Genomic DNA, 72,089 nt, shown 5'->3' on the forward strand with positions numbered 1-72,089 from the left:
GGGAGTAAGATAATGTCTTAGTATATATCCTAGCTGAACTGGATACTACTTCGTGTATCGTCACACTGAAATTATAACCCATCAGCCTCTTCACCATGCCTGACAAATTACATGTCACCACACCTACGATCTATTTTATATTCTAGTTATTCTCCCATTACAGGTACAGAAACTCTAAAGATCCAGGAGTGCAAGCTACTATAGTGGAGACTTTACTTTAAAGAAACTTCTACCTACTCATGAACCTTCTTTGGACTTTCATATCCTTTACATGCGTAGTGAGAAAGCTCAACAAAATGATCCTTAGTAACATCTTCTGGTGAACATCTTTGAGTTTTTCCAAGATTACAGTCCTAGCTGAGGATAGTGAAACTGTATTTTATGACTTTCCTTGTGTTGCGCAAAAAGTAGTCACAAAGTCACATATGAGCTCAACACCGAAAATCTGATTACGGTGTGTCTGGTTATTCCTCTCAGTCCCTCACAGGTTATTTAGGATGTTGGCAAGTCTGCATTCTGTTCTGGATACTCAAAAACATCTCACTGTATGACCAGCAAAGTTGTTGGTACAACCATTTTTCTAAAAAAAATTATCTCAAATGTTTGCATGATTACAATGACTTTGCAAATGTCTTGACTCAATTATTCATGTGTCAAGATCAGAAGCGTGATCCACCTTGTCCCATGGCTGTCACATTTACTGATGGACATGTAGTAAGGAAATCCTCAAGGGTATAGATGATCTCAAGATTACTGCTATTCAGCCTGGACCATAAGAAGTTGGTTGAACTCTATTCCCAAACACAGAAAAACAAGTATTATATTCAAAAACACAGTAAGTCTTTTCTGAAACAAATTTATATATTGAGCCACAGAGAAAAAATTAGCACATTAACATGATTTTTATTTTCATTATAGCTCATTCTTTTCCTCCATACTGCCATGCTGAGCAAGTTGTAGCTGATAGTACCATTAAGTCTTTACCTGGGTGAAGCTGTGTTTCCCAAGAGGCACAGAACTCAGCTGTAACTTGTTGTTGTATTGTTCTTCTTTTCACACAATTTCAGGCAATTATCTGTGATATCTGAACATGAGTTACATGTGATAACATTTGGACCATCTAAGTAGGGAGGTTTTCATTTTAGGCTAAAGCACTCTTTGTCAATATTACATGACTTTTACAACATAATAAATAACAACATCCTCAGCACCCAATATGATGATTTTGGAGAGTGAAATATGACTTCCCTAGGCCTTCAAACTTAGTGGGATTCATGGAAGAGTATTCTGTGTCTCATGAGATCAAGGTCATCAATATCAAACTTTCTGGCTCCAAAGCTGGGAGCAAAATAATCTTTGTTGTTGTCAGCCAGTATATTTGTAGTTAGTTCACTTTTAATCACAGCCCAAGGAATCCAATGCACAGGAGTGGAAACTGGATTTCTGGGAAAAGCAGTAACTAAAGATTTTCTGGATTTTTCTACAATGCATAAAAGAACATGAAACTTTTGTCCTTTTGCTCTCCATGATCTCCCCTTACATACTGTGAAAACACATGTTTAATTCCAATAGGCTTAGGATTTGTATGGCCCTGTCTCCGTGTGTTCTATTTGAATAATCAGCAGTAAATGACATGAATCAACAATGTGATCTGATTGCAGTTGTCAAAAAGCAATGTACAGTGTTCTGCAAAAATCCAGAGCACAGCACACTTTGTTAAATATTGATTTGGACAGTTATTCATCTGTCATATTCTTAGACACTGACTGGAGCAGTTACTCATATCTCATGTTTTTTGTGTTGAGATCAGGAATTTCATTAATTCACATGCTGCTTATCTCTGTTTTATCATGGTGTTACAAGTTGACAAAGAGATCTGAATATGGTTATCAGAAATAGTTTAATATTTTGTATATAAAAATTAGATGTATAAAATTATATACTTAATGCAAGTAAATGAGAAATGCATGTTACTTAAATGTATATTTAATTTTAAATAATACTGTTGGCTTAATGACAAAATATTAATGTCAGATATCTACTTGGTTTAGAAAGTAAATGCCTGAATTGCCTTGAAACACATGATTATTAACACATATTTTGATAGGTTGTCTCCATGCACAGATTAGAGTGGCCTAGAACTTGTACTACAGGCTACCCTCAAATATATAATCCCCTGTGTACGTCTCTCCAGTTCTGAGATTAAAGATGTGAATCTAAAATTCTTGCCATGATGCTTTATTTATTCATTTTTTTCTATTTCTTGTATTTTTCACATGATACTAGGTTTATAATTTACTTCTTATATATTATTTCAGAGTTCACTAACTGAAAGTCCTCATATGTTCTGTGATTTCTGTTAATTGCTTCTGATTTTCATTCATACTCAAACATACTTTTTGTATATCATTGATCTCTGGTACTGTGGTCTATAGATCTTTATAAAATTATTGCTTGATTTATAATGACAGTGTTCCCTTCTGCGGTAATTTTTTAGTGTTCACTATTTCAGCAAGAACATTTTCAGCCACTTTCAATATTCTAATTTGTAAATTATCTTATAAAATGCATTATAGAAAAAACACTCTTGGTAAGTATTGGTCTACATCAATGACTTTTTGAAAAATAATTAAGTTTGTTTTCTTCCTCTTTATTTACCACAATTTATCATCTTGTTTCAGTTCCCTTAAATGTGCAGATGACACTTGTTTGTTTCTGCAGGTTGTACGCTTGCCTTGAGATTTAGTATTCTTTCATCTCAATCTTAATGTCCTTCAGGATTTACACAGAGTGAAACTTGGTCTGATTTTTTTTTGTAAAGAAATTAGAATACAATGTCGGTGGCATTCTTCATTGTTCCCTATATAAGTGTGGTTATATATAGAAAGAAATGAACAAAATAAACCTCAATTGTCTACCTATCTTTCTTATTTTCCTCTCTCCACCATTTCTCTCTTTTATTGAATTTTTTACTATAAGTTTATTTTGCGATATTTTGAACATATTTTAACATTTCAATTGTAATGTTAATTTTAGACAGCTTTCCTAACGTTTCTGAAACTGATTTTAAAATGTTGTGGATTTTGACACAAAGCTGATACTAAAGTGTCTAATTGATTTCTGTTTGAGCACTGTAAGATGATAGCATTCAGTGATTGCTCACACTTTCAATGATGTTATATTTGCCTGTTGATGGACACCCGGTACACACACACACACACACACACACACACACACACACTGCACATTCATTTCCTTATGAATTTGTTAACTGCTTTGCATGGGCCCCGTCAACTCATACCAACCACCTAAAATTTATCAACCAAACCTTCTCAGTGAGAACATCAGACAGGCAGAGGGAGCAACATGGTGTCTCAAACCCAGGTTCTCATGGCCCTGCTGTTCTGGGTTTCTGGTGAGAAATTCTAAAGTATTATCATCTATTAGAGTCACTTCTTCTATATAAGACATTCATAATGTGTGCTATGAGACAATACGTCTTACTCAATGCTTCTCTGACAATACCATATTACAAAGATATAAAATGACAAATTTCTACTGCTACTATATTGTTTTTTTATAATATGCATCATCATTTTCTATTGCTGATTGCAGGTGCCTGTGCAGATATTGTGATGACCCAGTCTCCATCCTCCCTGGCTGTGTCAGCAGGAGAGAAGGTCACCATCAGCTGCAAGTCCAGTCAGAGTCTTTTAGCTGGTAGTACTAACTACTTGGCTTGGTACCAGCAGAAATCAGGGCTGGCTCCTAAACTACTGATCTACTATGCATCCACTCGGTACACTGGGGTCCCTGATCGCTTCACAGGTAGTGGATCTGGAACAGATTTCACTCTCACCATCAGCAGTGTCCAGGCTGAAGACCTGGCAGATTACTACTGTCAGCAAAGTCTCAGCACTCCTCCCACAGTGCTTCAGCCTCCAACCAAAACCTCTCTGAGATTCTCAGCAGCTGCCTGCCCCACACAGCCCTGGACCTGCACACTTCCCCTTGCTTCTTGAGGCTGGTGTGTTCAAAGAGTGGTGCAAAAGTTGGAGGATCCCAGAAAAAATAATGGGTTTAATGTCTCTTATGTCTATAGTTATGAAAAAATCCTTTAAATGAAAATGTAAAAAAGAACTCAGTATTATCTTTATATTCCTTCTGTAACACTTTAACACAGTTCTCTTGTTTGAATATGAAGAAATTTTTTAATACTTCTGGAATTTTATTGTCCATTATAAGACTCTATGCACAGAAGTAAAAATGATGGCAATGTTTGGAAGCTCTAGGAAAAATGTTGCTGCTCTTTTACTGAATTCTGTGGTGCTTTCTTATTTCCTTACTACAAATTGGAACTCCAGAATGTCCTAGCTAAATGTCCATAAAACCTGATAGGGCTTGGAAAGGATTTCTAGACACTAGAAAACATAGTTTAGTCACATTTCTTTTTTCAAATGGGCTCTGCTTGTTGGCAGCATGCTGCAGCTCCATTAAGATAGTTCTTTCTGGTTCAAAGGTGGAAGAAAAAACAATAATAAAAGCCAAAAACCACAGTTCTCCAAAAGGGCAGCTTCCTGGGCCATTTAATAACTCTGGTTCTTTCGGGAGATCAAGCATTTAAATGGGCTTTATGAGCAACATGTTGCAAACTGCATAATAGTGCGACATAACCCACTGCATACTTGGAATTGGGGCAGGTTACAAGGCTTGCAGAGGCAATGAACATGTCTCAGTCATGCTCACTGGGCAGAACCGAAAGGCAAAGCAGCTGTAGTAATAGTCAGGCTGCAGGTTTGCATTTTAAAAGCTCTCTAGAACAGACAGGATTTCAGAAACACAATAGGACAGATTTAGACATAGAAGATCTGTAAACAAGTATCAGTATGTTTAAAAATTGTATGTAGATTTGAAAGAAAAAGGAGAAAGAGTAACTAGAAAGTAAATGTAATATAAAAGATTACAGACAGTCATAGATTAAAGGAGTAAAGATAATAAAATAAATATTAAACACATAGAAATAGTAATAGACTGAGAAAATAAGCCACATATAGATGTAATACCTACAGAGGGTCCGGATTATGTCTATTATTGTGTTTTCATTGAATGTTTTGACTGTTAATGACTAAGTACAGAGAGATATTTCATTGTATGGGCTCTAAGTTAAACCAGCAGAGATATTTTATTTATTTTATTATTTAATTAAAAATTTCCACCTCCTCCCATTTCCCTCCTGCTCCTCCAAACCCCCATCCCTTTCCTCTCCAGTCCAAAGAGAAGTCGGATTTTCCTGCCCTGTGGGAAGTCCGAGGTCTAGGAAGGTGAGCATCCAAACAGACTAGGCTCCCACAAAGTCATTACATGCAGTAGGTTCAAAACCCAGTGCCATTTTCCTTGGCTTCTCAGTTAGCCCTCATTGTCAGCCATGTTCAGGGAGTCCAGTTTGATCATATGCTCCATCATCTAGCTGGCCTTGGTGAACTCCCATTAGATCAGTCCCACCGTCTCAGTGGGTGGGTGCACCCTCACGGTCCTAAGTTCCTTGCTCATGTTCTCCCTCCTTCTTCTCCTCATTTGGACCTTAGGAGGTCAGTCCAGTATTCCAGTGTGGGTCTCTGTCTCTAGCTTTTTCCATCGTCAGATGAAGTTTTTATGGTGAAATGCAAGATATTCATCAGTATCGCTATAGGATAGGGCCATTTCAGGCTCCCTCTACTCAGTTGCCAAGGATCTAGCTGGGGACATCTCCATGGACACCTGGGAACACCTCTAGAGTCATGTCTCTCGCCGACCCTAAAATGACTCCATTAATTAAGATATATACTTTCCTACTCCCATATCCACCCTGCCTCCATTCCAACAGTACCATTCCCCCAAGCTCTCCCCATTCCCCTTCTCACTCTTTTCTCCCCATTTTCCCTTACCCCCATCCCATCCTCACCACCAAGTTTCCAATTTTTGCCTGGCAATCTTGTCTCCTTCCAATATCAGGAGGATAACTATATGTTTTTCTTTGGGTTCACCTTATTTAGCTTCTCTAGGATCTCATATTATAGGCTCAATGTCCTTTATTTATGGCTAGAATCCACTTATCAGTGAGTACATACCACATTCATCTTTTTGGGTCTGGGTTAACTCACTCAGGATAATGTTCTCTATTTCCATCCATTTGCATGCAAAATTCAAGGTGTCATTGTTTTTTACTGCTGAGTAGTACCCTAATGCGTACATATTCCACACTTTCTTTATCCATTCTTCCATTGAGGAGCATCTAGGTTGTTTCCAGGTTCTGGCAATTACAAATAATGCTGCTATGAACACAGTTGAACAAATGCTTTTGTAGTATGATAGAGCATCTCTTGGATACATTCCCAAGAGTGGTATTGCTGGATCCTGGAGTAGGTTGATCCCAAATTTCCTGAGAAATTACCACACTGATTTCCAAAGTGGTTGTACAAGTTTGCATTCCCACCAGCAATTATGAGTGTTCCTCTTACTCCACAGCCTCTGCAGCAAAGGCTATCATTGATGTTTTTGATTTTAGCCATTCTGACAGGTGTAAGATGGTATCTCAAAGTTGTTTTGATTTGTATTTCCCTGATTGCTAAGAAGGTTGAGCATGACCTTAAGTGTCTTTTGGCCATTTAAACTGCTTCTGTTGAGAATTCTCTGTTCAGAGAGAATTGGGTTAATTAGCATTTTAAAGTTTAGTGTCTTGAGGTCTTTATATATTTTAGAAATCAGACCTTTGTCTGATGCGGGGTTGGTGAAGATCTCCCAGTCAGTGGGTTGTCTTTTTGTCCTAATGACAGTGTCCTTTGCTTTACGGAATCTTCTCAGTCTCAGGAGGTCCCATTTATTCAATGTTGTCCTTATTGTCTGTGCTGCTGGGGTTATATGTAGGAAGTGGTCTCCTGTGCCCATGTATTGTAGAGTACTTCCCACTTTCTCTTCTATCAGTTTCAGTGTGTTTAGATTGATATTGAGGTCTTTAATCCATTTGGACTTGAGTTTTGTGCATGGTGATAGATATGGATCTCTTTTTATTCTTCTACAGGTTGACATCCAGTAATGCTAGCACCATTTGTTGAAGATACTTTCTTTCTTCCATTATATACTTTTCGCTCCTTTTTCGAAAATCAGGTGTTCATAGGTTTGTGGGTTAATATCTGCGTCTTCTACTCGATTCCATTGGTCAACATCGCTGTTTTTCTGCCAATACCAAGCTGTTTTCATTACTGTAGCTATGTAATAGAGTCTGAAGTCAGGGATGGTAATGCCAGTGGAAGTACCTTTATTGTACAGGTTTGTTTTGGCTATCCTGTGTTTTTTGTTTTTCCATATAAAGTTGATTATTATTCTCTCAAGTTCTGTGAAGAATTTTATTGGGATTTTGATGGGGATTGCATTGAATCTATAGATTGTTTTTGGTAGAATTGCCATTTTTACTATGTTGATCCTCCCAATCCAAGAGCAAGGGAGATCCTTTCATTTTCTGGTATCCTCTTAAATTTCTTTCTTCAAAGACTAAATATTTGAAGGTGTCATGTTTTCAAAATTTGAATCAAAGAATAGATTGCTTTGGAAAAGAGGTTTTCTTTTGTTTCCACAGAGTATGAGAACCTGTGGAATCCTTCCAGACTAATGTAGTTTGATGGACCATGAAAAGTGGACATAAATAACCCCAAAATTACTTTCCCAAGTAAAGAATGGGGCAGTTTGGAAAGAACTATGTCCAAATTCACTAAATGAGTTTGCTTATATTTAAAGGAGGATATGCCATAGAGATTTGCATTGGTATGGATCTTGGTTTACTGATACAAGTTTAAGATCAAGTTTGTTATATGTATATTTCTGCTCTTGATTAATGTATTGTGTTTGTACAGATAACTTAAAAATACAATGTATAATTAAGAAATATAGTTTAATAGATAATCATCTATAATAGTCAAACGTGTAGCCATTTTAGTTAGGATGTGTGTGTGTGTGTGTGTGTGTGTGTGTGTGTGTGTGTATCAGTTAGATAGGTATTCTTCAAATCTTTCAGAGAACTTTAGAATATGGCATTCAAAATGCTTTAATAGCTTAAGACTTTTCATGACAATGAGACACATCTGGTGCATGCATCACTGATCTACTTCAAGTGGATGATAGGCTCCAATGATGCTCTTTATGGAGTTGGTTAGCCATTTGGTCAGGAAACTGCTTTGGCCTGGACTGCTTGAGGAACTATACATGCAATAACCACAAGGAAATGACTGTGGAACTTGCCCAAGGGTGAAACAATCCTTTGGGATTCCTGCTTCATGAAAGAGTCTGCCAGAGATTCTACAGGACACAGAAGAAAGTGACTGACAAACTGCCAGTACAAGCAGGAGTATCTTTGAAATTTCCTGTTTAATGGAAAAGTATGCTGGATACTATGAGCCTGTAGGCTGAATATGGATGCCCTCAAATTAAAGAATAACTTTGGGTGATTGTACAGGCAGGAAGATGTCTGTCAAGAGTTTTGGAAGTTGTTTACAATGTACTTCTTGTTTACTTAAGTAATATTCTATCCTTCTGGAGTTTTTGAGGGAATTGAAGAATATATATAGTCATAGTTTTCCTTAGTTATGATAGAAGATAAGGTAGATATAAATATTATAACTGTAATTCTTGCTTGATACCTGTTTTGTTATATGTCATTTTACTGTGTTAAAGTTAAAACCTTCCTTTTCACTTAGACAAAAAAAAAGAGATGGTGTGTTGCTTTAAATAGTTAATGAATAAAGAAGCTGTTTCAGCTAGTAGCTCAGGAGGCTAGGACTAGGTGAGAAAATTCTAAACTGAATGCTAGGAGAAAGAACGTGGAATCAGTTAGATGCCATGTAGCCCCCAGAAGAGAAAATGCGAGCTGCCAGCTGGAACCTTGCCATGAGCCTCATGCTAAAATATAAAATAATAGAAATGTGTTAAGGTAATATGCAAGTGCTTGCTAGGAATATGCTATAGTAATTGGCAAAGCGGTGTTTTAAATAATACAGTTTCTGTGTGGTTATTTTAGAGCTGAGCAGCCAGGAGCAAACAAGTGGTCTCCATACAACAATGTTCATTGCTTCTGTTTCTTTCTCACTTTTTATAAATTATTTTTCTTTTTATTACATATTACTTGATTTAGTAATCTTTTCTGTGTCCTTGTGAGTGTACATTTGTTTGTGTGTATTTGTGGGCATTTTTCTAGTTATATATTTTACATGGCTTATTTGTGACATCAGAGAACACTTGCACGTGATTGATTCTTTGTCATTTGGGTCTGGGAATCAAGGTCAGGTATGACATCAGGATTGGTTGCAACTGTCTTTGCCATCTGAAGCACCTTTCTGCCCCTTAAAATCTTTAATTGAAGTAAATTCATTGTACTCAACTTTCTTTTTTTTTAAAAAAAACTATCTTTTCTCATTTTTCATACCCACCCTTGTTCTTACTGCCTCCCTCCTCCTGCTCCTCAGAAACTCCCACACCTCAATCCCCTCCATCCAATTCTCAGAGAAGATAAGACTTCCCATGGGGAGTCAACATACTCTGACACATTATTTTGTGACAGAACCAAGGCTCCCCCCTATATTTAGAGTGAGCAAAGGATCCCTCCAAAAAGAATGGGCTCCAAAAAGTCAGTTCAAATAATAGAGCTAAACACTCATTCCACTGATAGTAGCCTCACAGAATGCCCAAGCCACACAAAGGTCACCAATATTTGGAGGGCCTAGTTTGGTCCTATGTTGTGGGAGGTCCTTCCGCTCCTCCAGCCTATAGCCGCTGAGATACCAGCCCATTGGGTCATGGTCTCTCTCCCTTTAAAAAAGCGGCTACTTCTCTTCTTTCCCCTTTTCGCTTTCTGCTCTGTTTCCGGCAACTAGACTCCTTCCTGATTGCGCAGAGGGCTGTTGTCTGGGATGGTTATCTGTAAGTTTTTTCCCCTTTAAATAAATATCACCCTATTAATGATAATTCCAAACTGGTGTGGCATGGTTTGCGACTTAAGCCTTCACCTGGCACCCAACGTTTCTGCTGGATACCATGGGCCTGAAGGCCGAAGATGGATGCCCCAATGGTACACAGGAACTTTGGGTGACTGTCCAGACAGCGAGATGTCTCTGTCATTTCTAGAGTTTTGGACTTCGTGTTTGCTTGGTAATATTATATCCTTCTGAAGTCTTTGATGGAGTTGAAGAATGGTTAGTTATAGTTATATTTTCCATTGTTATGATAAAAGATAAGGGAGATATAAATATTGTAACTGTAATTCTTGATAACTGTTTTCTTAAATGTAATCTTACTATGTTAAAGTTAAAGCCTTTTTTTGTTTAAACAGAAAAAAGGGAAATGATGTGGGAGTCTGCTGTTTTGTGTTGATTTCATTGGTTAAATAAAGAGACTGCCTTGGCCCTTTAAAAGGACAGAAAATTGGGTAGGCAGAGTAGACTGAATAGAATTCTGGGAGAAAGAAGCAGATTGAGGAGTGGCCATGATTCTCCTACAGGACACAGATGCAGGTTAAAACATGATTGACAGAATACAGTCAATTCTCCAGCACCACTAGTGCGCTTGTAGTTCCACTACTTCCAGGGCATCCATTATATCTTCTGGAATCCGAGGGCAATAGGCACATATTTGGTTCAAAGAGATACATGCAGAGAAAAGACATATACACATAAAATAGAAACAAAAACTTCCCTTTGAGCCGGGCTATGGTGGCGCACACCTTTAATCCCAGCACTCGGGAGGCAGAGGCAGGCGGATCTCTGTGAGTTTGAGACCATCCTGGTCGACAGAGCTAGTTCCAGGACAGGCTCCAAAGCCAGAGAGAAACCCTGTCTCGAAAAAACAAACAAACAAAAAAAAACTTCCCTTTGAGAAGTTTAATTGTGAGGGATCACAGTGCTCCTACAACTCATGCTGTTTAGAGCAAGCAGAGTAGTGACAGTGTACTTCCCAGAGGGAATCTCAAAATAAAAGTACATGTTGATTCCATAGGGCCAACCACCAAATCACCTGGGATACACTAAAATACTCTTAGGAATTCTTAGCTAATTCTAACTGTCATAGCATGACACAAGAGCAGGTGTCCTTTGAGCACCAACTCAAGCCTTTATGAGCTTATTTGCATACTGAGACATTAGCCACAGTGCAGATAGTTCAGAGTTTCTTTCAAGGCAGCTTGTTAGTCCCCAAGAAGGAAGCTATAGTTCAGGTCTCATGGATGGATTCAGCTGCTCTCCTCCTGTTCCTACTTCTGCTCTGGGTTCCAAGTGAGATGCTACAGTGTTGGAAACATCTCTTATAGCCCCTGTTACTTTTAATGTTTTAGTGTCCTGATCATCAAAATTATGGCATTTAATTAGTGTTAAGGTTACAAGTCATTAGCCGGGTGGTGGTGGCTCACGCCTTTAATCCCAGCACTTGGGAGGCAGAGACAGGCGGGTCTCTGTGAGTTCGAGACCAGCCTGGTCTACAAGAGCTAGTTCCAGGACAGGCTCCAAGACCACAGAGAAACCCTGTCTCAAAAAACCAAACAAAAAAAAAAGGTTACAGATTATTTTATGGCTTCTCAAAGTATACTTCATGACTGCTGTTATCCATTCTACATACATGATGGCTTCACACTTGCGTGTTTTCAGTATATTTGTGACAGCAAGATGTGTTTATCATTTCAAACTCCACTGGTGATGTGCTGACCCATTCTCCAGCTTTGTTGTCATTGTCTCTAGGGCAAAGGGACAACGTCTCTTGCAGCATCATCAAGAGTGTCACTTAATCTGGCTATAGTTATGTGCAGTGGTATCATCAGAAACAAGAAGAGCACCCAAACTCTTTATCTCTTTAGCATCCAACCTTGAATTTGTTGTATTTACCATGTTCAGTGGCAGTGGGCCGGAGACTGATTTCAACCTCACAATCCATCCCTTTGGATGCTACTGCTGCTGCAAGCTATTACAGTCAGCAGACTAGGGACTTTGTGTTGTGGGATGTTCTTCTGTCTATGTGTTGTTTTTATTGGTTGATGAATAAAAAACTGCTTTGAGCCTATAGCAGAGCAGGTCAGGGCAGAGCAGGTCTAGGGAGAGAAGAATGAGCTGGGAGAAAGAAGGGCGGAGAAGCCATGGAGCTTCTGCCACAGTCAGACATGCTGAAATTTTGCTGATAAACCATAGCCTCATGTCGATACACAGGTTGCTAAATGGTTTAAATTAAGATGTCGGAGTTAGCAAATAATAAGTTAGAGCTAATGGGCCAAGCAGTGATTCAATTAATACAACATCTGTGTGATTATTTTGGGTCTGAGTTTGCCAGCCATTGGAGAACCAACAACCTTTCTTTTAACAAATTGGTGCCGATGTAGCTAACTAAAATCCACATAAATATCTGAGAGAGCTTAATACTAGACACAAAAAGGCAGAGTTTAACACAGCTTCTTGCTGTTTGCTGGTGGAATGCCACAGAGTTCCTTTAAGAGAGGTTTTTCTGATTCAGCTGTAGCGGGAAAAAAAGCTAGCATGCTGCTAACATAAACTTTGAATATTTCAGGCAGAAAGTATGGCTACAGAGCATTTGAGCATGGTTTGTGAGCAGATCATACATATATATATATATATATTATATATATATGTATATATATATATATTACTTCAGAAATATTACCAAGCAAAATTACCACTTCCTCCTCTCCTCCCACGTGCCTACCACTACCCACACACCCTTCCGCCACCCCCTCCAGTCCTAAGAATGGGCAAGACACCCAGCCCTGTGGGAAGCCTAAGGCCCTTCCACCCCAACTGGGCTTAGGAAGGTTTGGATCCAAAGAGAATAGGGTCCCAAAAACCCAGTACATGCAGTAGAGACAAATCCCAGTGCCATTATCATTGGCACCTCAGTCTGCCTCAATTGTCAACCACATTCAGAGAGTCCAGTTTGATCCAATGCTCGTTCAATCATTCAAACCCAGTTCAGCTGGAGTTAGTGAGCTTCCATTAGCTCAAGTACTGTCTCATGGTCCTGACTTCCTTTTCACATTTTGCTTCCTTCTGCTCTTCAGCTGGACCTTGGGAGCTCAGTTTAGTGCTCTGAGAAGGGTCTCTGTTTCTGTCTTCATCCTTCCCCGGATGAAGGTTCTATGGTGATATTCAAGATAGTCAAGAGTCTGACTATGGGGCAAGGCCAGTTCAGTCACCCTCTCCTCTACTGCCCAGGGTTCTAGCTGGGGTCATTCCTGTAGACTTCTGGGAACCCCTCTAGAGCCAAACCTTTTGCCAATCCCAAAATGTCTTCCTCAATTAAGATATCTCCTTTTCTGCTCCCATATCCATTCTTCTTCCATCTCAACCATCCCACTCCCAGAAGTTCTCCCCAGCCCTCCTCTTCTCCCTTCTCTTTCCCCTTCTGCCCTTCCATCTACTCCCTTGTCCCCATGCTCCCAAGGTTTGCCTGATGATCTTGTCTACTTCCAATTTTCAGGAGGATCTATATATGTTTTTCTTTGGGTTGGCCTTATTACTTAGTCTCTCTAGTATCCAATGTCCTTTTTTTAATGGATAAACTCCACTAATGAGTGAGTACATACCATATTCATATTTTGGGGTTCTGGGTTATCTCACTTAGGAAAGAAAGTTTGGCACATCTACAAATTATATACTACTCAGCAGTATAAACAATAACATCTTAAATTTTGCTGCAGCTTTCTTAATGGTGACATAACCAGGCTGTGTGCCTGAGAGTGGGGATGTATGCATGGCTCTCTGAGGCACGAGCAGCTCCACCATGCCGAACTAGATGAGCAAGCAAGAAGTTCTGTATATATCATAGTAATGGTGCAGCTTAAGTTTTAGACTGGACAAACAAGCAGGAAGTGCCATATATACCTTAATAGTGGTGCCACTTAAGTTTTGAAGATGTGCTTAGCTTTTTAAGAAGGACTCCTGGACAGTAAAGAATTACAGATTCATAATAGGACAGATTCAGGCATAAAAGACCTCTAAATGGGTCACAGTGTTGGATAATTATACATAGGCTTGGGAAACCGAAGAAACAGATTATAGAGAGTTATAAAAAGAAGTAAAGGTTTTTTTCAAAAAATAATATACAGTCTTTTTGTTTGTTTTGGTTTTTATTACTTTATAAATAATGCCAATCATAATTCCCACTTTCTCCCCTCCTCTCACCTCCTGCTGCCTCACACACCCTCCCTGCCACCCCCTACAATCCTAAGAGAGGGGAAGTCATCCTGCCCTGTGGGAAGTCCAAGGCTCCTTCGCCCCACATCCAGGCTTAGAAAGGTATGCATCCAAAGAGAATAGAGTCCCAAAATGCCAGTACATGCAGTAGAGACAAATCCCAGTGCTATTATCATTGGGCCCTCAGTCTGCCCCAATTGTCAACCACATTCAGAGGGTCCAGTTTAATCCCATGCTCATTCAATCCCAGTCCAACTGGAGTTAGCGAGCTCCCATTAGCAAAGGCACACTGTCTCAGTGGGTGAACCAACCCTTTATGGTCCTGACTTCCTTGTTCATATTCTCCCTCCTTCTGCTTTTCAAATGGACCTTGGGAGCTCAGTCCAGTGCTTCGATATGGATCTGTTTCGCTTTCTCAATCTGTTGCCAGATGGAGGGTCTATGGTGATATTCAAGATAGCCATGAGTCTGACTACGAGGCAAGGCCAGTTCAGGTACCCCCTCCTCCACTGACCAGAGTCCTAGCTGGGGTCATTACCATGGACTTCTGGGAACCCCTCTAGAGCCAAGCCTCTTGCCAATCCCAAAATAGCTCCCTCACTTAAGGAAGGTATCTCCTTCACTGCTCCCATATCCATCCTTCCTGCATCTCAACCATCCCAATCCCACAAGCTCTGTCCAACCCTCCCCTTCTCTCCTCTCTCTCCCTCTCTCTCGCTTCCCCTATCCCTACCCCAGCCCTCGTGCTCCCAACTTTGCCTGGTGATCTTGTCTGTTTCCAATTTCCAGGAGCATTTATATATGTTTTTGTGGGGTTCACCTTATTACTTAGCTTCTCTAGGATCACAACATATAGGATCAATGTCCTTTTTATGGCTAGAATCCACTACTGAGTGAGTATATACCATATTCATATTTTGGTTCTGGGTTATCTAACTCAGGATAGTGTTTTCTACTTCCATCCATTTGCATGCAGAATTCAAGATGTCATTGTTTTTTTTTTCTAATGTATAGATGTGCCACACTTTCTTTATCCATTCTTCCATTGAGGGGCAACAAGGTTGTTTCCAGGTTCTGGCTATTACAAATTGTGCTGCTATGAACATAGTTGAACAAATGCTTTTGTAGTACAATTTGGCGTCTTTTGTGTATATTCCCAAGAGTAATATTGCTGGATCCTGTGGTAGGTTGACTCCCAATTTTCTGAGAAACTGCCACACTGATTTCCAAAATGGTTGCACAAGTTTGCATTCCTACCAGCAATGGATGAGTGTTCCCCTTACTGCACATCCTCTCCAACATAAGCTAGAGACAGGGTATAGACAGTCATAGATTAGCAGGAGTAAAGAAAAATAGGCCATGTAAAGATGGACTATATACAGAGGGTCTAGATTATGTATATAATTGGTTTTTTCTTAAAATTCTTGACTGTAAAGTAGCTAAGTACTGAGAGATATTTTATTGTATGGGCTACACAATTAAACCATTATATCTTTATTGTATTTTTACTTCAAAGTTTGAGTCTATGGATTGGTTGCTTTTGAAAAGAGGTTCTTCTTTTGTCTTCACAGAGTATGAGAACCTGTGGATTGAGTGCAGGCTAATATGTTTTGATGGAATACAACCTTCTAATGTTTGCCTAGAAGAACCCCCCAAAAACTTACTTCAACTGTTTACTGACATAAACCTAGCACACAGGACAAACAATTAAAGACCTGATTAACAATGCCCCCAAACAGCAGCATGCAGTATAAGCAGAACTATGCCAATATTCCCAAATATTGTCTATAAATAATTCTTTATATTTAAAAGAGAATTTGCTATAAAGATTTGCATTGGTATGGAACTTGGTTAATTGATACAAATTTAAAGTCAATTTTGGTATACTGTGTATAAATATATTTCTGCCCTGTGTAGGGATAAGTCCCGCCCCTTAGGGGCCTGTTTGCCTTGGGCTAATGTTTGCCTAGTAATTTGGTGAGCGTGCTCCCAGCCACTGCTTCTGCTTTCCTGGTCTCAGCAGGAACGGTGGTTCTGTAAGTCTATTTCTCCATTAAAGCTGTATATATATTTTTACAATCTGTCTGCATTCCTTTACGCCGTTACAGCCCTGGATGTATTTTGTTTGTGTAGCTCACATAAAGTGTAATATATAACTAAGAAATTATAGGTTAATAGTCATACTGTATTCATGTTAGTTAGATTTTCTAGATATTTAGAGATATATGTAATTTAGAGAGGTATTTTTCAAGTTATATAGAGACCTTCAGAATATGGCATTTAAACTGTTTAAGAACTTAAGATTTTCATGACAGTGAGACACATCTGCTCCTGGCAGCACCAAGCTACTTCAGGAGGATGATGGGAATTGAACAGGCTCCTTTTAGAGTTTATTAGTCATTTGGGCAAGAAGCTCTGTTGCCTGGACTGCTTGATTGGACGTGCAGGACCGACAGAGAAGTGAGTGCTGAGCATGCCTAAAGGTGAGATGGTTCCTCTGGGTTCCTAGACATTCTGCAGGATACAAAAGAGAGTGAGTGGCAAACTACCAATATAGGCAGGAGGGCCTGTCTTTGAAATTTGCTGCTTTGTAGAAATATTTGATGGATACTATTGGCCTGTAGGCTGAAGATGAATGCCCCAATGATATGTAAAAACTTTGGGTGACTGTCCCGGTAGCGAGATGTGTCTGACAATTCTAGAGTTTTAGAAGTTGCCTACAATGTACTTCCTGTTTACTCAGAAAATATCATATTATTCTGGAGCCTTCGATAGAGTTTAAAAATTCATAGTTATATTTTTCCTATTTAAGATAAAAGATGAAGGAGATATAAATATTGTAACTGTAATTCTTGCTTGCCAACTGTTTTGTTATATATAATTCTACTATGATAAATTCTGCCTTCATTTTTGTTTTAACAGAATTGGGGAAATGATGTATAGACATAAATCACAAAACAATCCCACACCAGTTTGTAATTATGATTAATAAAAGGGTTATTTATTTAAGGGGAAAATTTACAGATCACTGTCCTAGACAAAAGCCCTCTGCGTGACCAGGAGCAGAGTCTAGTAGGTGGAAGCATAGATGAAAGCAAGAGAGAGAGAGAGAGAGAGAGAGAGAGAGAGAGAGAGACAGAGAGAGAGAGCAGGGCTACTGCTGCTTTATAAAGCAAAAGAGACCACACCCAAGTGGGCTGGTATCTCAAACTCTATTAGCTAAAAAAGTGGAAGGAGCTCCTGCAGCAATAATGTGGAAGGTCCAACTGTCTATGTGTTGTTTGTATTAGTTGATTAATAAAGAACCGCCTTGAGCCTATAGACGAGCAGGTCAAGACAGAGCAGATCTAGGCAGGGAGAAAGAAGGGCAGAGTCAGGAAGAAGCCATGGAGCCTCTGCCAAAGTCAGACATATAGAAATTTTTCCAGTAAGCCACAGCCTCTTGATGATACAGATTACTAGAAATTGGCTAAATTAAGATGTAAGAGTTAGGCATTAAGAAATGAGAGCTAATGGGCCAAGCAGTGATTTAATTTATACAGTTTCTGTTGGATTATTTTGGGTTTAAGTATGCCAGGCAACTGGGAACCAAGAAGGTCCTTTATCCAACAAGTTAGCTCCCCCAGGGCTCAAGGAACTTCCTGAGGTTGCTGTTTGCTGAGCATTAGTCTTTGAGCTGTGTCATTCCATGCACATGTAAAGCATGGGATTTCCAAAATCTTTGTTGTAAAATGGTGAAAGTGTAAAAAAGAGATATCTTAAACTAATGTGAGTGTTAGTTCCACCATATAGAATTTATATTTTTCAATTTTCTTTCTTAATAAAGACCACCCCCATTACTATTTTGAATAGATTAAATAGATGATTATTAAAAATTTATAGGAAGCTTTCATCAATTGTTCAAAATAAGAGTTTGAATATTTAATATTTCTAGTTGTCTTGAAGACACAAGTTGACATTATCAACCTATTGTCACCTTTCTCTTCTATTTGCTGGAGATTACAAAAGTCCCTCTTCAGTAGATTATAAACAAGCCTCCTGAAGCTGATTTACTGTTTGGCTTCTGATCTGCATCTTTTTGTCCATCACAGAAGCTCATCAATGGGCTGGGTCTCACTAGCTTTTCTTTAGGCCTTGTCTAATACTCATAACTTTCTTTATACTCTTTTCCACAATGTGGCCACACTCTCTTCTTGCTTACTTTTACTTTTTGCTGTCTTCTTAGATGAAAGGGTACCAAGTCTCACTATATATTCTGAATTGATCTGAAAATCACTACCTAGGACACAATGACAATTTACTTACAACCCACCAGTCTCTTTGCCCTCACTGCTGAATTCCATGACACCACACCCAGGTCCTTTTTCACATTCTATTTGTTTTCCCATGCAGGTGAATGAACTGTGCAGGTCCAAGAGTACAATCCATGATCACAGAAGCTTTAACCTATAAAATCTTCCACTTGTACACGAACCTTCTTTGGACCTTTGGTTTTGTCTGATATACAGTGAGAAACCTCAACAAAATGATCCTTAGCAACACATTCAAATGCATGTGTTTGATGTTTTCATGTTAACATATTAGCTCATGATAGTGAATCTGTACTGTATTATTTTCCTAATGTTTAACAAGGAATTATCAAAAATTAAGTGACGTATGAGCTCAACATCTGTAATCTGTCTGCATAGGCTCCTCAGGCTCTCACAAGTTACAGTCAATGAGTTGTCAAGACTGCATTCTTATATGGGTATACAAAATAACTCATTGAAAGACCAATACACCTTCTTTTTTAATTTCAATTTGGTCTCAATAAATTTTCTAAGATCAGCTTGACTTTACAAATGTCTTGACTGAACCACTCATGTGCCAGGATTAGAAGCTTAATGCTCCATGTCCAAATATCTTTCATGGTTACTGGTTGGACATGCAGTATAGAAAACATCAAGGACATAGAAGATTTCAAGACAGCTATTAATCAGCATGGACCAGGAGAAGTTAGCTGAATTCCATCCCCAAACACAGAAAAATATGTATTGCATTCACATACATAATGAGTCTTTTCATTAACAAAACTATAGATTCAGCCACAGAGAAAAAAAATAAAACATTTATATGATTTCTACTTTTAAGATAGTTGAAAAAATTTCTTTGCAAATAAGTATTTGTTTATTATCCATTTATATGTTGATAGACACTGGGCTGATTTAAATTCTTACATTGTGAATAGTTTATCGATAAACACAGGTATGGAAGTATATCTATATTGTGATGATGTACATTTGCTCAGGAATATACATAGAACAGGAGTAGCTGGATCATAAGGTAATTTTCTGTTTTCTTGTGGATCTCCATACTGAAGTTCACATGGCTGTACCAGTTTACAGTTCCTCCAGTACCATACACTGCTTGCTCTTTCTTTTCTGTCCTTCCATCTTTTTAGTCACTTTCATGATTTCTTTCAATTTTTTAAACAAATGAAATGATTTTACGTTTTTGCCTTGGTTTCTATTTCAATGTCAAACATGAGAATCTACAAGCCACAAACAATCATCTAGAAATCACTAACCAACTTCATAAGAACCCAGTTTATTGATGCTTTGGAACGTTCTTTACCTCCAATAGTATCTATTTATTTAGGAGAAATTGGGTGATGTTTATTTTCATGCTTCATATTTCTATACTGAGCATGGTTGAGCTGAAAGCTCCTTTAAGGCTTTCTTGATTGAAATTGTTTCCCATGGGGCACAGACATTAGCAGTAACTTTGTGTCTATTGTTCTTTCTCTTACACAATTTTAGGCAATTTTCTATGATATTTCAAAGAAAATTAACATGTGATAGCAGATGAACCATCTAAGTACTTGCTGGGAACCGATTTGAATAGCTGCCATTACACGATGGCATTTGGCCCCAGCCTCGCTTGATAGATAACTCCATATTAGGGTTGCAGTTCTTCCACCGGAAAACAAGATGAGTTGTTGTGATCTAGCTGCCCACACTTCCTCTGACAGGCAGGGGAACATACTGGTCTGTAATTCACAAGGATGTTCCCCTGCTTTCTTTCCTGCCGGTGGGTCTCCAGAAAAGCAGTTAAAGTATCAAAGTATCAAAAGTTGCTAGGCAGACTCCCTATATAAGCAGCTATAGTTCAGAGCTCCAGGCCCCTTGCTTTCTGCTCTCCCTAGAACCAAGGGGCTCCAATAAAGCATGATTTGAGAAGAATCCTCGTCTGGTGGCTGTTCTTTCCTGCTGGTCAGGGAGCTTGCTGCAAGTACTGAGGTTTGCATTTTAGGCTATGACATTGTATAGGGAGTTTGCATGCTGTTTCTATCATTTTGCTGAGTTTGAGATATAATGTGACTTCCCTGGGTTTTCATTGATAGTGGAATCCATAGAAGATGGTCTTTTGCCAATGAGCTCAAAGTCTTCAATTAATCTGTGTTGTTTTCAGCCAGTACGTTTGCAGTTAATTCACTTTTAATCACAGCCTAAGGAATCCAGTGTAGCAGGATGAAGACTTGATTTGTGGAAAATGCACTAATTAAGGGCTGTTGGTTTTTCTCTATCACACATTAAAGAACATGGAAATTTTGTCCTTGTAGTCTCCATTTTCTCCCCTTATGTACTATGAAAATACATGCTTAACTGTGAGAGCCTTTGTGTTTGTAAGACTCCTATCTCCATGTGTCCAATCTGAATGAGCAGCAGTAAATGACTTCAAACACAATATAAGCTCACTGCAGCTGTAACAAAGCAAAATACAAAGTTTATCAAAGACCCAGAACACAGCACATCTTATTAGACATTGATTGGGGCAGTCATTCATCTGTCATATTCTTGACTTTAAAATTGGGAACTTCTTTGTACCTCATACTGCTTGTTTCTCTCTTATGATGGTATGTTAGCAGTTAAACAGAGTAGATATGAATATGCTTATCAGAAGTAATTTAACATTTTGTACATGAAAAGATGATGTATGAAATTATATAATTAATGCAAATTGAAAGGAAAATTCATGTTACTTAAATGCTCATTTAGTTTCCAATAATATTTTTTTCTTAATGCTAAAACCTTGACATCAAATAACTGCATTGACCTGGATATGAAATGCTATGAGCTGCCTTGTAACCACTTGATTAATCACACATTTTTGAAATATTGTCTCCATGTATGGATTAGACTGGGCTACATCTTGTGCTCCATGATGGCCTCAAAGGCATAATCCTCCTATTTATGTCTCTTCATTCCTGGGATTACAGATGACTCTCAACTTCTTGTCATAATAATTTGTTTATTTATTTTTCTGTTTCTAGTACTTTATATATAATATTGTGTTTCTATTTCCTTTTTATATATGCTTTAAGAGTTTGCCAACCTGAAGTCATGGCAGGTTCTGGGATTTCTGTTATTACTTCTGATTTTCATTCATACTCAAACAACTTTTTTTCTTAGAATGACAGAAATCTCTGGTGTTGGTGTCTATTGCTATCAATAAAATTATTACTTGATATAGGATGACCACAACACCTTCTGGAGAGGTTTTAACATGTTCATTACTACAACAGGACTATTTTCACCCACTTTCAATATGGCTGATTTTTAGACTATTCTAGAATATGCATTTCTGCAATAAACATGCTTGGCGGTGTTGCTTTACAGCTATGAGTAATTGATGAAATCCCGTTCACTGTGTTTGCCTTTCCATTTTCCCAAATTTAGAGTCCATTTTCAGAATTCTGTTGTCATAAGTAGGATACTTCTTTGTTCCTGCTGGGTTTACCTTTGCTTTGAGGTTAAAGCTTCTCTCATGTCAATCTTAAATTAATGTTCCACGGGATTTCCTCAGAGTGAATTTTTGCATGCTCAATATTTCTGTTTAATTTTCAATCTGGAAACTGGAGCCCAATGTTCACTCAGCATGAATGACTTCACACATGAGGTATAGTGAACCCAATTAGTCTCAATTCTCTCTCGCATACTTTTCCTCTCTTCTTCACTCCATCCTTCCATTCTTTTACTACATATTTTCTTACTCTAAGTTACTTTTGCTGTCGTGAATTTTTCAACATATTTTACCATTATCCCAAAAACTTTTAACGTGAGATAGCTTTCTTAACATTTCTGCCAAAACAAAGCAGTTAAATATGTCTTGGATTTTAACAAAAAATTGTTATAAGAGTACCGAATAGATTCTGTTGGAGAGCTATAGCTGATATCTTTCAGTGATCATTCATACTGCTTGTGGTGTTTTGTTTGCCTGTTGATTCTCACCAGCCTCACACTTGCTGCCCTTATATTTTGCTGACTGCTTTGCATGGGCCCCTCTAGGTTAGCCCAGCTGCTCAGAATTTATAAACCTGACTTTTACAGTGTGAACTGAGCTGCATCAGATAGGCGGGGGAAGCAAGATGGAGTTACAGACACAAGTCCTCATGTCCCTGCTGCTCTGGGTGTCTGGTGAGAAATTTAAAAGTGTTATAATTCTGTTACAGTCACTTCTTTGTGTATAAGAAATTTACAATGTGTGCTAGAACATAATATTTGTTACAGAATTGTGTAAGATATACATACAGTAACAAAGTGACATTGTAAGGTTATTAAATAACAAATTACAACTATTACTATATTCTGTGCTTGAATATTATGAATCTTCATTTTGTTTTCCTTATTGCAGGTGCATGTGCTGATATTGTGATGACCCAGTCTCCATCCTCCATGGCTGTGTTAGTAGGAGAGAAGGTCACCATCAGCTGCAAGTCCAGTCAGAGTCTTTACAGCAGTTATTACAAGAAAAACTTATTGAACTGGTATCAGCAGAAACCAGGACAGGCTCCTAAGCTACTGATCTACTGGGCATCCACTCGGTACACTGGGGTCCCTGATCGTTTCACAGGCAGTGGATCTAACACAGATTTCACTCTCACCATCAGCAGTGTCCAGGCTGAAGACCTGGGACATTACTACTGTATGCAATTTATAGAGTATCCTCCCACAGTGCTTCAGCCTCCAACAAAAACTCCTCAGAGTCTCAGCAGCTGCCTGCACCACATGCAGTCCTGCACCTGCACACTTCTCCCTTCTGCCTGAGAACCAGTGAGCCTGAAACTCTGATCAAAATGTAGCCAGAGCTGAGGAAGATATAGTGGATTCAATGTCTCTTATATCATTTGGTATGAAAAGCCTGTATGTGCAAATGCAGAGGAAAACTCAATATTATTTTTCTCTTTCTTTGTAACACAATGCCATAACCTCTGTTACTTGAATATGAAGGATTTACTTTCTATAGTTCAGGAGTTCTGGCATCTATCATAACACTCTTTGGACTGAAGTGATGACGATGACAAACAGTATTTTGTTTCAGAAGCTGTAGGAAAGCCTGTTTCCTATGTTTTCTGATTCTAGAGGACTTTCTTACTTCACTACTTGTGTCTGTTTCTTCTGGTTTTTCTTTTCCTTTCTACTACTTTTTAGTAGATCATGTTACTTTGTCAATTTGTGTGTGTATTTGTGTTTGTGCAAGCATCTGTATATTTCTAGGAGCATATGTGACATTGCCTAATTGAGGAGATCAGAGAACAACTTGGACTTTCTTGTCTCTTTGTCATTTAGAATCTGGAGAATCAAATCGAGTTTGACAGCAGGATTGGTTTCAAGTGTATTTGACATGTGGGCCATCTTCATGCCCCCTTGAAATCTTTATTAATGTAAATTCATTTTATACAATTTTCCCAAAGGCAGTGTTTTTCCAGTATATTATATATTTTGACCATATGTGCTAATCTTCCCCATTTCTCCTTCCCTTGGAAAGATTTATTCTGAGAGTTATAGTACTCCTACAATGCACATTCTTTACAGGAATCCATTTACTGACAGTACACTCCCCGCAAGAAACAAACAAAAAAAAAAAACAACAAAAAAAAAATACAAAATGTGATGTTTCCACAGGGCTAGGAACAAATATCTTAGGATTAAAATACTCTAGAAAATTCTTTGCTAATCCTAACTGCCACAGGATGATATAAGATAATGTGACCTTGAGCACCAACTCAAGCTTTTTTGAGCTGGTTTGCCTATTGAGATCTTAGCTATTGTGCAGATTGCCCAAGTAGTATTTAAAGGCACCTTGCTAGTGCCCAAGAAGCAGCCTCCAGTAAGGATTTCAGAGATGGGATCGGCTATTCTCCTGCTGTAGGTGAGAGTTCTCTGAGTACCAGGATAGAGGGTTCATGTTGAAAACATCCACTGTGACCTTCCCTGTTAAGCCTTGGTGTCCCTCATGAACATCGACACAAAAATCCTCAACAAAATACTGGCAAACCGAATCCAAGAACACATCCGAAAAATTATCCATTATGATCAAGTAGGCTTCATCCCAGAGATGCAGGGCTGGTTCAACATACGAAAATCTATCAATGTAATCCATCATATAAATAAACTGAAAGAAAAAACTATATGATCATACATTAGATGCTGAAAAAGCATTTGACAAAATTCAACATCCCTTTATGAGAAAAGTATTGGAGAAATTAGGGAATCAAGGGTCATATCGAAATATAATAAATCTATATACAGCAAGCTGACAGCTAACATCAAATTAAACGAAGAGAAACTCAAAGCCATCCCACTTAGTTAAGGGAGCCACCTTAGCGTTGGCAAGAGACTTGAACCTAGAGGGGCTCACAGGAGCCCAAGGTGATGTCCCCAGTTAGTTCCTTGGGCAGCTGAGGATAGGGAACCTGAAATGACCCTATCCTATAGCAATACTGACAAATATCTTGCATATCACCATAGAACCTTCATCTGGTGATGGATGGAGATAGAGACAGAGACCCACACTGGAGCATTGGACTGAGCTCCCAAGGTCCCAATAAGGAGCAGAAGGAGGGAGAATATTAGCAAGGAAGTCAGGACCACGAGGGGTGCACCCACCCACTGAGACAGTGGGGCTGATCTTTTGGGAGCTCACCAAGGCCAGCTGGACTGTGACTGAAAAAGCATGGGATAAAACCGGACTCTGAACATGGCGAACAATGAGGGCTGATGAGAAGCCAAGGACGATGGCACTGGGTTTTGACCCTACTGCATGTTCTGGCTTTGTGGGAGCCTAGCCAGTTTGGATGTTCACCTTACTAGACCTGGATGGAGGGGGCAGGACCTTGGACTTTCCACAGGGCAGGGAACCCTCACTGCTCTTTGGACTGGAGAGGGACAAGGAGAGGTGTTGGGGGAGGGGGTGGAGGAGGGGGGGGGAAGGGTGGGAGGAGTGGGAGGGAAATGGGAGGCTGGGAGAAGGCGGAAACTTTTTTTTTCCTTTTCTCAATAAAAAAAATCTGTAGATTTTTATTAAAGTTTTTATTATATTTTATATGTCTCAGAGCACTGTTCATGGTTTTACATTGGGCTGCATTTGCTTTAAACAGGTATGTGTGCTTATAATTTCATTTTCCATGGTAGATATTGTGCTGATGCAGTCCAGTTTCTTTGGCTGTGTCTCTAGGTAAAAGGACGATCATCGTCGCACATCCAACCAGAATGTCACTATAGGTCTTTTTAATCACATATACTAGTGCCAACAGAAACCAGCAAGCCCCCAAACTCCTGATCTGTGGAGCATTCAAGTTAGCATCAGGGGTTGCTGCCACGTTCAGTGGCAGTGGGTCTAAACAGACTTTACCTTCACCATTCATCCTGTGGAAGTTGATGATCTTCCATCCCAATACTGTTAGCAGCTTCTAGTGGGTTCCTATCCCAGAACTCCAGAGCTAAAAGTATCTCCTGGAGTTATTAATCACTGAAACTCAGACTCTCAGTCATTTCTTATCAGTTGTCTCAGCCATGTAATTTTAAGAATCTTGTTTATAAAGATAGTGTAGCAGTGAAACAGATATTTCTGAAACTGTTATATGTTTATGTCCCACCATGTATCTTTATAAATTACCCATTTGCTTACTTAAGAAAGTCCTGTCTGAGCTGGTGGCACACCTCTTTAATCCCAGCACTCGGAAGGCACAGGCAGGTGGATCTCTGTGAGTTTGCGACCAGCCTGGTCTACAAGAGCTAGTTCCAGGACAGGCTCCAAAGCTACAGTGATACCCTGTCTCGAAAAGACAAAACAAAACAAAAAAACAAAAACAAAATGAAATAAACAAAGTCCCATCTGATACTCTTTTCAAGGCTCTTTTAATGTTTAATACACTGAGCAAACAACCAATTTAAACTTACTAGAAGTGTTCCTCAGTCTCCCAAAAAAATCAGAGCTTGAACATAGAAGACTCTCAGTTGTACTGCAGACACAGCTGATATTCCTCACACTAATGTCACATTTCCACTTTCATTTGCTTGAAATTTCAAAGGTCCCTCTTCAGAGGATCTCACACCCTACTTCCTGCAGCTGATTTACTGCTTAGTTCTGATTTGCATCTCTGTGTCCATCAAGACGCTCATCAATGGGTTTAGACTCATTTGCTGTTCATTATTCCTTATACAATATTTACAACATTCCCTTTGTAATCTTCCACAACACTGCCACATTCTGTTCTTGTCATCTTCCACCTTGTGCAATCTTATTTCGTGGGTTGGGTGAAAAGTTTGACAATATATCCAGAGCTGAGCTTGGCATTGCTATTTAGTGCCCAGTGACCCAGAATTTACAACCATTTATAATTCCCGTCACTGCTGGATTACACAACACAAGGCCCAGATCCTTTTTATTTCCTAGTTGCTCTACCATTGCAGTTGCTTGAATTCTAAAAATCCAATGGTGCACAGATGTGATCATCTAGGGTTTACTTCCTAGGTACTCCAGTTCTGTATGATTGTCTCTTGGACTTCACCATCATCCCCATGTGGCATGGGAATGCTCAAGACAGTGATCCTTAGTACCTTTTTTCAGATGCACAACTCTGAAATTTTCAAGTAGTTTAATACCACTGTACAATAAGTTAATACAAATGTAGTGACCTAAATGCATAGTACCTATAACTTGGGCCAGGTACATCTCAGTCTTCTATGCAGGGTCATAGCGGCTATAGTGAAGATGTGATCAAGGCTGCATTCTCAGATGAATACTCAGAGAATCTTGTCACAAGGCCAGTGATGATGTTTGAACCACCACCTTTAGAAGTGTCCTTCTGTAAAGACAGCACCCATGAAATTCACATGGAGCTGAGTACTTCCCGGATATCTACACCTATTCTGTGAGCCCTCACATCATTCTTCCCCTTGAAATTGACCTGTTATATTTCCTCTCCTTTATCATATTCTCTGTTGCTGTAACTAGCTACCAAAAACTAGTTATCTTATTGATGGGGGAAGGTCATTGGCTAATAAAGGAACTGCCTTGGCCCTTTTTTATTGGTTAGGACATAGGTAGGTGGAGTAAACAGAACAGAATGCCGGGAGGAAGAGGAAGTGAGCTCAGACTCGACAGCTCTGCTCTCTGGAGCAGACGCTTCAGAGAGACGTCATGCTCCCCGCTCCAGGGAAGAAGCACGCTATGAAGCTCTGACCCAGGATGGACTTAGGCTAGAATCTTCCCGGTAAGACCGGTGCTATACAGATGATAAGAAATGGGCTGGTCCAGGTGCGAGAGTTAGCCTAGAAGAGGCTATATAGGAATGGGCCAAAGCAGTGTTTAAACGAATACAGTTTGTGTGTTGTTATTTCGGGGCAAAAGCTAGCCAAGCAGGCGGCTGGGGTGTTGGGGACGCAGTCCCACCACCCTTATTACTACAAATGATGCCCAGACGTGTGGCTAACTGAGTCCACAGAAAGCCTGAGATAGCTTGGGAAGTAATTCTAGAACAAAATGACAGCTTTGTGCATGGTTTCTTGGTAGCAGCACTCTCTCGGGTCTACTCTGCTTGCCACAGGCAAGCAAGCGCCTCATCTAAGAGAGGCTTCCTGACTCAGCTTTAGCTGCAAAGCCTGCAGCTCATTAAGAGGTCCTGCCACGAAACACTTAAACGATGTTGATGAAAAGCTGAACACATGCTTTTCGGTTTTCAGCCGTATCAGGAAAAAAGCTGCGCTGTTTAAAAAATGCCGGCTTTCTGGGCCATCCTGCCAGGGCAAACTCTGACTGTTTGAGGCAGGAGGGCCGGCTACCGAGAGAGGACTTGAGTGTTGTCTGTTGTAGCTCCTGGCTGGCAGGGACCTTGAAACGCCATAGAGGTGTGGCTATAAACATGGCTGCAGCCTGTATATCTGCCATGAGGCTGGAAAGCTAAGGAATGGACTGGATCTAGCTGGCAAAGCCACGCCTTTAGTCCTACTGAGATTGCTTGGTAAACTAAAGACTCATGTGGTCAGAAAAAGAGAGAGAGAAACAGTAAAAAGAGAGATTCAAAGACAAAGAAATTTTTAAATGATTTAAAGCGTGTTAAAAATATATGCAGACTAAAAGTTAAAATTCTTAAAGTAAACCTCTGTGACTTCAAGGTGTGGTAGCACACGCCTTTAATCCCAGTGCCTAGAAGGCAGAGACGAACAGATATCTGTGAGTTCAAGGTGTAGTAGCAAACACCTTTAATCCCAATGCCTGGGAGGCAGAGACAGGCGGATCTCTGAGAGTTCAAAGACAGCCTGGTCTACAGATATATGCTCAAAAAGCAAAAAGTTAACCTAGGAATGTCACAGCTTAGATTCTTAAGAGCCTAGTGATTTAAAGGCGCAAATCAAAACTGCTCCTGGATAGTATAAAATTACAGATTCACAATAGGACAGATTCAGACTACTAAATGAGTCACACTGTTGGATAAATGTACGTAGGCTTGGGAGAGAGAAGAAAAAGAATATAGAGAATAAAGTTAATGGTTTAAAAAAAGTAAAGTCTTTAAAGAGACAGAATAAAGTAAAGTGATAGAGTAAAAATAAGCCACATAAAAATGGAAAATTCACAGAGAGTCTGGATTCTTTGTATAATTGTGTTTTCTTTAAAATTTTTGACTGTGAAGGAGCTAAGTACAGAGAGACATTTCATTATATGGACTGCCAAATGGAACCAGAATGGATATCATACGATTTCAAAATTTGGGTCTAAGGATATGATGCTTTGGAGAGGGTCTTCTTTTGTTTTCACAGAGGACCAGACCCTTTGGATTTCTTCTATCCTGATTTGGTATGATAGACCACGACCTCCCGAAAAGTTCCTATGAACACCCTCAAAAAATTACTTCCCTCAACTGCCAACTGAGATGACCCTGGCACACAGGTTATACCATGAAAGACCTAACTAACGATGCCCCCATTCAGCAGGAAGCAGTTTGGAGAGAAATAACTGCGCCCATGTTCCCAAATATGGTTTATAAATGTTCTTTAACATTTAAAGGGGGATATGATATAGACATGAACAATTTGCATTAGTATAGATTTTGCTTTATTGATAGAGATTCATGGTCAATTTTGTTATATGTATAAGTGTTTCTGATTTTGATTAAGTTATTGTGATTGTGTAGTTCATTTAAATATATAATTAAGAAATATAGGTTGTTAATGGATAATCATCGATAATAGTAAAGCTTGCAGTCATGCTAGTTAGATTTTCTAGATATATATTTCAGATAGACATTCTTCATGTCTTTCAAAGATTATAGAATAGGACATTTAATGTTTTAATAACTTAGGATTTTTCATGACAATAAGACACTCTGCTCCTGGCAGCACCAATCTACTTCAGGAAGAAGATGGGCATTGAAAGGATCTTTATGGAGTTTGATAGCCATTTGGGCAAGAAACTGCTCTTGCCTGGACTATTGCATAAACTGGACACAGAGAACCCACAGAGAGAGAACTACTGAATTTGCCTAAGGTGAGATGATCTTTCGGGATTCCTGATTCATGAAAGAGTCTGCGAGACATTCTGCAGGACACAACAGATAGTGACTGAACAGACTTTGAAATTTCCTGCTTTATGGAAATGTCTGCTGGATACCATGGGCCTGAAGGCTGAAGATGGATGCCCCAACGGTACAGAGGAACTTTGGGTGACTGTCCAGGCAGTGAGATGTCTCTGTCATTTCTAGAGTTTTAAAAGTTGCTTTTTTCTTGTTTGCTTATGTAGTATTGTATCTTTCTGGAGTCTTTGATGGAGTTAAGAATAGTTAGTTATAGTTATAGTTTTCCTTAGTTACGATAAAGATTATTGTAACTTTTACTTGATAACTGTTTTGTTATATGTAATTTTGCTATGTTAAAGTTAAAGCCTTTTTTTTTTTTGTTTAAACTGAAAAAGGGGAAATGATGGGGGAAGGTCATTGGCTAATAAAGGAACTGCCTTGGCCCTTTTTTATTGGTTAGGACATAGATAGGTGGAGTAAACAGAACAGAATGCCGGGAGGAAGAGGAAGTGAGCTCAGACTCGACAGCTCTGCTCTCTGGAGCAGACGCTTCAGAGAGACGTCATGCTCCCCGCTCCAGGGAAGATGCACGCTATGAAGCTCGGACTCAGGATAGACTTAGGCTAGAATATTCCCGGTAAGACCGGTGCTATACAGATGATAAGAAATGGGCTGGTCCAGGTGCGAGAGTTAGCCTAGAAGAGGCTATATAGGAATGGGCCAAAGCAGTGTTTAAATGAATACGGTTTGTGTGTTGTTATTTCGGGGCAAAAGCTAGCCGAGCTGACAGCTGGGGTGTTGGGGACACAGTCCCGCCACCCTTATTACTACATCTTATAAAGAAAATACATCTATTTATTTTAGCCCTGGTCTTGAGAAATCCTAAGATCATTTTGCTGTGATTGGATCATATCTACTGAGGGCTTTTTTGGTGATTCATGACATGATTGAAAGACATTGAGGTGAGAGCATTAGTGTTCCAGATCTGCTATTTTGTCCTCTAGATATAAATCCAATAATGCCTTTACAGGGCCTTCTGCTGTGGAATATAATGATTCAAAGATGTATTTCATTCTTTTATATTGCATTTGTTTAACTCTGTAAAGCTGTCTTATTTTGCCTGCCTAAAATGCCTGAGTGGTTTTCATAAAAATCAGAACAACCAATAACTAGGTAGGGAAAGATAAGCAGGGCTGCTATGCATAGAGACAAATAGGAAGAGAGATCTAAGAAATAAAGAGAGAGGGGAGAGAAAAGGAGAAGAGGAGGACAGCAGGGTTCAAAGATGTATGAAACTGATATGTGTATGAGGAGGAAAAGTGATGGGTGTACAAATTACTATGAAATTATCAGGGCAGAAAGCCCTATAGACTGTAATGCATAACACAACATACACTACTCTGAAATCTTAGATGAGGCCTTAGCTGTAGTTGTTACATGATGTGTTTTGCAGGCATAGTGCAAACTCTGTGTTTCATGTTTAGAATCAAGGCTGCATTGATGTCCAACAATGCAAGAGAGGTTCACATTGCCTAAACATTATAAATTCAATCTGTGTCTGCTTTTCAATTAATATTTGTGGATGTGCTTTCATAATCTTTTATTTTGTCAATTTTCATGGTCTATGTCATAATTTACAAGACCCATAGATTTTCACCTGAAATCTAGGATATTAATATCTGGAAATGGTGAAAAGTTTGTCAGTGTTATGCTTTAGTGTTGGATTACAACATGACTTCCTGAGGAGTTCTTCCTGCTTTTTTACTCTATTACCCCATTTTTCTGCTGTTTTATACCTCTCTTTTCAGTCTCAAATATTTGAAAGGGCAGAGTCAGTTTCTATTTGACTTACATTTACAGTGACATTAAAGATCCTTTTAGCTCTACAGCTAAATGACGATGTCACATAAATCCATGCAGTGAACTATCCCCTTGCTTTGACTGTTTGATTTATACCAAACCTAGAAGCTATCACTCCAAAATGTGTAGTGCTCTCCATTGACATCATCATATGAGTGACATTGTTGCTCAAATACTTTGGTTCTGTGTTATAAAAACTTGGCCCAATTTTTTTCACTTTTGCTTTCTGACTTTCCTTTTCTACCTCTCAATTTTACTTACTTCTCTCCTCTCGTTTCTCTTTTCTTCTCATTAAATTTCCTTTCTTTTTTCCTTCCATCTTCTTCTCTTTTTCTCCAGGCCTTCTTCCTTCCTTTCTTCCATTCTTGTCCCTTCATTCCTTCTGTCATTTCTCCTTCATTACATTTTAGATTCTTCCCTCCCCTTCCTCTATGCTGCTTCTTCCTCTTGTTGCCCACCATGTTGATTATTTCCAAAGGATAGTTATAATGAGGTGGGTAGCTCTATAATTAGATTGATGAAGTAATGTAAATATGTCTTTGTTTGTGAACTGAAGCCTGCCATTAGAGCATCTAGACATTTTTGATTTGCCAGCTCAGAGTTGAACCTTTCTTCCCAGTAAGTGCTTACTCTCTCTGATGTTATTGGTTATTGATTGACATCAGCCATTCTCACATGCTGTCATTCAGTTTGCTTCCTCATTTGCTGAGTGCTTTGTCTGGGCCACTAGAGGACAGTCTAGTTTCTCCAATTTTGTTTTTTTTTAATTTATTTATTTATTAAGGATTTCTGCCTCCTCCCCGCAACCACCTCCCATTTCCCTCCCCCTCCCCCGATCAAGTCACCCTCCCTCATCTGCTCGAAGAGCAATCAGGGTTCCATGACCTGTGGGAAGCCCAAGGACCGCCCACCTCTATCCAGGTCTCCTAAGGTGAGCATCCAAACTGCCTAGGCTCCCCCAAAGCCAGTATGAGCAGTAGGATCAAAAACCCACTGCGATTGTTCTTGAGTTCTCAGTATTCCTCATTGTCTTCTATGTTCAGCTAGTCCGGATTTATCCCATGCTTTTTCAGACCCAGGCCAGCTGGCCTTGGTGAGTTCCCGATAGAAAATCCCCATTGTCTCAGTGTGTGGGTGTGCCCCTCGCAGTCCTGAGTTCCCTGCTCATGCTCCGTCTCCTTCTGCTCCTGATTTGGACCTTGAGATTTCTGTCCCGTGCTCCTCTGTCTCTGTCTCCTTTCATCGCCTGATGAAGGTTAATATTCATGAGGATGCCTATGTGTTTGTCTTTGGGTTCACCTTCTTATTTAGCTTCTCTAGGAACATGCATTATAAGCCCAATGTCCTTTATTTATGGCTAGAAACCAAATATGAGTGAGTACATCCCATGTTCCTCTTTTTGGGTCTGGCCTACCTCACTCAGGATAGTGTTTTCTATTTCCATCCATTTGTATGCAAAATTCAAGAAATCCTTGTTTTTTACTGCTGAGTAATACTCTAATATGTATATATTCCATACTTTCTTCATCCATTCTTCCGTTGAAGGGCATCTAGGTTGTTTCCAGGTTCTGGCTATTACAAACAATGCTGCCATGAACATAGTTGAGCATATACTTTTGTTGTATGATAGGGCCTCTCTTGGGTATATTCCCAAGAGTGGTATTGCTGGATCCAGGGGTAGGTTGATCCCGAATTTCCTGAGAAACCGAAACACTGCTTTCCAGAGTGGTTGCACAAGTTTGCATTCCCACCAGCAATGGGTGAGTGTCCCCCTTTCTCCACAACCTCTCCAGCAAAGGCTATCATTGGTGTTTTTTATTTTAGCCATTCTGACAGGTGTAAGATGGTATCTTAAAGTTGTCTTGATTTGCATTTCCCTGATCGCTATGGAAGTTGAGCATGACCTTAAGTGTCTTTTGGCCATTTGAAGTTCTTCTGTTGAGAATTCTCTGTTCAGCTCAGTGCCCCATTTTATAATTGGATTGATTAGCCTTTTACGGTCTAGTTTCTTGATTTCTTTATATATTTTGGAGATCAGACCTTTGTCAGTTGCGGGGTTGGTGAAAATCTTCTCCCAGTAAGTGGGTTGCCTTTTTGTCTTAGTGACAGTGTCCTTTGCTTTACAGAAGCTTCTCAGCCTCAGGAGGTCCCATTTATTCAATGATGCCCTTAGTGTCTGTGCTCCTGGGGTTATACGTAGGAAGTGGTCTCCTGTGCCCATGTGCTGTAGAGTACTTCCCACTTCCTCTTCTATCAGGTTCAGTGTGTTCGGACTGATATTGAGGTCTTTAATCCATTTGGACTTGAGTTTTGTGCATGGTGATAGATATGGATCTATTTTCATTCTTTTACAGATTGACATCCAGTTTTGCCAGCACAATTTGTTGAAGATGCTGTCTTTTTTCCATTGTATACTTTTAGCTCCTTTATCGAAAATCAGATGCTCAAAGGTTTGTGGGTTAAAGTCAGGGTCTTCTATTCGATTCCATTGGTCGACTTCTCTGTTTTTATGCCAATACCAGGCTGTTTTCAATACTGTAGCTCTATAATAGAGTTTGAAGTCAGGGATGGTAATGCCTCCAGACAATCCTTTATTGTATAAGATTGTTCTGGCTATCCTGGGTGATTGACAGTTCAAGAAGCATGATCTAGGTACCAAACCCTGGATCTGCATTGTTGATCGATGGACCAGGTCCTTGTAGCAGAAGAGGTGGTAAGCATGAGAGAATGACAGATCCAAGCAATTATGAACTAGACTTTTTTTTACTGTGTTTATTAGAGAGTGTTGTAGTTGACTGACAAGCTAGTTAAAAATGGGATTAAAAAAACAATAATGAGTCTATTTAAACTGTTCCCCTGGTCTTTTTTTTTAACCTAATCTTGATTTAAGACTCTCTCACCTGTACCAATGGAACTGAATCAAAGACCCGGATATTAATCAACACACACTATGAAGACCTGATTTTTGAAAAAAAAAGAAGCAAAAATTATGCAATGAATAAAAGAATGCATCTTCAACAAACGCTGCTGGCATAACTGAATGTCAACATGTAGAAGAATGAAAACAGATACATATCTATCCCCATGCACAAAACCCAAGTCCAAATGTATTAAAGACGTCAATATAAATCTGACCACAGTAAATCTGATAGAAGAGAAAGTGGGAAATATTCTTTAATGCATGGGCCCAGGAGACCACTTTGTAAATATAACCCCAGTAGCGCAGACACTGAGAGCAATAATAAATAAATGGGACCTGCTCAAACTGAGAAGCCTATGTAAAGGAATGGATTCAGTCAATAAGACAAAATGTAGGCAGCCTACTGAATAGGACAAAATGTTCACTAAGCCCACATTAGACAAACAACTGATCTCCAAAATATATAAAGAACTTGAGAAATTAGATATCAAAGTTCTAAATAACCCAATTAAATAATGGGTTACAGAACTAAGCAGAAAATTCTCAACAGAAGACTATCAAATGTCCAAAAGATAAATAAGGAAATGGTCAACATAGTTAGCCATCAGAGAAATGCAAGTTAAAACAACTCTGAGATACCAATTTACACCTGTCAAAAAGGCTAAGAACAAAAACGCCAATGATAGTTTATGCAAGAAAGGATGTATAGTAAGGGGAATACTTATCCATTGCTGGTGAGAATGTAAACTTATACAATCACTTTGAAAATCAATATGTCAGTTTCTCATAAAATCGTGAATCAACCTATCTCAGTGTCCAACAATACCCCTCTTGGGAATATACCCACAAAATGCTCACTCATACTACAAAGGCATTTGTTCAACTATATTCATAGCATCACTATTTGTAATAGCCAGAACCTGGACACAACCTTGATGCCCTTCAACTGAAGAATGAATAAATAAAATGTGGCACATTTACACATTGGAGTACTACTCAGCAGTAAATTAAAATGACATCTTGAATTTTGCGTGCAAATGGATGCAATTAGAAAATACTATCAATAATGAGGTAACCCAGACCCAAAAAGATAAAGATTGTATGTACTGACTCATATTTGGATACTAGATATAAACAATGGTTATTGAGCCTATAGTTTATGATCCCAGAGAAGCTAAGAAATAATGTGAGCCAGAGGATAAACATATATAGATCCACCTGGAAAGTCAAAACAGACAAGATCACCTCCCAAATTGGGAGTATGTTGGTGGGGGTAAAAGGACGGGTGAAAGGGAAAGAGGGCGGGGGGAGAGAGGGAGGTGTGATGAAAACTTGAGGAAATGGATAGTCAAGATAGAGTATGGGTAGAGATGAGAGCAAGGAAAGAGAAATCTTGATTCAGGGAGCCATTATGCAAATAGCAAAAAACCTGGCCCTAGAGAAATTTTCAGGAATCCACAAAGATGACCCCAACTAGGACCCTAAGCAATAGAAAAGAGGGTGCCTGATATTGAACTGCCCTATAGTCAGACTAATGAATACCTTAAATATCACCATACAACCTTTATCTAATAGCTGATGGAAACAGAAGCAGAGACCTGCATTGGAGCACTGGGCTATCTCCCAAAGTCCAGTTGAAGACTGGGAGGAATGAGAATATTAGCAAAAAGGTGAAGACCATGTTAGCTACCCCCAGTGCAGCAGTTTACCTGAGTAAATACGAGCTCACAAACTCCAGCCAGACTGGGAAGGAACAAGCATAGATCCAAACTAGTCCTACTGATTGTGGCTGACAGTTGCACGGCTGGGGCAGCCTGAGGAGCTACTAGCAAGTGCACCAGGATATGTCCCTACTGCATGTACTCACATATTGGGAACTTATTCTCTTTGGATCAATACCTTGCTCAGCCCAAGTAGAGTAGAGAGGCCTTGGCACTTACCCATAGCAATGTGCCTTTCACTCTGAGGATTGGATGAGGGCAGGGTGGGAGGAAATGTGGAGGGAATGGTAAGAAGGGAAGGAGGAAGAACTTGGCCTGATATGTATAATAAAAAAGATAGTTTATTTTCTTTTTAACAAAAGTAAATAAAAAAGAAAATCTAAATGAAACTGAACTAGTACAGAGCCTAAAGAGTTAATTGGAAACTTCCCAGTAGCCACTTGAATTACCATAGATTGATTGAGAAGTCAGGGAGAAAAACATACAGCACTTAGCACGTGAAAATGGCAGCACAGCTTCCCTGCATCCTTGAGAGACAGCTATGAGACACTGAGAGGAAAGCGGAGGGTTCTGAAAGCCTACCTTTAAAAACCAGAAAGACCTCAAATAAATGACCAGATCCAGAGAGATCTAAAAATAGCACACCTAGTGATGAGCCTCACCATCTAAGATAATGATCAACTCAGAAGAGGTCAATCATAAAAGGTGATAAATATTACTGTAGGAATTAATGAAATGGAGATTAAAATGTATAAAAATATTACAAGAGTATCTTCTTTGAATAAATAGATACACATTAGCATGCTAACTAACCTAGAGAAACAGAAAGATAACTCAATTAATAAAATCAGAGATAAAAGTGAGAGGGTTGAGATGTAATCAAATGAAATCCAGATGATCACTAAGATACAGTTAGAAATCTTATACTTTATCCTGAACTGGAAAATCTAGAAGAAATAGGTATGGTTCTACATGCAACTGTGATAAAATTAAATCAAAAGGTTATGAAGAACTTCATCAGAACCATAGCAACAACAATATAAAAGTGTAAATAAAATGTCTGTCAAAAGCACTCAGGACAGAACTTGGGGACATCAATGAAGTTCATCATGTAAATGTAAAAAAATATAAAATCTGAAACAGAGATTCTTAAGCTTTAAAATGCTATGTTAAATGACAAAAAGAATGACAAAGATGGTCAGAACCTAAAATCTGTAGATGCCAAGGTAGTGTAGGTTCATGCTACAGCAAAGACGACAGCCCTTGAGTAAGAACTGACAGGAAAAGTCAGAGTGTTACAAGAACTTTTGAAAACTCTGGAGAGGATGCAGAATCAGCGAAGAATGATGGTGTCTAGGCACAGCCCAAGGACCACAGACAATGTTTCTTTTACTATAATTATTTTTATTTTTTCCATTCAAAAATTTATACTTCCTTGTTGCGACCGCCTCGACCAGCAAGGATGATGCGACACCGGAGCTCTTCTTGCAAGCAGTTTTATTCAGGACCTTTTTTTACAATTGTATCTCTCTCTCTTCTCTCCCCAGGCAAGCCTCTCCCAGCCCTTAAATAGGCCTGGGCTACCAACCCTGGATAGCCACGTGGGCACCGTCCATTGGTCCACGCATATGCAAACTGCTTGCAATCATTGGGTGATGATCACAAGAGTCTGGTCTTAGCCAATAAGGAATTGTTTATCAGAGAGCACTCACTTGCAGGATCATGGAGGGCAGAAGCCAGCACCATCTTTTGGGCGTGGCTCCACGCAGCTCTCCACATTCTCCCTCCTGCCCCCCTCACCCTCCTCCCTCCCCATCTCTCCTTCTTTTAGTGGGAAGTCCAAGGCCCTCATAACTACATCCAGGCCTAGGAAGCTGTGCATCCAAATAGATGAGGGTCCCCAAAAGCCAGTACATGCAGTAGAAACAAGTCCCAGTTCCTTTATCAATGGCTTCTCAGCCAGCCCCCATTGTCAGCCACATCCACAGAGTCCAGTTTGATCACATGGTCATTCAGTCCCAGTCCAGCTGGATTTGGTGAGCTCCCATTAGAAGAGGCACACTGCCTCAGTGGGTGGACCAACCCCTAGTGGTCCTACTTCCTTGCTAATCTTCTCCCTCCTTCTGCTCTTCAACTGAACAGTGGAAGCTCAGTCCCTTGCTCTGATGATACGTTTGTGGAATGGATGAAGAAAAACATTTTGCACCCAAATGGGGAAATGCAATCTCTTTCTCTATAAATCTTCATGTCAAACTGTTCCATCACTATGCCTTTACTCATTCCTGAATATCAGAGGTTCTATGCGAAAACTGCAAGTTGGGAAATAAATTAGACAAATTGATTTCAGAGAGAAATAAGGTGATGATATAATATGAAACTTCAAAGAACATTTTTAAAACTTCATGAAAATGTTTGCAGGTGACTGTAGTGGCATTTCAATTGTATTTTAACAAACAAAGCTTGCTTGGTGTTCAGAAGAGTGAAACAGCCACATTGGTCACCCTCACAGCAAGGCAGTGATAACACACATCATTAATTCCAGTATCTACATTAGTTTAGTTAGTTGCCATAGAAATCAGGCAGGGCTTGCCTTTAATCCTAGAACTAGAGAGGATTATAAAATGGAAAGAAACATCTCTCAGATACAGTATCATTCTGAGATTTCTGGAGGCAGGAGTGCCATTTTAGGACTGAGGTTGAGGTAAGAGTAAGTGGCTGGCTGCTTGACTCTTGTGGTCCTCAAGTTTAAGCACAACTCCTTTCCCTGAATTTTATTGTATCATGCATTAGATGACATTGTGCACACATTAAGTGGCACAAGAATCTCCGTAGAGACAAATAGAGAAACTCTTTTACCAAAATGTCTTAGAAAAATCCTCTTCCAAAGTAGTCAAACTGAGTCACAAAATCAGAACTCAAGAAATACTTACAAAACATCTCAAGGGTCAAGTAAATGATCCGCAGTATAAAAAAGAATCCTTGATTTCTCAAATTGGAGAAGAAATCCTACAGAACATGTTACAAAACACTAGGGAGAATCAAAAGAAGTCAATGAAAACCATACACCAGGGATGAAACATTTCATGGTCTTAGAAAGGATGATTAAGCAGATGGATTATAAGCAGAGAGAACAAGAAATGTAGCAGCTCATGGAACATACACAGCAAGTAGTAGAAACTGAGTTAAAAAAGGAAGATGAACAATGAAAAGAGAGTTTCACACTTAAAAAATCAGGAGCTGGAAAAATTCTGCACAGAATTATACTCCATACTAGATGCACTGTGGGCAATGCAATAATAGTTGCAGATGTGCCATTGTTCTTGCAGATGCAGTAAATACAGCAAGAATATTGGTTGGAACCTGGATTTGAGTGACTTTATTGGAGGGGAGATGAAAATGACTGCAGCCTGAGATAAGAGCTCCCAGGACTGTACTCAGAGTGGCAAAAAGAATGTCTTCAGATTAGCTGGGACTTACAAGAAGTTCTTATTTATCTGAGTGCTAGACTTTTATTTCTGTGAGTAAAAAAATCAAATATATATGTTTTATGATGGTACCTTTTTATTTTACTTCATCTTGAAAATTTTCTTTCTAACATTCTCTCTGTCTCTACATAGTTACATCACTTTACAGACAGCTATCTATTTCTTTTCACATATATAAAATTCTCTCCTACACTGCATACATCTCTAGTTGCAACTACTTCCAGAGTTACACCCCTCCATACATACTCCATATAGTCTCCTCAGAGATACTTACCTTCATACTTCTCATTTACACAGCCACATCTTTTTCCACAGTTTCATTCTCCACACTGTCATATACTTCTTCCTTCACATGAATCTCTCCTACAGACATATCTGTCTTTGAAACAGTTACAAGTTCGATATCTCTCTACCTACTCATCAGGTACATGTCTTCACACCTCTCCTCTCTCTCTCTCTCTCTCTCTCTCTCTCTCTCTCTCTCTCTCTCTCTCTCTCTCTCTCTGTGTGTGTGTGTGTGTGTGTGTGTGTGTGTGTGTGTGTGTGTCTGCATGTAAAGCTACATATTCCTCTCAGCATGCATCTATACACAGACAGAGAGAAAGAGAAAGAGAGAGAGTCTCATTTCTATCACATTTTTTTCCATTCCCAGCAAAGCCTCTGGACAAATAAGGATCACATTTTTAGGGTCACACAGCACTTCTTATGTAAACAGTAAGAAAGAGAGCCATAGAGATTACACAGCTTCTCTCAGGCTAGGGAGGTTGTGCTGACTGGGAATGGTTAGTAAATTAAGCATATAATTCTGAGGGATCAGTGTTCCCAGACAGACAGTGACATTGTAATAAAGGACTTGAACAATAAACAATTAGTTGTTTTGTCTTTAAGGTTAGAAGTATGTACAGGAGTCCTTTACTACTGGCTGTTATGTCTACCAAAGCTGCTTCATGCCTGACCTTGAAACTACAATAAACCCCCGGAAAGTTTTCCTTGTGTATTCATCTCTGGGGACTACCAGTTTTTTTAAATTTGTTCTAAAGACTAAAATTAGCTATCTTTGTGACTGAGAATACTATTACTTTCAGTAATACTCAGTTCAAGTAATGCAAGTTATCCTAGTATAATTTCTATTCATCAGAATTATACATATAAGCAGAAGTCATCTTCTTGTTCATCCTCAGCCATATTTTTGCCTTGAAGATGGAATATTTTCAAAGATAAACAAAAAAGCAATGGAAAAAATATCCATAATTTTTATTAGGGAAGGAACATGTGCATGTAAAAGAAATACAGACAGATACACTTATTTATAGGCAATAGTCTTTTAAGCCTTGTTTTACGAGATTCTCTATCAGATAGTTGCTCATCTGTTGAGTAGACCTTGAATAACAACTACAATCTGCTTGATGGTGACTCTCCTCCAAACAATGGTCTTTGAGAGGCTGGACAGGTTGATGCATGGCTTTGGGGTGGGCAAGGCCACCCACTCTTCTTTCTTTTCCCCACAAGTTACACCTGAATGTTGGACCCCATTCTTATTTGTTTGCTATTATCTGTGAGTTCCCTTCTAGTAAAGAAAAACCTTGGAATGCTCTATTTGGAGTTAGCTTGGGATTATTTGACTTGCTTTCCCCTCATTTGATAGGTTTTGCACCATCTGATATATATTTTCAATGTCCTCTGGTAAAGTCACCAATGCCAGAAACTATCAGCAAAACGATGACACTGTTGGCACAGCTTTTGAAAAATAAGGATCCACTGTACAGTTATATATAAGTACTAGCAAAGGTCTTCATAAAATAATATAAGACAAACATAAAGTAAGGCACTTCATGAGCATGAAGACAGATGTTAGGGGAGGGAGCTTGTTCTTCCTGCTGGCCAGATTAGACTCAAAATAATAAGTGAATTTTAGTTGGCCATGTGAGTGCCAATCTGTTCTATGGAGCCTGCTTGGTTGTTTCCTGCTGCCAAGCCATGAAATAAACACACAGAAACTGTATTAATTAAATCACAGCTTGGCCCATCATCTCTAGCTTCTTATTAGCTACCTCTTATATTAATTTGACCCATTTATTGTAATCTGTATATCACCACGATGTCGAGGATTACCAACAAAGTTTCAGTGTGTCTTTCTGTGGTGGAGGTTCCATCACTTCTCTCTGACTCTGCTCTTCTTCCTCCAAGCATTCAGCTTAGTGTTCTTTACCTACCTAAGTTCTGCCTTGCTATAGGTCCAAAGCAGTTTCTTTATTCATTAATGGTAATCATAGCACACAGAGGGGACTCCCACATCACCTCCCCTTTTCTCTTTAAATAAAAAGAAAGGTTTTAACTTTAACATAGTAAAATTACATATAACAAAACAGTTATCAAGCAAGAATTACAGTGATGACTACTTGAAGATATCCATTCCATTTTGTTTCCCTTCATTCTTCCCAAACTTAGAGTCCAGTTTCAATTTCCTGATGTTGTGGGGAGGAAATACTTCTTTGTTCCTGCTGGTTTTACCTTTGCTTTGAGATGAACACTTTTCTCATTGCAATCTTAAATTAATGTTCCCCAGGATTTCCACATAGTGAATTCTATTAGTCTGGAAACTGGAGAACAATGTGCACTCAGCATAAGAGTGACTTTACACATGAATGATAACAAACCCATTTAGCCTCCATTTTCTCTTTCATGCTTTTCCACTTTCCCCCTCTCCAATCATCCCTTCTTTTACTTCATGTTTTCTTATTCTATGTTTCTTTTGCTGTTGTGAATTTTTGAGCATATTTTATCATTTCCCTAGTGCTGTTAATCTGAGATAGTTTTCCTAACACTTCTGCAACAGCTAATTGGGTTACTATGTCTTGGATTTTAAGACAATGTTGTTATTAGAGTACCTAATAGATTCTATTGGAGAGCTATAAGCTGATGTCTTTCAGTGATTGTTCATTCTGCCTGTGGTGTTATTTTTGTCTGTTGATTGTCACTAGCCACTCAATCACACTGCGCAGACATTTCCTTATGTATTTGCGGACTGCTTTGCATGGGTCCTTCCTGGTCAGCCCAGCTGCTAAGAATTTATAAACCAGACTTTTACAGTGTGAACTGAGATGCATGAGATTGGCAGGAGGAGCAAGATGAAGTCACAAACAAATGTCCTCATGTCCCTGCTGCTCTGGGTGTCTGGTGAGAAATGCTATAATTTTTTTCAGAATCACTTCTTTGTATATTAGAAGTTTAATATGTGTGCTAGGACATAATATTTTTAAAGTATTGCATAAGATATACACTGACAAGGTGACATTCCAAGGTTATTAAATGATCAATTTCAACTGTTACTATATTATGTGATTGCATATTATAAATCTTCATTTTGTATTCCTTATTGCAGGTGCCTGTGCAGATATCGTAATGACCCAGTCTCCATCCTCCATTGCTGTGTCAACAGGAGAGAAGGCCACCATCAGCTGCAAGTCCAGTCAGAGTCTTTTATACAGTAAAGATCAAAAGAACTACTTGAGCTGGTACCAGCAGAAGCCAGGGCAGGCTCCTAAACTCCTGATCTACTCAGCATCCACTCGGCACACTGGGGTCCCTGATCGCTTCACAGGCAGTGGATCTGAGACAGATTTCACTCTCACCATCAGCAGTGTTCAGGCTGAAGATCAGGCAGATTACTACTGTCAGCAGTTGTATAAATCTCCTCCCACAGTGCTTCAGCCTCCAACCAAAACTTCTGAGAGTCTCAACAGCTGCCTGCACCACAGGCTGTCCTGCACCTGCACACTTCTCCCTTCTGCCTGGGAGACAGTGAGCTTCCAATTCTGATCAAAATATTTTCAGACCTGGGCAAGATATACGGTTTAAATGTCTCTTAATTCTTTAGGTATGAAAATCCTGTATGTGAAAATGCAGAGGAGAATTCAGTATTATCTTTCTTTATCTTTTGTACCCCAATACCACAAACTCTGCTGCTTGAATATGAGGGATTTATCTTTCCGTAATTCTGGACCTCTGGTATCTATCATAGGACTCTCTGGGCTGAAGTGATGATGGTGACAAATTGTGTTTTGCTTTGGAAGCTGTGGAAAAGGGTTTTTTTCACTTTTCCATATTCTTTAGGTCTTTCTTACATCCTTAATGGTTACAATCTCTTCTGTTTTTTTATCTTTAAACTTCTATTACATTTTTCGTAGATTAAGTAATTCTTTGTCAAAGTGAGTGTGCATTTTTGTATTGTGAGCAAGTGTGTTCATATTCCTAGGTGCACATGTGACATAATCTTGTTCTGGAGATCAGAGAACAGCTTGGACTTGATTGTCCCTTTGTTATTTGGGTTATGGTAATCAAATCACATTTGATATCAGGATTGGTGTCAAGCATCTTTGGTATGTGAGCCCTCTTGAAGTCCCTTAAATTCTTTTATTAATGTGAATTCATTATACACAATTTTCTTAAAATCAACTTTTTCCAGTATATCATATATTTTGAATATATGTGCTAGTCTTCCCCATTACTTCTTTGCTTTCCTGCTCTTTTCTTCTCTCTTTGCTTTTATATCACTATCTCTCATACAAACACCCATGCCAACAAATACATAAATATACTATCAAAATACTATGCACACAGAAGAAAACAGAGATCATCTAATCATGAGAGCATAGAAAAATATTAATGTCATGAGAGGAATAGATAAATAATGATTATCAGGAAAACAGATATTAGTATGCCCAATGGTGTAAATCAGAAAGTCCAATACAGTTGAGGAATAGAAAGAAAGGAAAACAAACTGACAAAAATCTAACACACATAGAATATGCAACAAATGATAGAAATTAATAAGCATTTAATAATAATCATGTGAGCACAATTTAATAAAAAATATACACATATTATTAGACTAGTCTAATATCTAACTGTTAAAAATATACATGTGCTGAGAGCCAAGTGATGGAAGCAAATCTAACAAGGGAATGGGGGTCCCAAACCAAGCTGTCAAAGCTCAGCTCTGTTGATATCTGTTACATTAGAATTTAAACAATGCTGAGTCAAACAGATAAAGGCAGCCACAAAGGAGGTGACTCACCAATAACAATTCCAAATGCATACATATCAAACGTTGGGACACAAGCCTTACATAACAAACCTGAAAGGATAGTGAGAGGCCCTGCTGGTTGGAGCTTTCAGTCTACCATAGCCTGAGAGCAGTCTCTGAGCTTGGCAACATGGAGGATTCCCTCCAACACACTTGCCTCCCTGTTCTGTCCCTGACCTGATTTGGAACTGTCTCTTGTCCTAAATGGATAATTTGTCTCTAATGTGACCATTAACACAGTTCTTTGCAGAAGATTTTTCCGTGCTGCCAAAATGGTAATTAGAAATTGTACTAAGACCTATTTGATAGGACTGTCCTGCAACCTATGATAACTAAGACTTGTGGTGGGAACTTTATGATAGGATTGTTCTGTATAATACAAATTATGTGATGAGTCAGTCACTGTCCCCATCCTTTACATCTCCCCTCTCTGTAAAATGAAGTTCTGAGGCCTCCCAGAAATGCTTCCCAGAAGATTACTTCTTCCATATTCCCACAGGCAATCCAAATCTCCAAGTTGCTGCTTCTGCCTCTGTCACTTTTGAGTGGTGACCAATGGACTGAAAGGAAAAACGCCATGAACTAAGAGGAAAAAGAGCATTCATGATGGTGTATTTTAACAAAAACCTTTAAGGAATCACATTTTAGCTGACTCATGAGCAGGTTCCATCATATGAGAAGACTATGATTAGCAAGGTTTACCCCAAGAGTTCTTTGTCCTACGTTACAGTGGAAAAAGAGAAGAATTCATCTTCAGTCACATTTTGTACATTAGATGTGTACATTACATTTTCTATATGAGAGAAAATCAGCTCTTTTCATGAAATGGGCAGAGAAATGTGGGCCTCCTAGTGTGAACCATCTCAGGAACTATCAGCTGAACCATAGAACATCCTTAGTAATTTAGATGACAGGGAAACAGCGAGTTCTCTTGGTCTTTTTGGACTTGATATAAAATGACAGGTAATGGAGTAGATTACTGTATCCATTAAGGTAGGCTCGGTCTAGTAAATGATAATCCTAATTTTAGGCAGGTCTATAGTTGTAAGTAATATAAGAAGTTTTAGCTTTTCTATTGAAAAGGGGATATTATGTCCAACTGAAAAAAATGCATTAAATAGCTAGTTTATTTTACAATCACATTTTTAAAAGTAGAGAACATAAATGTGTGATAGTGTCCCATCAAAGCTGTAGCTTGTTTGTTTTCAAGCATCTCTCCCAGTCTGTCCTACACCCCCTTCCTGGAGAGGACACTGTCCATAGAAGCACATTTGGTGTCTGAACAGTGTGCTGCTGCTGAACCCTGTGGAATGTGCAGATGATATGACGACACCTGGTTCCTCTTAGCACCAGTCAGTTTGATAAGAGCTGCATAGTAAATTTAAAGTTTTAGCCACTTTAAAATGTAAAAAATAATCTGTGGGTAAGTCTTTAGAATATATTTTACTTTAATAGCACATTTGCTTTGTAATACATTCCCACTGCATGTAAAAATAAATGCAATTCAAAGGTAATCCTTGTAAATGGGACTATTCATAAAGGACAGGTGATTGAGTCTTAGTGAGCTCATAAGCAAAATTCATGAAGGATAGCATGTTTTAAGTATAAGACATATAGTTATTGTCTTAATGTCAAAATTTTGTAATCTTTCTGTGAGTGGGGTATAAAATCATTGTTTTCATTTTTGTGCAACATTCTAAATTTTTATTATAAATTATTTATTTTAAAAACGATTGAAAAACAAGACTTATGGATGTTTTAAGAATTCAGATGACCTTTATTCAATGAAGAGTTGACATTAACAGTCCTAGCACTCATTCAAGCCACTGAAAGGAAGGAACAGCAGCAGACTCATGGTATGGAGGAAACATTATCCAGATTACACAAATAAAGATTAAAATGGGGAAAAGCCAGAAATGAGAGATGGATTTCCCTGATTAACATAAGGATGTCCTAATACATGTGATGAAAATCTATGAAAATATGAATAGTCCTGTATACTTTAACCATTATGGTTATTTTTTCAGATATGAAAGGTTAGTTCAAAACCAAAAGTATCAATCATAATCCAACATTAATCTTTGGGAATGCAGAACACTCATTTGAACTCATTATATAATCCCTGAATGGAGCAGGAATAGAATGATCTTTCTTGATTATAAATAAGAACATAGGGTACAGTTATTGACATGTGCAACCCTGTCTGTAGCTTCTGCTGGATAAAGACAGAATTGTTGGTTTCTATTTTCAGCACCAAGACAGACAAAGTCAACTGTTCATTTGCTTTCAAAATGTAGCTTGACATCATGGAGACAGATATTTCCAGTTGCATAATAAACTGATTGATAACCAGACCATTTTGATTCAAAACAATAAACAAATCCACAAACATTACACAGACAACTGATAGTTCACAATGGTCTGTGAATGGCATGGAGACACAGCAGCACTGTGTTGGGTTATTTGACAAAGTCTCTACTAATGTTGATCTAAAGTGCTGGTTGAGATGAACATCTGCAACTACATGAGAGCCCACTCTGTTGGAATATTTGTGTCCAGCTTCTCCTTGTTTTTATCACGTGTCTCCTAGACAGTCTTTAGTTAATTGACAAGCCATTTGACAATGGGATTGAATAATAATAATGATAATAATGAAACAAATAGGTTTTCTGAAAGAAATTTGTAATCATACAGTAAGAAAAGATAAAAACAAAGATCATGAATGATAAAAATAAAATTGTAATTATCCTAAGTGTGGAAAATCAGAGCTTTGCTTCTTACATCTTAAAGGAGAAAAGGTTGCATACCCTCTCTCTCACTCTTATTCACTGTAATTCTCAAACATGAGTCATAGGAAAGAGGCAAGAGGGAGAAACAAAATGGATATAAAATATCATATGATGAAGTCAAATTACCACAACAAGATCTTATATTTAGAATACTCTGAACACTAAACCAAATAACTCTTAAATCTGAAAATACTTTAGCAAACAGCAGGGTATAAATAACGATCATGATATAAAGTCAACATAAATAATCAATAGGTATTCTGTGAAATAGAAATAAACTTACTAAGAAAAAAAGTCAGTGTAAATTCCATTAATAAATTCAAAACCCAATATCTAGGAACCAGATTAAACAAGAAAGTTAAAGATCCCTACAATGAAATTGTTCGGATATCGAGGAGGGAAAAAACCTTTGACACCCCCTAGTTATATAACCATGCAGGCTGTGGTAACAGTGTGATTAAAGAACACAATCTATGTCGATTTCCCGGGGACATTAATCACAGAGTTGGAAAACGGTCGTGAAAATAATCTCACTATCATCCATTGAAGTTTGTGCTGCAGTGTTCATTTGTGCATTGACTTAAGCATCTCTTGCTTTGAATTGCATTGAAAGGGTAAAACCTTGTGTTTACAATCAGGAGAAGAAAAGGAAATAATGAGATAATGTTGGCTTAGGTTTGAAAGCTCTGCTACATGGGAGTAAGGCCCGATGTGCAATTGTTGTGAGTGTGTGGAGCTATGTTGAGCCTCTTGCAGAGATGAAAGAGGAGATCACTGACACACTGTTCTCCCCATAAACACAGTGTTAGTGACCTCAAACCTTCACAGTGGCCCTGTATTCATCCATGTTTTTTCACTAAACAAAATAACAGCCTGAAGACCAATGTTTTCCTTCATGACTGTAAGAGAAAAGTCAAGCTGCAATGTACTGCACTCCTTGATTAGGGATATCTGAGCTTCACACAGTCCCTTGAGTTATAATGATATTATTTGAAGATGTCAGGGTCTTAGACATTTCTGTCTGTCCAATACCTGGAAACTGAAATGTCCAAATTGCCCTCACATTGTCAGTACCTCCAGTCCAGGTGCCATAGAGAAGGGAAATGCTGATTATGAGAGTCACTTCCCAGCTGATCTGAGGTTTTTATTAAAAACTGTAGTTCTATAGGGAATTGATAGTATGCTGAGTGTCCAAAGGGCCATAAAGCCCAGCATCATTATCTTAGATAGCTTTAATCATAGGGACATTAACAGAATGTCCATCATTCTGTCCACAGGACATGCTGGGGCTCCTAAGCTGGTAGATGATTGACAGGAAATGTGTATTCTAAGGATGTGTGTCTGGTTACAGGGTAAAAGCTTCCTCCATTTGTTAAGACTTCATGGGGACTCTGCATTGACTTTGGAGTGAGGAGATGGAGAGATCTGCTTCTGTCTCAGTGATACTTGTTCATTACAAATTTACATTTCCAGTCCTATTCTTTATTCTATCCTCACAGCTCACAGACTCTTTGGTTCCTGATGACATTTATTTAGAGCTTCTTATTGGAGCCAAATTCTCCTTCAAATCTGAACACAGAATACATTCTTCTTTTTTTCTCAATTTTATTGAATCCAATGATTTTCTCTTGTTGAGAAGTAACTACTCAAATGCAAAATAAGATGTTCTTATAAGATACAAAATTAGTTTAGGATGAAGAGATGGATCTGTGGATAAGTCATTCCTGGTTTTGCTGTGAACATAGGTTCAGTTTCCAGCACCATATGACAGTTCACAGCCACCTGCCAAAATAGGTGCAAGGGGTACAATGACCTCTTTTAGAATCCAAGTGCAAGAACCACTAATGTGATACATACAGAAAAAATCCTTATATACACATAGAATGAATGAGCTGGAGAGTGGTGGCAGCATTTAATTCCAGCCCTATGGAGGCAGAGGTCAGTGGATTTCTGTGGGTTTGAGGCCAGCCTGATCTACAAGAGCTAGTTCCAGGACATGCTGAAAAGCTACAGAGAAACTCTGTCTTGGGAAAAACAAATTAATAAATATAAAGATATCTTTTTCAAGATTTTAATTCTGAGATATCACAGTGCTTCTGCAACCAACGTCCTTTAGAGCAGTCAGAGTAATTGTAATACACTCCTCACCTGGTACCTCAGAATAACAGAAAGTGACAGTTCCAAAAGACCAACCAAAATGTCACCTGGGATACAGTACTGAGAATACTCTAGAGAATTCTTTGCAAATCCTAACTGCCATGGGGTGACACAAGAACAGCTGTCCCTTCTCAAGCTTTTTCTAAGTTGATTTTCATATTGAGACTTTAGTCAGGTGCAGATTACTGATTGTCTTTAAAGGCAGCTCGTCAGTGCCCAAGAAGCAGGCTCTAGTCCAACTTGCAGATGGGGTCAAATTGTTCTCCTCCTTTTGGTACTGCTACTCTGGCCTGAAGTGCTGGGAGCAGCCACTGTGGCTATCATTGCTTTTACATGCTTTGATGTTTTGACAATTGAAATTAAAGCATCTATATAGTGTTAAGTTTCCATTTTCCTTTATGACTTCTCAGAGTATAGATCATGACTGCTGTTATAGATTCCACATACATGATAACATCATATTGAGTGAGGTAACCCAGACCCAGAAAGACAGTTATCATATGTATTCACTCAAAAGTGATTTTTAAAAATAAAGCAAAGAAAAACAGCCTGCAAATAAAAATTCCAGAGAACCTAGACAATATGGGGAACCTAAGAGTGACATATATGTATCTAATCTACACTGGAAGTAAAAAACGACAAGATATCCCTAGTAAATTGGGAGTATGGGGGACTATGGGATTTGCTTGAAGGGAAAGGGAGGGGAAAGGGAGGGGAACAGAGAAAAATGCATAGCTCAATAATACCAATAAAAATAAGAACTACATACATGATGGTTTTACACTTGAGCACTTTTAGTAAATGTGACAGCAAGGGTTTATCATTTTAGGTTCCCCTGGGGACATTGTTCTGCCCCATTCTCCCAAATCAATAACTCTTTCTCTAGAGCAGAGGGTTATTGCTCACTGAAGTTCAGTATCTGAGCTATATCTGTTTGCCACACATCTCAACAAAGTTATCTTAAAAATCTTGTTTTTTTTGAAAAGGGTAAACCTGTGAAACAGAGATTTTTAAAATAAACTATGTGATTATCTATCCATGTGTGACTTATAAGTTTTCAATTTCCTTCTTTAACTAACATCTCCATGATACTATTTTCAAAATGTAATTTTTATATTTAATAGATTGACAAGACAGAAAATCATTTACTATATACAGGAAACTTTTATTAGACCCTCAAATTAAGAGCCTTGGATATTGAAGATTGTTAGTTGTCTTGAAGCTACAAGCTGACATCCTCATTCGAGTGCTACATTTCCACTTGTATTAGCTTGAGATTTGAAAATTCCATTTCAGCAGGTCACACACACAAGCCTCCTACAGCTGATTTACTGCCTATTTTCTGATCTGCATCTCTGTGTCCATCACAGAAGCTCATGTATGAACTTAGACCCTTTAGCTGTTTTTCTACTTGCCCAACACTACATCTTTTTGATATAGCATCTTCAACAATGTGGCCACATGCTCTCCTTGCCTTCCTTCACTTTTTACCAAATTCTTAGGTAGAGGAGTCTCACCATATATTTTGAGATAAGCTGGAAATTGCTATCTAGCACACAGTGACCCTGAATCTGCAACCCATCACCCTTCTAGGAAAATTACATGATTCCCCAGCCAACTCCATTTCATATTTTATGTGTTGGTCCATTGTAGGTGCATAAAATTCAAAGACTCAATAGTGTGGGTCATGATCATGGAAGCTTTACTTCATAAAAACTCTGCACTTCTTCATGAACCTCCTTTGGACTTTCATATCATTCCCACGTGGAGTGAAGAAGGTCAATAAAATGATCCTTAGCACCACATTGTGATGCACATCTTTATGTTTTTCAGGTTTACAGTCATTGTTCAGGATACTGAAACTGTACTTTAGGACTTTCTTCATGGAGTATAAGAAGTTATCACAAATTCAGTGACTCTACATCTATGATCTGAGCAGGCTATGTCTGGGTCATTTTCTCAGGTTCATACATGTTACAGTCAAAGTATTATTAAGGCTGAATTTCATCCAGGCATTCAAAAACATCTTGTTATAAAAACAACATAAACTTTTTATTTTTATTTAGTCCCACTAAATTTCATAAGATTATCTTGACTTTAGAGATGTCCTAAATCACCCACTCATGTACCACCCTTCCACACTGTCCAATGACTTTTACAGTTATTGATGGGACATGCAGTAAGGAAAACTTCAAGGATATAAAAGACTTCAAGGCTACTGTTAATCAGCATGGACGAGAAGTTGGCTGAATTCCATTCACAAAAACAGGATAAAATTATTTATTCATGTATGCAGGGAGTCTTTTCTGAATCAAATGTATATATTGAATCACAAAGGAAAAGTTAACTCACTTATGTGATTTTCATATTCATTATACTTGAAAAAACCTCTTTGTACATTTGTCCCTTTTTATTATCCATTCATCTGCTGAAAGACACTGGGTTGATTTAAATTCTGACTAACGTGAGCAATGAAGTTAAAAATATGTACGTAGAAATATGTCTCTTCTAAGATGACTTACATCTGTTTCAGAAAATTACATAGTGCAGAAGTAATTAAATCATAGGGTTATTTGATGTTACCCTGAGAAGCCCCTATACTGAAGTACACAGTGTTTGCAACAGTTTGCAGTCCCTCCAGCAGCATATACTACTTCCTCTTTCTACTGTCTTGCTATAATTTATTTTCACTTTTATTAATTCATTTTAATTTATTAAAATTAATTTATTTTAAGTCAAAATAAGTAATTTTATATTTTTACTTTAGTTTCTAATTGACTGCCAAAAATAATAAGAATTCACAAATTACAAAATCATGTAGAAATCACTAACCAACTTCACAAGAACCCAGGTTATTGATACTTGGAATCAACTTCCTTACCTTCAGTCAAACCTGTTTGCTAAGAAGAGATTGGAGAAGGCTTATTAGTCTGCTTCACAAATCTCTTCTAAGGATGGTGGAGCAGAAAGCACAATTAAGGTTTTGCCTGGGTGAAGCTTTTCTTCTCATGGTGTATAGAACTCATCTGTAACATGTTGGCCCATCATTTTTACTCTCATACAATTTCAGACACTTTTGTATGATGGTCCATTGTAAAGTAACATGTAATAGAAGTTACTATTTTGGGAGTTTACATTTTAGGATATTGTAGTGTAGGTGGAGATAGCATTAATTTTACACCATTTTAAATGGCAAGTTCCTCATTTTCTATTATGCTGATTTTTAGGATGAAATATGTCTTCCCTGGGCCTTCATTCACAGTGGCATTCATGGAAGAGGGTGCTGTGTGTCATGAACTAATGTCATCCACATCAGTCTTTCTGGCTCCAAAGCTGGGAATAAATTAACTTTGTTTTCTTCACCCAATAGGTTTGAAGTTAGTTCACTTTTAATCACAGCCCAAGCAATCTAATGCACAAGGGTAGAAACTAGATTTGGGGAAAAAGCAGTAACTAAAGATTTTATGGCTTTTTCTACTATTCACAATAGAACACAAGAATTTTGTCCTTTTAGTCTCCATGTTCTTCCCTTACATATTGTGAAAATACATGTTTAACTGAAGGAGCCTTTGGATTTATATAACCCAGTCTCCAGGTGTCCTATTTGAATGAACAGCAGTAAATGATATGAATCCAAAATCTTATCTCATTGCAACTGTCACAAAGCCAAGTATAAACTTCTCCAAAGATCCAGAGCACAGCACAACTTAGACTCTGAGAGGAGCAGAGTTACTTATCTGTTTTATTTTTGACCTTGAGATTGGGAACTTCTATAATCCACATGCTGCTTACCTCTTTCTTATGATACTGTTAGAAGTTGAGAAATGAGATCAGTATATGCCTATCAGAAATAATGTATCATTTTACATGAAAGATAGATGTATAAAATTATACAGTTTATGCAAATAAATGGGAAATGCATGCTACCTAAATCCATATTTAATTTCTAAGAATATTATTTGATTAATGTCAAAATGTTAATGTCAAATAACTACTATGATTTCTATATCAAATGTCTAATCTACCTTGCAAGTACTTGATTGGTAACACATATTTTGAAAGATTGTCACCATGCACAGGTTAGAATGGCCTAGAACTTGGACCCCAGGCTGTCCTCTAATGTATAATGCTCCTCTTTATGTCTCTCCAGTTCTGAGATTAAAGATGTTAATCTTAACTTCTTACCTTAATGTTTTATTTATTTATTTTTCTGTTTCTTGAACTTTACACATAATACTGGGTTAATAGTTTACTTTTTATATATTCTTTCAGAGTTCACCAACCTAAAGTCCAGGTGTGTTCTGTGATTTCTATTATTGCTTCTAATATTCATTCAAACTCAAATATTTTTTATCTATAGCATCAATCTATGGTATTCTGGTCTATTGATCTCTCTAAGCTTATTATTTGACTTAAGATGACTCTGTTCCCTTCTGGAGAGAAGTTTTTAGTGTTCACTATTTTAGCAAGACCATTTTCACCCAGTTTCAATATTGCTAAATTGTAAGTTATTTTAAAATATGCATTTTTCAAATAAACACGCTTGGTAAATATTAGACTACAGCAAAGACTTTTTGAAAAAAAATCAAGTTTGTTTTCTTCCTCTTCTCTTTCCAAAAATTTATCATCTTCTTTCAGTTCCCTTTGTTGTGCACGTGATACTTGTTTGTTTCTGCAGGGCATATCATTGCTTTGAGATTTAAGATTCTCTCATCTCAATGTTAATAATGTTCTCCAGGATTTACACAGAATGAATTCTGAGCTGTCTGAGGCACTGTTTATTGTCCTCTGTATAAGAGTGGTTATACAGATAGGGAAAAATAAATAATTTTGACCTTAATTCTTTCTCTTCCCCCCTCTTCCTCTCTCACTCTCTTCCTCACTCTGCTTTTTTTCTTTCTCCCTCCACCATTTCTTCCTTTCATTGCATGGTTTTTACTCTAAGGTTCTTTTGTTGTGGTTTTTTGAACATACTTCATCATTTCTTTGGTTAAACATTAATTGTTATTCTTAGATAGTTTTTATATCTATTTCTTCAAAACAAACTGATTTAAAAATATCGTGGATTTTAAACCAAAGTTGTTTTTAGAGTGCCTAATTGATTTATGTTTGAGTGCTGTAAGATGATAGCATTCAGTGATTGCTCACAATCCCCATGATGTTATTTTTTCCTGCTGATTGACACCAACTACTCATACACACTGACCAAGCATTTCCTTATGTATTTGCTGACTGCTTTGCATAGGCTTCTCCAACTCTACCCAACCTCCTAGAATTTATAGACTAAGTAAGCCCTTTGAGTGAGAACTGAGATACATCAGAGAGACAGAGGAAGCAAGATGGTATCACAAATCCAGGTTGTCATGTCCCTGCTGCTCTGGGTGTCTGGTAAGAAATTCTAAAGTATTATAATCTTTTTAGAGTCACTTCTTTGCATATAAGAAATTAACAATGCGTACTATGACAGAATATTCTTACACAATAATACTCTGACAATATGACATTAAAATGATATTAAATCACAAATTACGACTGGTACTATATCTTGTTTTTTCATATTATGCATCATCATTTTTATTGCTGATTACAGGTGCCTGTGCAGATATTGTAATGAGTCAGTCCCCAACCTCTCTGGCTGTGTCAGCAGGAGAGAAGGTCACCATCAGCTGCAAGTCCAGCCAGAGTCTTTTATACAGTGGCAATAACTACTTGGCTTGGTACCAGCAGAAACCAGGACAGGCTCCTAAACTACTGATCTACTATGCATCCAATCGGTACACTGGGGTCCCTGATCGCTTCACAGGCAGTGGATCTGAGACAGATTTCACTCTCATCATCAGCAGTGTTCAGGCTGAAGATGTGGCAGATTACTACTGTCAGCAGGGTTACAGTGATCCTCCCACTGTGCTTCAGCCTCCAACAAAAACCCCTCTGAGATTCACACCAGCTGCCTGCACCACACAGCCCTGGACCTGCACACTTCCCCCTGATACCTGAGGCTGGTGTGTCCAAACAGTAATGTAAAAGTTTGAAGAGCCCAACAAAACATGAAGGGATGAATGTCTCTTATGTCTTTAGGTATGGAAATACCTTTAAATGAAAATGTTGCAAAGAACTCAATACTATCTTTCTATTGCACAAACTCTGCTGTTTGAATAGGAGGGATTTATCTTTTATAGTGCCGGTCTTTCGGTGACAGTCACAAGATGCTATGGGCAGAAACAATAGGGATGGAAAGGGTTTCAAAGTGTAGGAAAAATGTTTTTGTTCTTTTTCTGGATTCTGTGGTGATATATTATTATTTTACTGGTCTCTATTTCTTATTTTCTTTTCCTTTCCTAGATTATTTTAGTTTTATTACATGTTAGTTAATTAAGTAGTCTTTTCTGTATCTATGTGAGTGTGCATTTGTTTGTCTCTATGTACATATTTGACACAGCATAGTTGTAGAGGTCCGAGGACACTTGGCCATGATTGTGTCTTTGTCCTTTGTGTTTTGGAATCAAAGTCAAGTTTGACATCAGGTTTGGTGGCAAGTGTCTTTGCCATCCAATGCATCTTGCTGCCCTTTAAAATCTTTTCTTGAAATAAATTCATTGTACTCAGTTGGGTTTTTTTTTATTTTAGCCTATTTATTTAAATGTCTTTTTCTTATTTTACGTATCTATTCCAGTTCTGGGACTCCCTCTCTTCCTCCTGCTACACCCACAATTGTCCTGTTCTAACTACCATCCACTCCTCAGAGAAAGGAAGACTTTTCATTGGGAGTCAACATAGGCTGACACATCACCTTGAGGCAGGACCAAGGCCTTCTCTGTATATTTAGTCTAAACAAGACATCCCTTAAAAAAGAATGGGCTCCATAAAGACAGTTCAAGCACTAGTTATAAATCCTCATTCCACAGCCAGTCCCCACAATCTGCCCAAGACACACAAAGGTCATCAACATTAGGAGGACCTAGTTTGGTTTTATGCATGTTTCCCTGCCGTCAGTCTAGATTCAATGAGCTCCCACTAGCTCAGGTTAGTTGTTTTTGTGGCTATGCCCAATATGGTTGTGACCCCTTTACTAATATTATTGTTTCTCTCTCTTTGACTGATCTCTGGAAACTCAGCCTAGACTTAGCTGTGAATACTGCTAAGAAGTACTGCTTCTATCTGTTGCTGGATGAAGGTTCTGTGATGATAGTCATTAGTCTGATTGCAGAGGAAGGCTAGTTTAGGCACCCTCTCCAATCTTGTTTAGGGTTTTAGCGTAGGTCATCCTTATGGATTCCTGGGAATTTCCCTGGTTGCCACACACACCCACCATCACCCACATATACACATGTGCACATAGTTACACATAGATACAAATTATGTGTACACAGAGACACGCACGCATTCATATAGAATTATTTAGATTCTTCAAAGGATGGAAATTTTGATATATGTTGCCATTTTGTCTGGGGCCACATCTCTTTCAGAATTTTTTATATCTGATTTCCAACTGTGGAGATTGAATTCCTTCATCCACCCTAATGGTGGATCATGTGGTAAGTCTGTCTGCCTGCGTATTGCTTTTATTGGTTAATGAATTAAGCTGTTTAGGCTAGTGACTTAGCAGAATAAGGCAAGGTAGGGATTCCAAGTAGATAGAGGAGGAGAGAGTAGGAAGAGTCAGAGAAAAGCCATATAGCCCCACCAGAGTCAAATACTATATGGAACTTTACCCGAAAAGGCACAGCCATGTGACAATATGTAGATTAATAGAAAGAGATAGCTAAAAATATGCCTGTGGTATTGGCCAAACAGTAACACAATTAATACAGATTTCTGTGTGATTATTGTGGTAGTCTGTGTGGCCAGGAAATTAACAAGTAATCTTGCTCAACATGTGCATATAACTTTGTGCCAGCAGATGCTCCCTTTCAGTGTCATATAAGTTAATAGAGGCTAGTGTATTTTGAGGGGAATATTTTGGGTTTATATGAAAACCATACAATTGCTAATCATGTCCATATTTTGGAGATATGGCAAGGAACAAGTGTTACAGGCTACATAATATTGCTGGAGATCTCCCAGTTCCTTAAAGTGGCTGTCGGAGTGATTCTGGGTAGTGATCCTTTGAGTCTAAGTTGGCAGGTTTCTAAAAGCTTCACATAAATCCAAAAGGTACTTAAACAAACAAATGTGAATCATACAATATGACATAAAATAATTAAAAGTCAAATAATGAAATGCCCTAAAGGATAATAATTCACTGAAGAATTCAACTCAAAGAAATAGGTAAATGTTGTGTGAAGATTTCAAAAATGTACTCATGAATTAGAACAAAAAATACAAACAAACAAAAACTTGTTCAAACAACAATGTAGGGATGAAAGGTATTGACATATAGACAAACAGAAAGATGGGAAAAACAGTCATCAACATGGCAGAATAAGTGAGTAAAGGAAAAATCACAATTGAAACATTAAATTGAAATACAATACTCAATGAAGGAACACTAGCTTACTCAAGCACGTGGCACTTGCAGGACTTTTTCCTCTTATTCCCAATCCCTTCCCTTCTATGTCTTGATAAAAACTATTATAGTGCATTCCTGAAGCCTGTTACCAAGATTTATTTGTTTATTTGGCTTATTACTTCTCTTGAGACTAACTACCAAGGTACAGCTATCAGAGTAACAAAATCTAGCAAAAACTAGCTTCCATTGGCTCACCTAATTGACATGTCCAATTAAGATTAAGCACCTCATCCTAAAATAGGTTTCTATTTTATAAACTGCCATTTTTTTCTATGTACTAGGTCTGTCTCTCCATTGAGAGGCAGTCTTTTTTTTCTTGAGGGCAAATACTCCTCCCTCTTACCCTGTCCCTATTTCCCTTCTCCCTGTTCTGCTATGTATTGTGTTTTCTTTTATTCTCCCTCTTCCACTATATGGTGTGTTTTCTTGGATTCCCTGTCCTCTGCTCCGAGACAAAGATATGTCCTTAGTGTCGAGAACTTGGTCTTGGGGATCCTGAGCTTATTTTACTTTACCTTTTACACAGAACAAAGAAATCACCATAGGACTCAATAAAACAGAAGAAAAAATATCCTGCATCAAGTTTAAAAGTGAAGAAACGTAATATTGAAGCATCATTTGTTAAAAATTTATCATAACTACAATGTCAAAGAATTCTAATTCTAGCATTTGATGAAGAGATAATGACCAAGTATCATGACATATAGAATATCTGATAATTAAACTAAAGACATGGGGAACATGTTGGAATGAAAGGAGAATAGATTCAAATCTACAAATTATTCTCAATTATAAAAAGACATGTAGTACTGACAATAAATAGCACCAAAGATGAATGTCTCCATGTCATAAATTGTACCTATTATGTAAAAATAGTACAAAGTAAAGAATCAATATTAAAAGATATAATGGAAAAAATGATAATTTAACTCCAAAGGCAAACATATCAGAGTGAAATCTGAACTCTCATTCAAACATTAAAGACAAAAAAACATGTAACAATATATTTTGAACTCTGATACCATGTAATTGCCAAATAAATTAGCTATGTCCAGGAAAATATATATTCAGTTGAGGGAGAAATAAAGACATTACAAGAAAATCACAAACTAAGACATTTCCTGACCATGAAGACAGCACTAAAGAAGATAGTATAAAAATACTATGTACATAGAAAAAGAGTATTTTGATCAAGAGTGCAGGTAAAATGTTACTGTCACGAGAAGAATATAGTCCAGTTACCCTCAAGGAAAAATATGCCTCCTCCCTTCTCTGGTTACATTCCCCTTTTCCCTATTTGACATTGTATTAGGAGCTTTATTATAGGGATTTTATTATACAGATAATAGCTAAGAATTGTACTTTGAGTTTCATGATAGGATCATGATGTTTGATGCAAATTATGTGATGTCCCAACCATTGTCCCCATCCCCATCCATCACATCTCCTCTTTCCCTGGAATGAAGTTGATCTGTCTCAATGAAGTTCTATATAAGAAAACTTTTTCCATCATATTCACAGGCCATCCAAACTCTGTGTTGCTGTTTCTGCCCCTTTGTCCTAATGGACTGGTAGCCATCGGACAGCAAGGACGCAGGCAACCCACAGATAAAATGTACATAGAAGGTCAGAATTTTCCTGACACAATAATAGAGGGTAATTTCAGCACACTGCTCTGTTCTGTAGTTTCAACCTGAAAACCACCAGAGAAATTTTTGAATTGAACTGCATGAGAAATCAGTCTGCCTTGTCATATAATTCCAATATAGCTTATATACATGTATATTTTATATCACTCAAAGCATTCTTTCAACCTTCTGAAATATAGGCTTCTTTTAATCCACAATGTAAGTCTTTAAAAGAGTTAGAGAAATTAAGTGAAGCTGACCTAGTAGAGAAGGAAATTTACAGGGCCTAAATAATTAATTGGAGACTTCCCACTAGCCTCTTGAATAACCATTGATTTACTGAAGAAGTCAGGGTAAAAAACAAACAATACCTAGAATCAAAGGAAAATGATAGCACAACTACCTCTACCCTGCAGCTTTTAGAGGCAGCTCTGTGACACTGAGAGAAAAGTAAATAATTTTTATTGCCTATAATTAAAAACCAGAAATACCTCAAGAAAATGAAGAAATTCATAGAGATCTCAAAAAAGCACCTAATGATGAGCCTTACAATCTAAGTAATAATCAAATCAAACTCATAGGAGGTCAATGATAGATGGTGATAAATATTATTGCAGAAATTAATGAAATGGAGATTAAAATAGCATTCCATAAAATTATTCAAAGAGATTTTTCTTTGAATAAATAGATATTAGCATGAAAACTAACCTAGAGAAAAAGAAAGGTATCTCAATTAATAAAATCAGAGATAAAAGAGAGAGGTTTGAAACATAATCAAATAGATTCTAAATGATCACTAAGATGTACTTAGAAATTTCATAATTCTCCCTGAACTGGAAAACCTAGAAGAAATAGGTATCTTTTACATATAAGAGTGAAAAAGTTAAATCAAGAGGCCATTAAGAACATCAACAGAACCATACCAAGCAACTCTTTTAAAGTGGAAATACTATGTCTATCAAAAACACTCAAGACAGAACTTGGGGACATAAAAAAAGTTCATCATGTAAATGTGAAAAGATGAAATCTAAAACATAGTTTCTTAAGAATCATATAGTTTTTCTTAGTTTTGATAAAAGATAAAGTAGATATAAATATTGTAGCTATAATTTTTGCTTGATAACTGTTTTGTTATATGTATTTTACTATGTTTAATTTAAACCCTTCCTTTCTAATTAGACAGAAATGAGGAGATGCTGTGGGATTTCCCTCTGTATGCTATAAGTGTTTTATTATCATTGGTTAATAAAGAAGCTGCTTCAGCCTATAGCATGGCTGAATATAGCCACACTGACAAAGATATATAGAGATGTAATATAGAGATACATATATAGAGAGACAGAGAGATATATATCAAAGAGATGCCATGTAGCTTCTAAAAAATATAGACACTGGAACTTTACCTGGTAAACCACAGCCTTCTGGAGATACACAAATTAATAGAAATGGGTTAATTCAAGATGTAAGAGTTAGTTAATAAGAAGCCTAAGCTAACAGGATGAGCAGTATTTTAATTAATATAGTTTCTGTGTGATTGTTTCAGGTCTAGGCAGCCTGGAAATGAATGAGCAGTCTCTGCCTATACTGAATGATGCTTTTCCAGTCATTTCTGCTGGATGATATGTCTAACTAGACATTTTTGCTGTTTTGTTCCTTTACTTCTGTTTGCTAAGTTCTTAATTAAACTCATTCATTCAAAATTCAAAAAAAAAACAAGAGTTTCTTAAGAACCAAATGCTAAGTTAGATGGCTAAAAGAATGACAAAGATGATCAGTACCTCAAGTCTGTAGATGTCAAGGTAAAGTAGGCATATGCTACCAAAAAGCTGGCCACAATTGAGTAAGAACTGTCAGAGAAAGAGAGAGAGTTACAAGACATTTTGAAAACTCTGGAAAGGCTGCAGAACAAGAGAATGAAGGTGTCTAGGCACAGGCCCAGCATCACAGAGGAAACTTCTGCAGAATGGCTGAAGATAATGTTTTGCACCCAAATAGGGGAAACACACACCATTTCCCTGGAACTCTACATACCAAACTGTACCACCAACATGCCCGGATTTCAGAGATTCTATTAGAAAACTGCAGATTGAGAACTGAGCTAAACCAATTGATTTATGAGAGAAATAAGATGAGGATATAATCTGAAACTTCAAAACAGCATTTTTTAAACTCCACGAAAAGGGTCATGGATGACTGTAGTGACATTTCAATTGTATTTTAACAAATAAGTCTTGCCTAGGGTTCAGGAAAGTGAAACATACAAACTGGTCAGCCTTACATCCAGGCAGTGATAGCACATATCTTTAATCCCAGAATCCACACTAGAGAGTTGCCATAGAAACCAGGCAGGGCCTGCCTCTATTCCCAATGTTGCATGCCTTTAATTTCAGAATTAGAGAGGATTATTAGATGGAAAGAAATATATATCAGACACAGTATCATTCTGAGATTTCTGGAGGCAGGATTGCCATTTTCAGACTGAGGTCAAGGTAAGAGCCAGTGACTGGCTGCTTTGCTTTTGGGGTTTTCAGATTGAAGCACAATTTCTGTCCTCAAGTTTTTATATATCAAACATTGGAGGACATTTCTGCACACATTGAACTCCTCAAGAATCTCATCAGAGAGGAATAGAGAATCTCTTATACCAAAATGTCTTATAAAGTTCCTCTTCCAAAATAGCCAAACCCAACCAAGAAATCAAAACTCAAGAAGTCTTGCAAAACATTTACAAGGTCAAGTAAATGATTTTCAGGGTAAACAAGAATCCTTGCATTTCTCAAATTTTAGAAGAAATCCTACAGGCCAGATTGCCAAACTCTTGGGAGAATTAAAAGAACTCAGTGGAAACCATACACCAGGGATGAAACATTTCATGGGCGTAGAAAGGATGATTAAGCAGAGAGAGCAAGTACTCTAGCCGCTCATATAGCATACACAGCAAGTAGAAGAAACTGAGTAAATCAATGAAGTAGAGAACTGGAAGAGATTTTCACAGTTAGAGAATCAGAAGCTGGAAAGATTCTGCACAGAATTATCCTCCATACTAGATGATCTGTGGGAACTGCAATAATAGTTGCAGATGTGCCAGATGCTCTTGCAGATGCAGTGAATACAGCACGAATATTGGTTGGAACTTGGATATTAGTAAACTTGTTGGAGGTGAGATTAAAATGACTCCAACCTGAGATACCAGTTCCAGCATTGTACTCAGGGTAGCAAAATGAATGCCTTCAAAATAGCTGGAACTTAGAACAAGTTCTTATCTATCTGATGGCTAGACTTTTATTTCTGTCAGTAAAAACTCAAATATACATGTTTTATGATGGTACCTTTTTATTTTAATCCATCTTGAAAAATTGATTTCTGAAAACCTCTCTGTCTCTACATAGTTACATCACTTTACAGACAGCTAAATATCTTTTTACAAATATGAATTTCTCTCCTACAGAGCAATACATCTCTAGTTACATCTATTTTAAATGTTACACCCCCAATATTTTCTCCATATAGTCTCCACAGAGCCACTTACTTTCACACTTCTTCTTTACACAGCCAAATATCTTTCCAAACAGTGTCATTCTCCACATAGTCATATACTTTTTCCTTCACAAGCATCTCTCCTACACACTTATCTCTCTCCCAGACAGCTACACCTTCTATATCTCTCTACCCACCCAGTTACATCTCTTCCCACTTCTCTCTCTCTTCACATACAGCTACAAATCCCTTTCACCATGCACCCACGATCTCTCTCTCTCTCTCTCTCTCTCTCTCTCTCTCTCTCTCTCTCTCTCTCTCTCTCTCTCTCTCTTCTCCCCTCTCTCTCTTCCTCTCCCCTCACTCTCTCCCTCTCCCCAGTAAAGTCCCTGAACAAATATGCATCCCATTTTCAGGGTTACACAGAACTTCTTGACTAAATAATAAGAAACAGAGTCATACCAATTACATTGTTTCTCTTAGTCTGGGGAGTTTGTGCAGACTGGAAATGGTGAGTAAATTAAGCATGTAATTCTGTTGGATTTGTGTTCCCAGCCAGAAATTGACATTGAAATTGTATTAAACAATATACAATTAGTTGTCTGAACCTTGAGGTTAAAAATATTGCAGAAGTCTATTCCTATTTACATGTTGTGATCTGTGAGTTTCCTTCTAATAAACAAAAACTTTAGAATGCTCTATTTGGAGATAGTTTGGGGTTATTTGACTCACTTTTTACACATTTGATGTGTTCTGCATCATCTGCTATATATTTTTGGTGACCTCTAATAAAGTCATTGATGCCAGCAACTCTCAGAAAAAAAAAAGATGTTGCTATCAGCACAGCTTTTGAAAAATAAGGAACTATAACACATTCATATGTACACACTAACAATGGTCTTCAAAAAATATTATAAGACAAACATAAAGTAAAGAATTTTATGACCATGAAGACAGAATTGCATAAGATACTATAAAGTAACTAGGCACATAGAAATAGGAGAAAGTGTTTCAATAATAAAAGCACAGGAAAACTGTTATTGTCATGAGGAATAGACGAACATTAATAATCATGAAGGCCTTGTCATGTGCCTAACACTGCAATCCAAAAAACTCCAATGGAGTTGAGGAGTAGGGAAAAGGGAAACAAACAAAATAATACACCAAGAAACACAAGCAGAATTATTGAAATTGATAAAACATTTCTTAATAACATTATGTTAGGAAAATTTAGTAATAAAAATAAAAATATTATTGGACTAGATTTAAAAACTATACAGAAGTCACTGTTATATCCATGAAACACACCTAACTGGTACTGAGAGTACACCAAACTGGTGCTGAGAGTTAAGCAATGGAAGGAAATCTACCTAGACAATTGGGGTACAAGCACAGTTGGGGTATTGTTGTCTGGTACAATAGAATACATATAAAACTTAATCAAAAATATAAATAAAGCAATACAAAAATCATTCACCAAATGTGTACTCAAATTTTGGGACTCAAATTTTATGAAATAAGCCAGGATACAATGGATATAGGATATCAGATATGCTCTGGTAGAACAGAAGATAGTATTTTCAATATAACACACTTTTCTTTAGATTCAAACTAAAGACCACCAGAGAAACATTAGAATGAACTGCATGATAAACAACAGATGCAACCTACATGGAAAATATATCACATTTATCATGTACATATGTATATATGATTAACCTAAGGCCCACCCCTTCCAATTCTTGCAAATGAAATCTAGGATCGAATCAAGAAGAGTGTACACTATAAGCACATCAGTTTCATTTTTTTCCCTTGTTCAGACATATCACAATGGAGCTGAAGAGATGGCTCCGTGGTTAAAAGCCCTGCCTAGTTTTGCAAAGGACATAGGTTTACTATCTTCTCAACATTCATATGAGAGTTCATAACTACGTGTCACACTAAATCCAGGGCATCCAGTTTTTTCTTCTGGAATTCAAGGGCAATAAGCACATATATGGTTCAGAGGTATACGTGCAGAGAAAAGACATAATACATGCATAACTCTAAATAAAAAGCATCCCTTTGAAAAGTTTAAATGTGAGGAATCATGGTGCACCTACAACCAATGCTGTTTGGAGCAAGCAGAGTAGTGGCAGTGCACTGCCTAGAGGGAATCTCAAAATAAAAGTACCTGTTGATCCCACAGGACTCACCACAAAATCTCCTGTAATTCACTAAAATTCTCTCAGGGATTCTTTGCTAATCATAACCGCTGTAGAGAGACATAAAAGTAGGTGTCCTTTGAGCACCTATTCAAGGCTTTATGTGCTAATTAGTATATTGAGACATTAGCCATAGTGCAGATTGCTCAGAACATCTTTAAAGGCAGCTTGTTAGTCCTGAAGAAGAAACTTCTCTACTCCAGTTCTCAGAGATGGGTCAGCTGTTCTCCAGCTCTTTTGGTCTGGGTTCCAGGGAGAGGGTACAGTGGTGGATACATCTTGTATAGCCTTTGTAGTTCTACATTATTTAGTGTGCTGATCATCAACATTATGACATTTAATGAGTGTTGTTTCCATTTTATTTTATGGCTTCTCAGAGTATAGTTCATGACTGTTATTACTCATTCTACACGATGGTTTTACAGTTGGATGCTTTCAGTGTATCTGTGACATCAAGGTGTGTTTATCATTCCAGGCTCAGCTGGTGGTGTTGTGATGACCCAATTTCCATCTTTGATGCTTGTGTCTCTATAGCAGAGGTTCACCATCTCCTAAAGGGTCATCAAGAGTGTCATTTAATCTGGTGATAGTTACATGTACTGGTATCAACAGGAATCAGAACATCACCCAAACTCTTTGTCTCTTTAGCATCTAATCATGAATCTAGTGTTTGCTGTGTTTGGTGGCAGTGGGTCTAGGACAGATTTCAACTTTTTCATCCATCACTTTGTAAGTGCTGCTACTGCAAGCTATTACTGTCAGCAGACTAGGGAGTTTCTTCCCACAGGGCTCAACAAGAACTTCCTGTCTTTACTATGCACTGAGTATCAGTCTTTGATCTGTGTTGTTACTCACTCATGTAAAACGTGGGATTTTAGAAAACTTTGTTGTAAAATCGGTGCAAGTGTGAAAAAGAGATTTCTTAAACTAATGTGTGTGTTTGTCTTACCATATATGCTTGGCAAGTTTTCAATGTTCTTCCTTAATAAAGATCCATATGTTATTATTTTCAATGTATGGCTTTATATTCAATAGATTGAGTAGACAATTATTCAAAATTTATGGGATGTTTATCAATTGTTTAAAATGAGTGTTTGAATATTCAAAACTGCTAAGTTGTCTTGAAGACACAAATTGACATCCTCAACCTAATATCACCCTGAATCTTATATTTGTTGGAGATTACAAAAGTCCCTCTTCAGTGGATTACAAACAGGCCTCTTGAAGTTGATTTACTGTTTAGCTTCTGAGTTGCATCTTTATGTCCATCACAGAAGCTCATCCATGGATTAGTGCTCAATATCTTTTCTTTAGTCTTAACCAATACTCACAACTTTCTCTATACTATTTTCCACAATATGGCCACCATATTCTCTTCTTGCCTACTTTCACTTTTTGCTATCTTCTTAGATAGAACATTACCAAGTCACACTATATATCCGGAACTGACCTGAAAATCAATACCTAGCATGCAGTGACACTGCACCTGCAATTTACCAGCCTCTTCACCTGGACTGCTGAATTGCATGTCACCAAACCCAGGTACTTTTTCATATTCTAGTTTTGTTCCCATTGCAGATGCATGAACTCTAGAGGCCCAAGAGTACAATCCATGATCATGAAAGCTTTACCCTAAAGAAATGTTGAAGGAGCTGCAGGCTGCGGTCCTGCCACCCGGCTCCTGGCCACCAGCTAGCTTATGCCCAGGAATAATTACACGGAAACTGTCGCCACTGCTTGGCCCATTAGTTCTAACCTCTTATTGGCTAGTTCTTACATATTGATCTAACACATTTCTAATATTCTGTGTAGCAGCACAACGAGCTGGCTTACCAGGAAAGATCTTAACCTGCGTCTGTCTGGAGTGGGAGAATCATGGCGACTGACTGACTCGGCTTCTTTCTCCCAGCATTCTCTTCAGTCTTCTCCTCCTATCTAATTTTCTGTCCTATCAAAGGGCCAAGGCAGTCTCTTTATTTAACCAATGAAATTAACACAAAACATAAGACTCTCCCCCATCACAGAAATTCTCCACTTCTTCATGAACTTTCCTTAGACTTTTGCTTTCATCTGATGTAGAATGAGAAACCTCAATGAAATGATCCTTAACAGGACATTCAAACATGTATGTTTGAAGTTTCCATGTTAACAGCTTACATTAAGGTAGTGAAACTGTACTGTATAATTTTCCTAATGTTAGACAACAAATTATCAAAAACCCAGTAATTTATGACCTCAACATCTGTAATCTGTCTTCATAATCTCCTCAGACTCTCACAGATCACAGTCAAGGTATTGTCAAGGCTGTATTCTTCTCTGGGTACTCCAGAACATCTCGCTGTAAGAGTAATGCAACCTTTTCCCCCCAATTTGGTCTCATTAAGGTTTCTAAAATTAGCTTGACTTTGCAAATGTTTTGACTCAACTACTCATGTACCAGGATTAAAAGCATAATCCTCATGTACAAATATTTTTCACAGTTACTGGTGGGACATACAGTATGGAAAACATCAAGGAGGTAGAAGATATCAAAACTGCTATTAATCAGTATTGACCAGGAGAAGTAGGCTGAACAACATTCCCAAACACAGAAATGGTTTTCAGAAACAAAACTATAGACTGAGTTACAGAGAAAAGTAATACATTTATGTGACTTTTATTTTTATGAGAGCTGAATAAATTTCTTTGCACATAAGTGACTTTTAATATCCATTTGTATGTTGATAGACACTGAATTGATTTAAATTCTTGACATTCTGAATAGTTTAACAATAAATGTGGGTGTTCAAGTAAATCAGTTTTATGATGATGTACATTTGCTTAGAATATACCTAGTGAATGGATAGCTAAATTATATCATAATTTCCTGTCTTCTTGTGGACCTACATACTGAAGTTCACACTGGCTGTACCAGTTTTCAGTCCTACGAGCACCAAATACAGCTTGTTCTTTCTGTGTTTACATCATTTTTAGTCACTTTCATGATTTCTTTTAAATTTCTTAAAAAATATGAAGTGATTTTATGTTTTTGCTTTGGTTTCTATCTGACTGCAAAAAATCAGTGGATCCACAAGACACTAAAGATCAACTAGAAGTCACTAACCAACTTCGGAAGAACCCAGGCTATTGATAATCTGGAACTTTCTTTACCTCCGATCATAGACATTTATTTAAAAGAGACTGGGTGAGATTTCCATATTTCTATACTATGGATGGTGGAATTGAAGGAACCATTAAGCACCATTAAGGCTTTGTCTGGGTGAAGCTGTTTTTCCCATGGGGCAAACACCACAGCTGACACTTGTTTGTCTATGGTTCTTCCTCTCACACAATTTCAGGTAGTTTTCTATGATATTCCAAAGAAAAATAACATGTGTTAGCAGTTGGGCCATTTAAGGAGGGAGGCTTGCATTTTAGGCTATAACACTGTATATGGAGATTGCATTCTGTTTATATCATGATAACAGAACATCTTTAACACCCATTTTGCTGAGTTTGAGGATGAAATATGATTTCCCTAGTCCTTCATTCCCAGTGGTGTCCATGGAACAGTATTCTGTGCCCAAGAGCTCTAAGTCATCAACAACAGACTTTCTGGCTCCATAGCTGGGAGCAAAATAATCTGTGTTGTTTTCAGCCAGTGTGTTTGTAGTTAACTCAGTTTTAATTACAGCCTAAGGAACCTAGTGCAGCAGAATGGAAACTTGAATTTTGAAAAATCAGTAACTAATGACTGTTGTGCTTTTTCTATCACATATAAAAAGAACATGGGCATTTTGTCCTTTAGTCTCCACGCTTTCCCCTTATGCACAATAAAAGCACATGTTTAACTGCAAAAGTCTTTGTGTTTGTAAGACCCCTGTCTCCATGTGTCCAGTCTTAATGAGCAGCAGTTAATGACTTGAAAGCACAATTTGAGCTCATGGTAGCTGTCACAAAGCAAAATACAAAGTTTAGTAAAGATACAGAGAACAGCAGAACTTATAGACATAGACTGAGGAAGCTAAGCATCTGTCATATTCTTGACCTTGAAATTGGGATCCTCTTTAATCTGCATACTGCTTGTTTATCTCTTATGATGGAGTGTTAGCAGTTAAACAAATGCTTATCAGAATTAATTAATATATTTTACATGAAAAGTTGATGCATGAAATTATATAAGTGCAAATTAAAAGTAAAATGCATGTCACTTAAATGCACATTTAATTTTCAATAATATTCATGATTTAATCCTAAAAGTTTAACATCAGATAACTACTTTGTCTTGGATATCAAATGGAAAGAACTTCCTATTAACAACTTGATTAATAAGACCTGTTTTTGAAAGATTGTCTCCATGGATAAATTAGATTTGCCTAAGACTTGTGCCCCAGGCTGGCCTCAAGCACATAATCCTCCTGCTTATATCTCTTCATTTCTGAGTTTGCAGATGAATCACGACTTCTTGCCATGAGGTTTTGTTTATTTATTTTTCTGTTTCTTGTACTTTACATGTAATACTGTTTTTATATATACTTTCAGAGTTCAACAACCTGAAGTCCAGTCAAGTTCTGTGATTTCTATTATTGCTTCTGATTTTCATTTATACTCAAATTTTTTTTCTTTAGGATGACAACAGTCTCTGGTGCTGTGGTCTATTGGTGTCACTAGTATTGATACTTGATGTAGAATGATTGAAACTCCTTCTGGACAGGTTTTTACATGTTTACTATGTCAATAGGACCGTTTTCACCCACTTTCAATATATTCTAAAATATCATTGCTGAAATAAACAATCTTGGCATTGTTTGTCTATATCCATGACTACTTGACAATATCCAGTTCATTTTGATTCCCTTTTCTTATTCCCAAATTTAGAGTCCTATTTCATTTTCTTGATTGGGGGGGGGGGATACTTCTTTGTTCTTTCTGGGTTTACCTTTGATTTGAGATGAACACTTTTCTCATATCAATCTTAAATTAATGTTCCCCAAAATTTCCACAGAGTGAATTCTGGTCTGCTCTTTATGTTTCTGTTCCTTTTTAAGTCTGGAAACTGGAGCCAAGTGTTCACTCAGCATGAATGACTTCAAACATGAGAGATAGTGAACCCAATTCTCTCTCTCATACTTTTCCCCTCTTCTTCACTCTACCCTTCCTTTCTTTTACTGCATGTTTTCTTACGCTGAGTTTCTTTTGCTATTGTGAATTTTTGAACATTTTTCACAATTTCCCTACTACTGTTAATCTGAGATAGCTTTCCTAACAGTTATACAAAAGCAAACTTGTTCAAATATGTCTTGGATTTTAACACAAAATTGTTATTAGAGTACTTAATATATTTCTATTGGAGAGCTATAAACTGATATCTTTCAGTGATCATACAAACACCTCTAGTATTATTTTTGCCTGTTGATTTTCACTAGCCACTCACACACACTGTCCTTATATTCCTGACTTATTTGCATGGGCCTTTCCAGGCAAGCCTAGCTGCTCAGAATGTATAAACCAGACTTTTACAGTGTGAAGTGAGATGCATCAGATAGGCAGGAGATCCATATATTGTGCTCTCATGTAAAAATATTCTACCTTATTATGTCTATATTCTGATTAAGAAACCTATCCTATTTTGAAGATATAGAGAGGATCAAGTGTGGTATAAACTACTTAAAATGCAGGAGATCTCCAAATACATTAAAGCTGAGTGATTCTGGCCAATGAACTTTTAGTGTAGGTAGCTAAATTTAGAAAATCCTCAAGTAAACCAAAAGAGGTACTTAAACCAACAATTATGAATCAAAACACAGAAACACAAGATCATGAAAAAAATTAAACCAAAAATTGTACGCCATGTGATCATAAATAACTTAAGGAATCAACTCAAAGATCTTAAATAGGTACAATTTTAGCTAGTGATTCCAAAAGTATACTCTTAAAATGGTGAGTTACCACAAAAGATACAAACAAAAATTTCATTCAGTCAAGGCTATAGAGAAGAAGGCTAGTAAAAAATAGAGGAAAGCATAAACAATGTGGACAATATAATCAACAACATATCAGAATAAGTGAACAAGGGGAAAATATCACAATTGAAATGTTATTTTAAAATTTCTTTGCATCAAATACAACACATAGTGAATGAGCATTAGCCCACACAAATGTGTGGCTCTGGTAGGCCTTGCTCTTCTCCCCATTTTCCTCTTCCTCTGCTAAAACTATTAAAACTATC

General features: G+C 37.9%; 4 gene segments (V, D, J or C); all 4 read left to right on the plus strand.

Moving 5' to 3' along the window:
• The first annotated feature begins 3,304 nt into the window (after positions 1 to 3,304).
• Positions 3,305 to 4,037, plus strand: LOC142856445 (immunoglobulin kappa variable 4-1-like). The segment is given in 2 exon segments: positions 3,305 to 3,415; positions 3,616 to 4,037. Coding segments are annotated over 2 exon segments (456 nt in total).
• Positions 4,038 to 22,559: 18,522 nt separating this feature from the next.
• On the plus strand, positions 22,560 to 23,311 carry LOC142856443 (immunoglobulin kappa variable 4-1-like). The segment is given in 2 exon segments: positions 22,560 to 22,666; positions 22,884 to 23,311. Coding segments are annotated over 2 exon segments (462 nt in total).
• A 19,829-nt stretch (positions 23,312 to 43,140) lies between these two features.
• On the plus strand, positions 43,141 to 43,865 carry LOC142856441 (immunoglobulin kappa variable 4-1-like). The segment is given in 2 exon segments: positions 43,141 to 43,208; positions 43,414 to 43,865. Coding segments are annotated over 2 exon segments (486 nt in total).
• An 11,496-nt stretch (positions 43,866 to 55,361) lies between these two features.
• On the plus strand, positions 55,362 to 56,060 carry LOC142855352 (immunoglobulin kappa variable 4-1-like). The segment is given in 2 exon segments: positions 55,362 to 55,451; positions 55,654 to 56,060. Coding segments are annotated over 2 exon segments (456 nt in total).
• The last annotated feature ends 16,029 nt before the right edge of the window (positions 56,061 to 72,089 follow it).

Source organism: Microtus pennsylvanicus, chromosome 8, assembly GCF_037038515.1.
Source record: "Microtus pennsylvanicus isolate mMicPen1 chromosome 8, mMicPen1.hap1, whole genome shotgun sequence".
In the NCBI taxonomy this organism is placed as follows: Eukaryota; Metazoa; Chordata; class Mammalia; order Rodentia; family Cricetidae; genus Microtus; species Microtus pennsylvanicus.